Source organism: Beta vulgaris, chromosome 8 (assembly GCF_026745355.1).
Source record: "Beta vulgaris subsp. vulgaris cultivar EL10 chromosome 8, EL10.2, whole genome shotgun sequence".
In the NCBI taxonomy this organism is placed as follows: Eukaryota; Viridiplantae; Streptophyta; class Magnoliopsida; order Caryophyllales; family Amaranthaceae; genus Beta; species Beta vulgaris.
In genome coordinates, this window is record NC_079209.1 from 10,352,129 (window position 1) to 10,424,217 (window position 72,089).

Sequence of the window (72,089 nt, forward strand, 5' to 3'; positions counted from 1 at the left end):
TCTACAAGAGAATCACATCAGATTCTTCTCCTAACTTCCTTCCTATTTTTTTATTTGATTTTCTGATGCTATTTTGTAAAAACCGCATATGTTACTAAGTGACAGATAAGGTTTTTTCCACTAGTGTTCAATCGATTTAAGTAACACAAGGGAATTTTTGAAATACCATGGACGTCCCTCCAATACCTTCTCTTTATCCCTCCAATGAAAGAATTGGAAAGCAAATAGATTAGGTCCCAACACCCTAATCACCAACCCGTGAACTGGCGCCCAAGATTGTGTAATCGTTCGCTTAAAAGCTCAACATGGAAGGGTCTATCTGTCAACATCTTACCAACCAATAAAAGTTCAAAATTCTCTGTTTTAGCATCCAAAACAACATCACCTATGTCCACTATCTCTTCTTCTTCATCGATTATAATTAGTTTTGAGCACTATGCGACGATTTCATCAGCCATAGTACCAAAGAAAACAACCACCGATCAAGCGGTAGCGCAAAGCGAAAACGGGAACGATAGGATTTTTCTATCGCCTGGTAGAGAGAGCCACCCTTTTTTTTTTCCGAGGGAGTACTAGCTAGTTACATAAAAGTATGAATGAAGAGTTTCTTCATTTATGCTAAGAGGTTACTTTTAGTGAAACTAGGAGTTATTTTTTCGAATGTTAAGAGGTTACTTATACTGAGACTGGGGATTACTTTTGTAATGCTAAGGAGTTACTTTACTTAAATTAGGAATTACTTTTTGTAGTGCTAAGGGGTTACTTCTACTAAAAGTAGGTGTTACTTTTTGTAATTATAAGGGCTTACTTTTACTGAAACTAGGGGTTATTTCACACAAAACCAAAAAACCACACAATGAGAGAGAAAATACCATAGTTTCTCGGCGTTTACGGTGGTAACAACTTACCTACACGGGCTGCGATAACTCCGGTACACTTTCTGGACCTTCAACATCGCAACAACACACAGACTCCTGGTGACTCGTTGTTGACTGAGTCAATGCGGCTCAAACTCGAAAGCGAATCGGTCTCCAACGAAGTTTATCGATTGCATTGCCAGAGCTCCGAGAAGAAAATGGCGCTGCATTCGAGAGTTTTATCTTGTCAACCTCCATTTTTTTCTGGTGGAGGAGAAAGAAAAAGAGAGAGAGAGAGAGATTGGATAGATGATTAGGATATATGGAGGTGAGGAGAGGAGAAAAGAGAGAAAAAAGTAATACCGGAGAACAACCATTTGACGGATATGGCGATGCTAGTTTCTTCGGTGGCGATGAAGGTGGCGTCGGCAAAGGTGTAGAAGCTAAAGATTTGAGGAAGGAGGAAGGAAGATGCTGATGCCGGATTAATCTGACCGTACGGTTCGTTTTGTGTGGCGTGCTGTACAAAAATGGACTGTATATACTAATATTTTTTTCTTTAACAATAGGGATAAAATATGGTCAATATTTTTTTTTCTTTTACACCATGTTTATGTAGTACTATGCCAAATAGGTAATCATGAGCAGGCTATCTGATCAATTTTCATTTCAGAAGATCTTTGGAGCTCACTCTTAGAAGCATATAAATTTTATATATGGTTTTTCTGTTGGAATATCCTATAATCAAGTTATTACCAGCATATACTAATGCAAACTTCGAATTCACCTCAATCTAATCGGAAAAATAAATTAGAAGAAACTTTGTTAATGAGTTATATTAGTAATTAGTTAAAATAGTCATGAAGAGCAAAATTCGTTCATGAGCTGGACTTAGGGTGTAAGTAGATTGGATTGGGTTGGACTTTGCTAAATCCAAATATGGTGCAAACTTTATTGGACTCAAAATATTGAGTCCAAATCCAATCCAAACGTATTTTGGGTCCAGTCTAGTTCATATAGTGTTTTCATGATTGAGTCACTAAAATTTGAAAAATTGGACACATTACTTCAATTCCACAAAGTAGGTTACGTACATGCTTAAAGTCTTATAAAATGTAAATTGTAAAATACAAAAGGCGCTAAAAAGGTTAAAGTAATTTTTGCTTTTTCAATTTTCTATTCTCACTTTGTACTTTTGGTGGGTAAGTAAGAATTTCGGCGCTAGGTAAAAGAATTTAGAGCAGAAATGTTAAAAAGTCCTAAATTTCAACAAAAAAAGATTTTTTTTAATATTTTTGGACAAGATTGGACTTATGAGTCCAAATCCAGTCTGAAGATATTTTGATTCGAAAATTTGAGTCTGAGACTAATCAAAACATATTTCAGTCCATTTCAGTCCAACAAGTTTGGGCTAGTCTGGACTAAACTCTGCATTTTTCTCTGTCCACGAACACCGCTAGCTGGACTCCATTAGTAAATCAGCAAACATACCAATTGCTATGAAGTTACTGACTTTGTATAAATTTTTAAGCTTGGATAAAGAATTGATTTCCACCAAGTTAATCTTTTATATAATCTCGGTTTGCAGTCACTCACAAAATGCTTAATTAATCTTTTACGTACAAATTAATCTTGTACTCCGTTTTAGTGAAGTAGCAAGTTGGGTATTTCAAGAATCGTACACTTCTTAGTTCTTATCCATATTCAGCTAAAGTGTCGGTGGACATGAATATTCGATTTATTTTCAGTGGTGCTCAAACGGCCCCAAAATTTTTTTGACAGAGGAAAACGGCCCCAAGATAATGGGCACTATACAGAAGAAAAGACAATTCAACTAAAACAGAAAATAGGGGACCATTAATGTCTAGGAAATCAAAGTAAGAGTACTACCTTATCAAGGTGGCCAAATTTCGAATTTCGATCTGAATCTGATCCCAGTTTGATTGGTTTAGAGAAAAAATCAGATCAAAATCTGAAAAAATGAAAATAAAAATCTAAGGGTGAAACGTAAGTAAAATTTGATAAATCTGGCTTGAATTTGATTATTATTGCCCTCTCCTTATTAATTGATAGATTAAATTGCATTACTATTGAATATCAAATAAATATACTTCATCCATTTTAATTTAGTTATAACACTCTATTAGGAAGTTTCAATTTAGTTGTGACACTTTCATTTCGGGTAATAACTTCTCTCTATCTCTCTCCTATTACATGAAATCCTTTTATTTTCTTTCTCTATCTCTCTCCTCTCCAAAAAGTGCCTTGCAAAGTCTATAAAAGACGAGTTAAGTGTATAGGAGGGTACTGAACTTTGATGAAAGTATCAGTTAAGGTACTGAACTTTCAAATGTACCAGTTAAGGTACTCAAAATGGATGTCTGTTAACTTAAGGTACTGAACTTTGGTTTGTACCGTTAACATCCCCAAAAATAAAAATAAAATGTGACATGGCATTAATTAAAAAGAAAAAGCTGACATAACATTAATTTTCTCTCTCCTCTGATTCCTCACCTTCTTCTCTTACACAGAAAACGCACAAAATTCAGATTATCTCTTACAATTTCACCACCTTGAATCTCTCCAATGGCGAAAATATTGAAGAAATTTCAACACTTCTCAAACACAACAACTGGAAAATTTTAATGAGTTCTTCAAACATCACTAAACAGCTAAACCCATATATTATTCAATATGTTCTTCATCATAATCAGTTTTTTGATCCAACTAAACTTTTGGATTTCTTCAACTTGTCACATTCTCAATCGGGTATTCATCAATATTTGTTTTCTTTCTCAATTTTGGTTGTTGTTCTTTGATATAGTGATCAATGTTTGTAAGAAAAAGGGTTTCTTGATTGAAGCTGCTAATGTGTTTTTGTGTGTTAATGGTGATTTTGCCCTAGTTTGGTTTGTTGAAATTCTTTATTGTCTGACTTATTGAAGAAGAGCATGATGGGTTTGTTTTGGAGGGTTTATAATATATAATTAGTGCATTAGTTTTTTTGAGAAAGACATAATTATTTATGTGTGATATTGAAGTTATGACCAATAAAATACATTATAATTTGATTTTTATGATAAAACTAATATATATACTTCAGCGCTTAACTAATATAATTCAGCGTTTAACTAATATACTCCAACGATTAACTAATATACTCCAGCGACTAACTAATATACTTCAACGCTTAACTAATTCATCCAGAATCAATTTGAGGCTAGCATAACTAATAGGTGCAAGCGCTTAACTAATTCTACTGCTGGTTTGATGCACGCGCAAGATGTCAGCATGACATCAGCGGTCTCACGTTAACACTAACGTGAGATCGTCTCTCAAAAAACAGACTCAAAGTGCCTAGGAGTCCGTGATTTTAAAAGTGTCACAACTAAATTGAAACAGAGGAAGTAGCATAAAGTATCTTAGAACTCTGATTTCATGATCTTATTGATAATATAGTCTAATTTCAAAAAAAAAAAGTGATAATATAGTCTGGAATCGATTTATTCGAAATATGTATCATGTCAAATCCAAGTCTGAGATATAACATATGAATTTCATTTAAGAAATCCTTGTAAAGCTCAGTCAAATTTGAAGCTTGAAAGATTCAATCTGAACTATTGTCGTTCCTAATTGTTCATAATGATGTACGGTATCCTAACGACTTTATATAAGATACTAAAACACTATTAGGACATTTTCACCCTCTTTGTGCTAATTACTAACTTGCAAAAATGCTTTCAAACTCAATCAACATTTGCTGGACGGCTTTAATAAAGTTTTATGCCGAGCCTCTCTCTATTATATAAGGCAACTGTTGAGAAGTTTGGTATCAATTTGAAATACCTTAAATGCTCTTTATTTTTTTAAAAATATATTATAATTTGATGTTAATATACTATGATTATTGTTCATATTTTTATAACTTGAAGCACACATTAAATGAATTTGAATCCAGTGACAATTGCTAAAAGCTATTGATACACTTCCATATTTCTTCACGACTCCATCTTAAGACACGTTACATGCTTGTTTGGCGAAACTAGCAGTTCTAGTAGCTGTAACTGTTAGAGATCGTTGCTAAATATCTACTAGTAGCTCTTAGTGATTATCGTTTAGAATAGTTGTTTAATTAGAAGTGTTTGTTAAAAGTAGCTGTTAAAATTGTAAAAGACAATAAGTGGCATTTAGGATAATATTTAATCCTCAAAAAATTTATATTACCTATTTTAACTAAAATGCTTGTGGAATTTGGAGTATAAAATAGTGTGAAATACCAGTTATGTATTTTCTTTTAAAATACGACATTTGTTTCATAATACATGCACCATTTCTCATTTGACCACTATTCATCAACCAATTTTGACAATATTTCTTCCACCATTGTGTAAGAAAAAACATAGTCAAATGGGATTCGTCTCAATAAGAGGATTCCAAATATCAACTTTTTGTAATTTTTACTTATATGGAAATAGAGATATTAATGTCGAAAGAAGGGTGTTGGAATACGTAAAAAAAACAAATGGTGCATACATTGTGAAACAGAGGTAGCACATACATATTTAGAGTTTGTCTTGTAAGAGACAACCTATTTTTAAAATAAAATTGTGCAATGGTAAGTCCAATATTAAAAAGAGAATTATCCCAATATTGACTAGGTTAATTTCTTTAGGTGACTAGTTTAATCCATTTAATTACTAAGTCTACTTTTATATTAAAATAAGACCGTCTCTTTAAATATTTTTTGACATATTTAAATCACATCCCTGCAATTGTAAAAGAAAAAAAAATTGAATAAAAGAAATTAAAATATTTGTTTACAATTCTACCTTTTACTATTTTGCTAGAGTGCTACATATAAATCTCAAACGTTATTTCTAGTAACGTTCTACAACCATTACCCATAATCAACTCCACCCTCTACCCACTACTATAACCACTACCTTATCACACTCATATATGTTCTTAAGTAGCATTTTGATCTTACCGCTACTCGCTATCTAAAATACTAGTGTCAAATAGGGATGTATTTGAATGGCACGGGAAGAAAGTTGTTTGGATTCAAATTTGTGAAATGAAGTTCAAAGTCTATCGACGACTTCTTAGAATTGTCGAGGTCTAAGGCCGTTTTTGGCACTATGTTTGAGGTAGCGGTTAGTGGTTGGACAAGATTGACACGCTATTTAAGAAAATTATGAGTGTTTGGGAAGGTAGTGCCTAGTGGTTGTAGTAGCGGGTAGCAGTTGGATTAGATTATGAGTAGCGATTGTGTAACGTTACTAAAGTAACATTTGAGATTTAGAGGTAGCGGCCTAGCAAATAAACACTATATAATAGCATAAGGTAGACTTATTAACCAATGTTTTTTATTTTTTTCCTTTTCCTGTTTATTAATTGTTTTATTTTATGGCAATTCAATGTTTGTTTTACAATAGAAGAGATGTAATTTAAATATTTATTTTAAAGATAATAAATTTTACAAGTATTTTAGTTAAAACTGGTAATATGAATTTTTTGAGGGTTGAATATTTTCTTAGATTTATACATTTTTTTAAGCAGCTAAAAAGTCGTATACTCCTTTTTGTGTAACTTCTTTGAAAAAATAAATATTGAATTTAACTATTGAACGAACATATGAAATTGTTTCAGTTCATTTCATATTAGAATAAATGTCATTTATTGTCTTTTACAATTCCAACAGCTACTTCTACCAAACACTTCTAATTAAACAACTAATTTACTCGCTGATCGCTGACAGCTAGCAGCTACCCTCAACAGGTACCACTACTACAACCGCTAACAACTACTAGAACCGCTAGTTTTGCCAAACATGCCCTTAACAACTACGCTACCTTACCAATTGGTAAGTAATATGACATTTTAGAAGGATGCATTAATCAATGAGTGCTAATTTTAAGGTTCTCTAAGAAAAATACCTTAATATTTACGGTCTTTGTTTTTTTTATTTGCTACATTCTTATTGCATGATTTTTAAGATATAATATTTGCTACATTCTTATTGTATGGTTTTTAAGATATTATTTAATTTTTAATATCTCTTATTTCGTCTAAGTAAAAATATAAAAATTTGATATTATTAATCTATACATGTAGACGAATCTAACAAGATCATACATGACTATATTTGTACTTATAAAAATACAAAATAATCGATTAAAGTTAATGATTTCATTCCCAAAGCAACAATGAAAAAAAAAAAGAGCAGAGGAAGTAGGAGCTTATTAATATAGTAGTTGTAGTATTATACTGCTTGAGTGAGAAGGAATTTACAAGATAAGATTCCTATATGATACTAACCGTTAGTAGCTAGGGATCTAATGATTCATCATTCATCCAAAATTGATATATACTGTAATTCTCAGGTGGACAAGGGAATAACTGATTTTCAGCTAAAACAAGAAATGAATAATTGTTAGTATGATAGAAGTGTAATATTGAAATTGTATGTTACATAAGCTATTAAGACCACCTTTCTATTGCTTGCTCTCTTGTTTTGTTTGAGGGGACCTTTCTATTGTTTGCTTAAATATTAATAATATATTGTGGGCTTTTTCAGCCCCAAATCATCTATTTTCTTTATATAATTTTATTGCCACATAAAATATACTAGTAAGATTCCAATTTTACCAAGTATAGTGTTTGTAAGCAGTGGCAGATCCAGAAATTATGTCACGTGAGTTCGGAATTTTTCAAACATGAAAATCAATTTTTTGTTGTTTCAAGTTATATTTTACATGCTATTTTGTTTTTAAATAATTTTTTTATAAATTAACTACTTAGATACTTGTACCAACAAAAGACCCTTATATTTAAGAGTGTTTCGATCCATTTATTTTTTAAGTAATAGAAATTCAAAATGAGAAGAACTTTTAGTGATTTCATTTCGAGAAACATGAAGAATAAAAGAGATATAGAGAGAACCAATAAGGTCTGGCATAATGGTTAAGACTTAAGAGTGAGGGCATGTGTACAACCTGCCACATTTTTGAACCTCCCCTCCTTTATATGTAATATGTACGGTCCTTGTGGCCTGTTAATAAAATTAATAGAGTTAGTATTGTGTCGGACTCGTCCGACCATAATCTTTGGTCGGACGACTTTCAGGTGGTTTCATTTTTTTTTCAATTAGTCTTAATTTTTTTTAGTTAGTCTTAATATTTTTTTAGTTAGTCTTCATTTTTTTTCAGTTAGTCTTAATTTGTTTTCAGTTAGTTTTCATTTTTTTCCAGTTAGTCTAAATGAAAGTAAGTTACCCCTAAATGAAAGTAACTTAGGTCTAACTGAAAGTAACTTAGGTCTAAATGAAAGTAACTTAGGTCATTTTTTTTCAGGTAGTCTTCATTTTTTTTTCAGGTAGTCTTCATTTTTTTCAGGTAGTCTTCATTTTTTTTCAGTTAGTCTTTTTTTTTTTTTTTTCAGTTGGTTTCAAATTTTTTCAAACACCAACTGAAACATATAAAAGAAAGAAATAAAGAACTAACTGAAAGAAATAAAGAACTAACTGAAAGAAATAAAGAACTAACTGAAAGAATAAAAATACCAACTAAAAGAAATAAAAAATGAACTGAAAGAATACAAAAAGTAACTGAAACAATACAAAAACCAACTGAAAGAAAAAAAGAACTAATTGAAAGATTATAAGCATTAACTGAAAAAATGTCAAAAAAGCATAATACCTTTCTTTAACCACTGGAATCCCTAACTCTACATATACTTCATAGTAGTAGTACAAAATGAATGATTTCAAGCAACAGAAAGTAAAATCTAAGTTAAGTTCAAGCAACTCTTGGGTTGAACTAAGCCAGATATCTCCCCAACTGCATTATTGCAATATGATTGAGCTTTTTGAAACTCCGGCAAACGACGACTTCGCCGGAGTTCGAGGTTCATCGCTGGAGATTCCGTCAGAAAAAATGAGAGAACTTCACGTGCGAAATCGAGAGGGGAAATTGGTGATATTGAGGTGGTCAGAGGAGAGAGAAAGGAGGTGTGCTAGTTTTAAGAAGCAATTTATGGGGCCTTGTAGTGGTAATTGCAACAATAGTACAGAGTGGGGAGAAGAAGAAGAGAAAAGAGAAAGTGGTGCGTACAGAGTTTGAGTTTTGGGCTCACCCCGTCTTACAGTAAGTATTGGTCAGACGGTCTGACCCAATACTTTCACAAATTAATATAAGAGATATCTATAAATTTTTTAATTATAATAAAAAATAAAGGAAATGAAGACTAAAACATAAAATCTAATGCTTTATGTTTCTATATTATAAGTCTATACAATATACCCCTCAAACTAAATATAAACGGAGGATTCACGCAAAAAAAAAAAGGTAAAACGGGATCGAGAGTTCAAAAGGAAAAAGAAGACAAAACGCATTTGAGCATGGTCGAACTCGAATCCGCGTCACACATGTTAACCACCAAGCCACAACAACATTTATGTTAAATAAAGTGCGTGTTTTATATATACCGGGTATCCATATTACTCTATTTCTCTAGGTTTTCACCTGGATCCGCGAGGGTTCAGTTGAATCCACGTTGGATCCGCTATTGTTTGTAAGTAGAGATCCCCTCATCCGTCCCTTATTTTTAAGCATTTGACCTATAAATGCCAGTCCAAGAAATTAAGAGTTAAAGTATAATTTGGATGGGTCCTTTTCCTTACCATCAGAAAAATATATATATGAAATATACGAGTATTAATTGGTAAAATATACTTGGAAATGAAGTTTTACCATTTCCCAAAAAAAAAAAAGTTTTCTTACCATAATTGTATAGATTTTATTTTTCAAAACTAGAATAACAATTCATTATCATTCAATCCACCATAACATTCTTTACTACCTAACAAAAATGGGCCAAGATTATTATGCTATGAGTTAAGTTAGCTTATAAGTTATAACTAATTAGCAAATATATCTTATGTGTTTTTTTATTGCACCATATCGTTTTTGACACTATTCATCAACCAACTTTGTTAAGCTATCTCACTTCATTATAAAAGATATAGTCAAGTGAGGTATTGTAGATTCGTCTCAATGCAATAATTCCAAATATCAATTTTTTATATACTTTTACGCATTTAGAGATATTAACGTTAAAAAAAGAGTCTTGACAATTGTGAAAAAAAAAATGAGTGCAACTAAAAAAGTCAAGAGAATTATATTGTTACCAAACAAGTTATCGCCAAATGGGTGCCAAAGAATTTAGTAGCTGAATATAGATAAAATAAGAATTTAGGTAGAGATATGTCCATATATTCTATTTGGTTGGAGAGAAACAACAAAGTGTTTACTGGTGAGTCTGGTGTTTGTATTTGAAAAGAACCAAGCAATGTTTGCCTTCCTTGGTGTGAGTAGGGATGTTTGTGGTTTGGGTTGGTGTGGTTTGGGATGTAATCCGAAAATCGCAAATATACACTTTGACATTTTTCCAACCCAAATCGTACCGCACTTTTGCCTAAAACAACCAGACCTAACCGTGCAAAATGATTTGGTGCGGTTTAACCTTTTTTTTTTCTCCGCGACATTAATTTTGTAATCTAAGAGTAAAAAGAATTGTTAATAAATATAAAGAGTCCAAATAAATATGAAGTTGACTTCATAATTAAACATAAATAATAATTTAGCAAAAGTGTCCAAGTTATTTACCTCAAACTTCTTTTTTCAGTTGTATACTTGTATGCCACCTTGTGAAGTGTATTTAATTTTTTTTAAAAATCATATAAAATTGCGGTTTACGGTGCAGTTTCGGTTTAGAAAATTTAAAACTCAACCAAAACCGCAAACCACGGTTTGCTTGAAATCATAACCCAACCCGTAATTTTAAAACCGCAAACCAACCCAAACCGCGAAAAAACAGTTTGGGCTGCGGTTTGGTGTGGTCCAGACCGCACTCTGAACAGCCCTAGGTGTGTGAGTGTGTGCACAAAATGTCATGGCACCACTACGTATGCAGCTGTACCTAGTACTATATGACAGTGTAGTAGGATATCTCTTAGTTTTGTCTCTCTATAATTAAAGCCTACCAGCTCAGCAATATAATTGTTGCTTTTGGCAGCTTCCTAGGAAGTTTCCTAGTATTATGAGGTCTATATAAGATTCAGCTTAGGTTGTAAAAATCAATCAAGAATATTGAATGAAATAGAGAAATTGTGCTGCAACTTATGTGATTTTATTTAGAATATTTTCATGGTATTCGAGCTAAGTAAAGCAACATTGTGGCACCATAGGCTTGGTGATGCGCCAATGAAAAGAATTGCCTTGATTGAGAATCTTGATGTAAGGAGTAAGAAGGAAGAAGTGTGTATAACTTGTCCATTAGCAAAGTTCATTAAGTTTTGCCTTATGAAATAAGTGACTTCAGAGCAGAAGACCCATTTGAACTCATGCATATGGATACCCAGGGGCCATATAAGTTGAGTTATAAAGGGAAATTAAGGTATTTTCTCACTCTTGTTGATGATAGGTCATGTGTAACCTGGATTCACTTGTTGAAACTAAAATCTGATGTCTTTGATGCTATACAAAGGTTTATCACTTATAATTAGTTCTAGGGGATCGAAATTTTGGTATTTCCAAGGCTTTGGATAAAATATCTTGGTTGCTTCTTGAGCTTCAGGAGGTGTTTGAATTTGTTGATCTTCTTCAGGTTCAGGAATTCCTTCTTCCCGAGTTCCTCCTGCTCCTTATGCCCCATGAGGATCAGACACAAGATTCTCAGGTTTAGGAACATGCTTCTTTTCTTTACCTGCATGGGTTAGTTCCTCATCACAGTGGTTTGACTCTTCAGGTCGAGTTAATCCAATGATAAAGTTATCATCATAACTTAGTTTATGCGTAGAATTAGTTTCATCACAACTTATATGGACACTCTCTTCTACACACATTGTTCTCTTGCTATAAACTCGGTACGGCTTGCTATTTGAAGCATATCATAAAAATATTGCTTCGTAGCTTCTAGCATCAAACTTCCCTAATTTTTTTTCCGTTGTTGTGAACAAAACATTTTACATCAAAAAATAAAAAAGTAAGAACTATTGGGTTTTCTTCCTCTAAGTAGTTTATAAGGCGTCTTCGTTGTTATTGGCTTCAACATGACTCGATTGATGATGTAGTATGCTGTGTTTACTATCTTGACCCAAAAGCTCTTTGGAAGACTGCTTGCAATAATCATCTTTCTTGCCATGTCCTCCAGAGTCCGGTTCTTTCTTTTAACTTCTCCGTTTTGTTGTGATATCCTTAGAGCAGTGATCTAGGCCTTCATTGCTGCAAAATTCATCAAACTTGGAGTTTTCAAACTCCTTACCGTGGTCAGATATTAAGTGTTTCAATTTAAAACCACTTGTTCCTTGAATCCTTTTAGAAAAAAATTAAGAACCCGTCAAAGGTTTCATCTTTACTATGAAGAAAGATAAACCATGGATATCTAGAGAAATCATTAACAATAATGAGTACATATTTCTTATCTGATCTACTTTGGACACGTATAGGACTACATAAGTCCATATGGAGAAGTTCCAATGGACTTTGTGTGCTTACCATTTTCTTAGATTTAAAGGAGGATCTTACTTGTTTGCCTTTAACACATGGATCACAAATATCGTGCTGCATAAACTTGATTGTTGGTAACCAGACCACTAAGTCTTTGCCACTTAGTTTGTGTAACAAAGACAAGCTGATATGACCACAACGCTTATGCCAAAATAGAGGATTTTCTTCAATCACGCTCAAATCGGCAAGGTTGTTCCTAGGAACAAGGTACATGTCAACCATAAAAGTGTTCCCTTTATTAGTACCTTGAAGCATCTTAGTTCATGTACTTTCATTTCTAACAACACATGACTCATTAGTAAACTTCACTATATTGACCTTGTCACAAAACTGAGAAATGCTAAGTAAACTATGCTTTAAGCCCTCGAATAAAAATACATTATCTATGGAATGTGACAAAGATTTACCAATCTCACCAACAGATACAATATTACCTGTAAGGTTGTCTTCGAAGGTCAATGTTCCTCCATGGTAAGCTGAGAGTGAGAGAAACTTTGATTTATCGCCAGTCATATGCTTAGAACAATCGTTGTCGAGGAACCACATGTTGTTCCCCATCACTTCAAGCTGTATCCAAAGCAGCTAGTCAGTAGTAGGAACCCGTTCCTACTCAGGTTCCTTTGTTGGACTTAAACGCTCTTAGCCGTCCATACCTACTTAACGATGTAGGTATTTCTCTCGATGCCTTCTTCCTTGGTGGAACAGTCAGACACTATATGTTCACTGTTCCCACAGTAAGATCATATTTTAGTACTGAGCAGATCAACATATTTTATCTTTTTATTTTTCTTCTTGTGGCTGAAACTGAGTCCATCTCTTCCGTTATTTTGATACTTTTGTATCCAACTCACCGGATCAGGGAGCTTGTTCCTTGAGGAATCCAGTTCCTTCTTAAGTAACAGGTTTTCACATAGAACATTTTTCGTAATAAGATTTTAATCTTCGAATTCTGTTTTGGTACTAGTAGAAGGATCTGTTCCTTCAGGTTCAAAGATTTTCAATTCTGCCAATTCCATACTTAAAAAATAGTTCTCATTTTCAACCTTCTCAAATGGTTCTTGAATGCTTCAGTTTCTATCAAAAAGATCAAAGAATCGTTTTTCAGTATCGAATTTTAACGAGTAAAGCTAATTTGAATGTTTCTTAGTAACTTTTAAGGCATTAGCTACTTGTTCCTTTTTTTACACAAATTGCCTTATAGTCGTCTAAAGTTTCTAGAAGTAATTTCACAAGTTGGGTTTTTTTTTAAGTTCTCTAAGCTCTTCTTCTATAGAGTTAGAACATACCTTGATGTTTGACGATTCTCCTTCATCTTCAGTTTTAACCATGAGGATTGATGGACAGTTTCTTCTTCTGTCTGTTCCTTCTACTCATCAGAATCAAATTCTCTCCATGCAACAACCATGGCTCTCTTCACGAATGTACTTGAAAAAGGTTTATGCTGATCCTTGTTACTTTCCTTGAATTTTCTTTGACCTTTCTCGTTTTCCAATTGAGGACTGTTATTTCTATAGGAACACTACAAGAGGGGGGGGGGATTGTATGTGTGGGGAATGAACGTAAATTTTTGCGGAATTATAAAATAATGAAAGGAACAAGAGAAAGACATAAGAGATTTTACGAGGAAAAATGTCTTTGGCCCAACAAGAAGAAATAACCTCGACCAATATGTATTTTAAACTTAACTCTTTTACTATAATAGGCCAAAACACCTTTGTTACAAACCTTATATCTCGAGCCACTCCTTGAGTTCCTCAACTGTTGTTGCTCTCGAACTTCACTCAAAGTTCCTTTCTCTTTCTTTGCTTCACTCAAAGCCTCACACTTTATAGGATTTCACTCAAACCCCCTTCCCCGAGTTCTTCTCAACTCTTTTCTTAACTCAAAATACAGAATAACATAGAAAGTACTAATAATGAAACAATGAACTCATATGGTAAGTGATAAGAGGTTTTTAGTGGTCATTAAGGCATCGAAAATCGCTCTACAAACAATATTTATAAAACCTAAACAAGCAATTATAAAGAAAGTAGTAAAGGCAAGTCAAGGGTTGATCCAAAGGGAAAATGGGATTAATTAAGGTCTTTCAAGTCTTGAATACCTAATTAAAGGGTTTTGGGGGGTTTTAATAATGATTTGGTAACAACTACGACTAGCTAATATCAAAGAACTAGCAAATAACATGAGATAAAATATCAAATAAGAAGACACTAGAGTTAATGTTACTAGTGTGGGTCAAAGTGGAGCAACAATCATTAATGCAATTGTGAGGCAAAGGAGACGATTACGCAAGGTTTAGTTTTCTTCTAAAATACTCGAGTCCTCTTTCAAATGGTCCTCGAGAATGATCGCTTAATCAATCAAATAAATCCTCTCTTGAATGGTCTTTAGTTAATTGATTAAGAGATCCAATGAATTAGGAAAACCCCTAATAAAGGATCCCCTTAAGTTCTACCTAATATCTTGGCCTAGAAATTAAGTTAATTATTGGGGATGATAAAAGAGTTCAAAATTCAATTTAAGAACATTTGAATTCAAAATACCAAAGTATAAATGTGATCAATATCTATCCTAAGGCCTCAAAACACCAAGATTAAAGCATAAACATCTTTAGAACATCATAATCACATTAACAAAACATTTAAATCCTAATTCATACTTTCATCCTAATCCTAGATAAGAAACTACTCACTATTCATGGATTCTAAGTAATTAAATATAAAATCTATGACTAATCTAGGACTAAACATGATTAAGAGATAATTAATCCAATAGAAATAACAATTATAAAACTATAATAAAGGAGATCTAATAACGAGGAAGAACAAGAACAACCATGAAAAGAGAAAATAGAAACTGAAACTTTGAAAATTAAATTGAATGAAAAGTACCTTCGATGTTGTAGGAATCACAAAATTTAATCTAGGAAGCTCAAATCTAGTAACAAGCTTAAAGTTTTTCTCTCTAATATGAACCCTAATAATACTCTCTAAACTCCAGAATAAAAGTATAAAACTCCACTAATAAAAGAAATCCTATATTTTAAGGCAAGCCTCGTATTTTTTTCTTCGTGGATTCGAATGGTGCGGGCGCACCAAAACCAACTGCAGGAGCACCATTCTTTCTGATCTGATCGGTTCAACATAAAACGAACATAACTTCTTTGTTTTATATCCAAATCAAGCTTATGACCAGTTGTTGGAAAGATATCAAAACGAGCTTTCACATCCAACTGAAATTACCTTCATCCGATTTGTTGTTTGAAAGTTGTGTTCATCTGAAATTCCTCATATAAAATTTTATGGCACTATGTGCTCCTTTGTGCGAGCGGACATGGGGCATGGTGCAAGCACACCATTTCTCAACGTGTGTTGTATTTTCATTGCTTCATTTTGCCGACTCTACAACTCATATCCATCTTAGGTAAGTCCACCTATATTAAGAATATTGCAAAACAAGAGGAAAGTAAATGTACTAGAAATTCGGTAAAAATGACTGAAAATCTAGCAAAATATATATTACTATGATCAAGAATGATCAAGTGAATAAAATATAAGGGCAAATGGAGAAGAAAGAGGGAAGAAAGGGGAGAAAGAGGATCAAAATGAACTAAAAGGAGTCCATAAAGTGCATTAAAAACGCACTTATCAGTAATGAAACTTGGAACTTGGAAATTTAAACTTTGGTGTACCTGACTCAATAAACGTGGTACTCAAATTAATACCGTAGTAGATTAATTATCACTTTGCCAGACACACATTGGCGTGACTACTAAAAGTCAGACACACTTTGGAACTTAATTAGACATTACTATTTATAGCAGTGATTACTTAGAACGTGGGATTAAAACACGAATTAGTGGTAAAAACATTATCTCATGGTGTTCCTCAACTAGAGGAACATGATGCTTTTTAACACCCATGATCTCCATGATCTCTGTTAAATGTGGGTGATGGAAATGTTATTGCTTCCTTAATTTTAGCAACCACTAAAGTAGTAAATCAAAAATCTGATTTAATTAAAAAGTATTGTAATTAATAAAACCAATATTAAATCCTTTTATCCAAATATTATCTTTACAAATATTTTTCATAGAACCGAAAAGATAAAATCTTTTCCTTAAAATCAGATTTTTAACAAATTAAAACAGTTTTCTATTTTCTAGGATTTAATCACTTCAACTGACACACATTATAACCATTGCACCATATAATACTTGTCTAGTTTCCTTAGTTTCGTTAGTTCCTTACAAAGAAAAAGATAAACACTACTTAAAATTTTGTAGGTCCTTACCAATATTTAACAGTTCCTCATTTTAGACACATGTTTCCTATAATAGTTCCACTAACATAGTTCTGTAGGAACAATTCCTTTATTCAAAGGAACAACTCCATAGTTCCAATTCATTACCGTATGATGATCTTTGTTTCTTACATAAGAAATCTGATTACACCCTTATGCAATAAGCTCTTCTTCTCTTGGAGTTCTAACTCAAGAACTTCATTCTTTTCTTGGAGTTCTAACTCAGAAACTTCACTTATTATCTTTATAAAACACCATTATTAATTCATGAACCTTGCACACATAAAACTTATAAACCTTGTTAGTTATTACTTTAGTTTGTCATCATCAAAATCATATTGGCTCAACAAGGACACTTAGTTTGTAGGCTTCCTTGTGACCTCCCCCTCGTAGTTCTTGTTAAAGAACTTCTTGAATTTTCGCACAATCATTGTGGCTTCTTCGTCGTATGTCCCTGCCTTTTTTTTATCATTTATCTTGAGAGCAAGAGCCTTAGGTCTCACAGGTTCAGTCTCATGAGTTCCTAAATGCAATTCGTGGCTCATCAAGAAACCAACCAGTTGCTTCACATTAAATGTGGTGAAATCCTTTGTCTCTAATAGAGCCGTAACTTTAGCCATCAACTTCTCATCATGTGGAGGACTCCTTTCAACTTTTCGAACTTGTTCCTCTAGAGTAATGATTTTTCCAAGGGACTCAATTTCGTTTATGATGTTCGAAAAGCGAGCGAGCATGTCTTGAAGAGGCTCCTTTTGTTTCATTTGAAACAATTCATACTTATGCATAAGCATATCTATCTTCGATCTTTTCACCTTGCTTGTTCCTTCATGAGTAATTTGAAGGAGTTCCCACATTTGTTTTGATGTCTTACATTCCATAACTCTGTTGTGTTCATGAGGACCAATGCCACAATGGCGCAGCTTTTTAGCCATATTATTCGCCCCCCCCCTTTTCATTTTTCTTTGTAACTTCGAAATCGCCAAGTTTAATTACTCTCCATACTTGGTAGTTTTCTTCTTTAATAAAAATCTCCATGCGATTTTTCCAAGATGGGTAATTCTTCCCATTGAACATGGTCGGACGTTGGGTAGATACCCTTGATCAAGTTTTTCTCCCATAGTGTTCATGGTGCCATGTACAAGCTACTCAGGGTTAACTGATTTTTGAAGATACTAGGCTCTAATACCAATTGTTATTCTAGTATCAATACTAGAGCAACTACAAGAGGGGAGTGAATTGTAGTTGAGGGAAAATTTTCGAATTTAAATGCGAAATTAAAAGAACTTAGAATGAAAGAAAGATCAAACACAAAATTTAACCTACAAGGGAAAATTTTCTAGGCCTAATAGGAAGAAAAACCTTGACCACAAGGGATTTTGACTCAATACTCCTTTTTTATAATAGGCCAAAAGACTCTCTTTAGAACCTATTGTTGGACCCTTCTTTGTTCCACTAGGAATTTGTTCCCAGTCACTCAGTTCCCCCTGGACTGATGACACTCACTTCCCCCTGATGACACTCACTTAAATTCACTCGAAGTCTTCTCTTTTCTCTCTTTCTTTCTCATTTGATTACAAGGATATTCTGAATTCATTCACTCACCCAAAGACTAAGAATAGTATAATAATATGTATTGTAGGAAAAGAAGAAAATTACAGAAAAACTTTCAAAGTAATTATGAAATTGTAATGCTTGAAAGTCTTAAACTTTTCGAACAACTATTTTCCCTTAAATAGCTGGTATAGCTTCTTGTTCTTCACTCCACGTTCTTCATGTAGCTTCTGGTTTGTAATGGGTCTCTGGGCGGGGCCTTGTGCGAGGGCAACCTAGAGCAATTTTTCTTACCAATTTTTAAAAAATAAAAATAAAACATTATTTTTGGCATTTTATATTTTTTCGAAATAAAAATATATAGAACCTATTATTTGACATCATATCAGCAACCTCACTCCTAGCTTGAGGGTGAGTGAAAAGAACCAAGGATGTTTGCCTTCTTTAGTGTGAGTGGGTGACCAGAATGTCATGGCACCACTACCTATGCAGATGTACCTAGTATTATATGACAGTGTACTAGAATAGTAGAATATCTCTTATCTTGTCTCTCTGTAATTAAAGCCTACTAGCTCAACAATATAGATGTTGCTTTGACAGCTTACAAGGAAGTTTCCTAGTATTTTGAGGTATATATGAGACTCAATTTAGGTTGTAAAAATCAATCAAGAAGAATGAATGAAAGAGAGAAACTGTACTGCAACTTCTGTGATTTTATTTAGAATGTTTTCAGTATTCCACCTCACAGGATCATCAAAGAGGTTGTTTTACATGTTGCTTGTAACTGCAAAGCCACTTATCAAAGAGCTTTGCTGCTATTGTAACTGCATTCCTAGCTTAGATACTTAGTAGCCTTCTGTTTTGGCTATTTATGTCTAAACGCTTGTTAGTCTAGTTTGTATATCATCCTTTTTTTTTTTTGGTTATCAATAACAATTTCGAACTGTCGGAAAAAAAAATTTAGGTAAAGACTTCCTTGAAAAAAAGAAAAAAGAATGGTTATTTGTCACAAATTCAACTGCATGGGCCATGACAGAGATTTGAGCCCAATATGGCCCCAAGCCCATGAGCCAATCCACTTCTGACAAAAAGTCCATGGGCCAAGTCAATATATCTAGGCTGGGCTTGATCTGTCAACAGGGTCCGGCCCAATTAACTTCAACAGGTACTAGTTTACAGCTGCTAGAAGTAACTTATTACTCCACATTGCATGTTTCTTCAGTTTGCAGCAAGGGAGATTCTCTGCCAAATAAAAAGCACAACATGTGCATTTTGGATTCAACGTCGAAGAGTTTCAGGAATCTATCAGGTGGGTAAACCCTTGAAAACATGTTTCATTAGGAAACACAAAATATTCCATGCTGTCTACTGAAGGCAAACAACATTAGTAACAAAATAAAGCCTACTTATTGTTAGAAGTAACCCAATGCTACAAAAATGTCAGAAAACATGTATTTGGTAGAATCCAACGAAAAATGTCATCAACTTTGAAAGTTTTTCATAAATTGGGTAGAAGAGTTTGGAGGAGCAAAGGTGATGAAGAAGATGATCTCCCTGAAGGAGTATCAGGCCATAATCCAAAAGATGATCAAGCTGTTCAAAGTTTGCGCGAATCAATTCTTCAAGATCAGGGCGAGCAGCCCTATACAGATTACCATACTCTTTTACGGTTTCTGCACATGAGAGATTACGATATCTTAAAAGCCAAAGATTCATTTCTTAAGCATCTTAGATGGAGGGAAGAATTTCAGGTTGACACCATTGCTAAAGAGTTTAAGTTTGAAGAGTACAAGGAAGTTCAGAAGTTTTATCCTCATGGATTTCATGGTGTTGATAGGAGTGGAAGACCAGTTTATATTGAGAGGATGGGGTTGGTAGACCTTGATGCCCTTCTGCAGAGAACCACTCTTGAAAGACTGGTAAAGCATCATGTTTTCGAGCAGGAGAAAACAGCGCGTTTAAGGTTCCCTGCATGCACAATTGCAGCAGGGAAGCGAATTGCTTCAACCACGGCTATATTGGATGTGAAGGGGATAGGAACCTCTAGCTTTTCCAAGCAAGCAAGATTTCTGTTTCTGGAGTTTCAGAAGATTGACAGCAATTACTACCCGGACACTCTGAACCGCCTTTATATTGTCAATGCCGGATCTGGTTTTCGTGTCCTGTGGAAAGCTTTGAGAACCTTTCTTGATGCATACACTGCTGCAAAGATACAGGTTCTTAATCTGTCTGTTATCAGTAACCCCTTATACAGTTATATGCATCATTAGTACCTCAGTTTATGCTAATTAGTAACTTACGTTGCACCATCTACAAATGGTGTGGTGCATTGCATATAAGAAATTGTAATACAAGCATTTGTACAGGTTCTAGGGAGCAACTTCAGAAGTAAACTCGCTGAAGTTATTGATCCAAGCAACTTACCAAGTTGCCTTGGCGGAGAATGCACATGTCCGGACCATGGTGGCTGTATGTTAAGTGATAAAGGACCGTGGAATGATCCAGAAATCTTGCAATTGCTTTATTCTGGTAAAATGAATCCTAACATAGGTGAGTTCCATGGTATGCCGACTGTTGAAGATGCCTGGCTGAGTGCACAGAGCACACCAGATGGTAAAAGTGGGCAATTCAGGAAGGAAGGAGATAGAACACACTTGTCAGAAACAATTAAACAGCTGCAAGTTACAGCAAAAGAAGCAGAGAAGAGATTTCAGGCCATGGAAGTTGCATTTAGAGAGACAAAACAATTGTTGCAGAGATGTTCAGAACAAATAAAAGATCTGCAGATAATGTTTGAAAAGTCTAACATAAGCTGAAATAAGAACTAACTCTTCTGCTATTCTATTAGCTAATTTACTGATGATGATGACTTTAGAATTCAGTATGTAATAGCTGCCTGTATATACGCTGCAAAAACAGATTCAAAAACTTTAGTCTTACTTGCTGTATTCCTTGTAATTTACCATAATAATGGTCAGATTTCGGCATACACTACATACATAATCCATAATTAGGAGTATTAATATTAGGTTTCTGTAACTTCTGATAATTCGTTTGCGATAGAGTCAATACTGCTGTAATCTTTATCCTCCTCGGCTCCTCGCGGTGAAATGTTGAGGAGAAAGAAAATTAAAAGTGTATGTTGTCCATGGACTACTGTACAATATTCAATGATTCAATCATGAGTCATGGACAATGTTGAGCCATGGACTACTGTACAAATAGTTTAGGATAAAACTAGAAAACTAATTATAAATTTCTGTGTTTATTATCCCGTACATATTACTCTGTATATACGTACTATATAACTCACCTCTAATGCAGGCACCTTCCTTTGCATATAGAGAATTAGATATCATACCATATCAATTGCGGGAATTCGTAAGATAAGTCTTTGCTTACTTATTCTCTGTGCTGCTTAAACTGCTTGCAGAGTCAGCATTGGCAGCTTCATTCGAGTTATCAGCAATGCGTGCTTCTAATCCGTGGCTATAACAAGGCCATGAATGTATTGGAGCGTAATGCCCACCATATATTCCTCCTAACGCTCGATAACCATACGTTGAAGGACAAGGGCACGTAGGATATGCACTCTGAATTACCGAAGGCCAGTACATCATAGGTGTCATGGCATTATGTGGCCGAGCTGGAAAAAACATCGGGCATAAAGGATGTTGATTGTATATTATATTAGGCTGAGAGTTTATGATCATATTATTTGATGATGATGGTATAGTTTGAAATGATGCATCAGGAGGGATCAGAGAGGGAGAGGTTGAGGTTGTTGCTTCCGAAGTATGCTTCTGTGAAATTTCATTGCTTGTAGTACAGTTCGCAGGCTGCTTCTTTCGCTTTGATGTTTTTGTTGTCCTTGAATTGGGCTTCTCCAAATCAAAATTAGCCTGCGAAAATAATATAGACAGATTCTCACATATACTGTATGTAATCCCTATAAATAGTAGTGCTAATGTTATAAATCATAGCTTAAAAATCTAAGTTAAGACTATCTGATTTGTCTACTAATTTGTTTACATAGATTTCTCATAATTTGTCTTTGTGAACGTGGTCAAGGGAACAATGATAAGTTGTAAACGAGCATTTGTATACATAATGCTGATCTGGGGCCAAAAAGGGTTGCCCGTTTTCATGTTTCAGGCGAAAAAATGTGCCCAAGCTCGGTAAAATTAGGCTACGCTGGATCAGGCCAACAAATTAAACTGGTTCAGGAACAGTATCCAGATCCAGGGCAGGCACACATCTAAAAAGAAGGCTTTCTAATCAGGACATGCTATAGTTTGAGCTGAAATCGGCAGCCCAAACAAGATAAGAGGTAGTAGTAAATTAGTAATACAGTAAATCAACTAAAAGAGGTGATCTTACAAGTTGAGAAGCTGAAGGATTTACAAGGAAAAGCTCCTCCCCTGCTGCATCTTCATCTGTTCTGATGTATATTAAGGACAATGCAAATGATCTTAAAATTATAATTTGATCTGACAATTTAGCGTAATGTCTTGTTCATTGAAAAGCTGACTCAATTTACATACCTGTAATACTTCTGTAACAAGTCTAAGTTCCTGTACTTAGTTTCCTTCTGAACAATGTCATCTGGAAAACCAGCCATGAAGAGGAGGGTGATACCCAAAGCCTTGAAGAAAAAACTCCCAGTTCTGACGTTCATGAGCCTCGCCATTAGGCAGATAAGTGGACCAAAAGACTTCAACTTGTTTCGTCCCATTCGTTGCCTTACATACCTAAAAGATCTCGACACAAATTACATTCTAAGTTTCGGCCATAAGAGCAATATGCACAAGTGATATTGTAATTTTGACCAAATGAACTAGACACAAACTCGTGTGTGTTACAACTCACATGTGCCCAATCCGTGTAACATAGCATTAGACTTGCTAAATTTCATAACAAAAACAAAATGATCCAACTTTTGATCATTAAACTATCTCATTGTTCACAGATCACAGTCCAAAACTTACTCATTCTGTGGAATGTTTCGCGTTCTCCCACCATACTTGATGCACAGAAATAAACATGGTGGACAACTAGCATCAGATGGACGCATAGCCTGTTCCTCCTCCAATATCTGAACAGGGCATAGTGCTGGATTTTGGCGATTTGGGTAAAATACCTTCCTCTTCATCCCAGGATTCTCATATAAAACATGCTCCTGCGAAAAAGCATATGGCAGATAAATAGTGAATTAACAAAAATCAGGTATAATCAATGAAAAATCATCTTACAGTATAGCAAGACCATACAGAATAAAATTAGTTGGTGTCATTACCCCTGGATTACTTTGTGATATATATGGCTGTCCCTTTTTCGAAATGACGAAATGATTGTAGTTTAACTCATACATATCATCGCATCCATGTCTTATGCCTAATGAAGCGAAAACTATGATCTTTCTCATGGTATGAGATTGAGCATTCTTCACACCTAGCACTTGAGACCCTAATATTCCTCTTACTTCTTTAGGACAAAATGCAACTTTAGGAGGCTTCTTTTGTAAGGACAAGTTTCTAAATCCCACATTTTTCTTCATTTCTTCCCAATCTTGCTCAAGTTTTTGACTAATGCTTGGAAAATCTATCTCATTTTTGTTGTAATCTTTAGTTCTTTCTTGGCATTTTTTATTCAATCCCTCACAATTCACGTCTTCACTATGCTCATCATCTTCGTCATCACTGTCATCTGCATCTTCGCATTCCAACAACAGAGATTGGATATCTTTAGATTTGTCGAGAAGCAGAGATTGGGTGTCTACACTCATCCAGCTTACGAGACCATTCTCGAAGTTAGAAGCCTTTGTAGTTCTAACATCAGCATCTTGCTTCATATGCATGATGCTTTCAAGTTTTGCAGCACTAGAATCTTCTGTCTTTTGGGTCTTGTGTTTCTTGCTGCATCTTTCTTCTGCACTATTGGGATGACCATTCTGGTAAAAAAAAAATTAATTCAATGAAAACTTGCATTAATTATGATTTCGGAAGCCATAAAATCAGACACTTTGTTCACTTCTTTGAAGGATAAGAAACATCTGCTTATGTGCTTGGAAGATCCTGTATCTTGTCATTCTTAATCTTATTCAACAGTGTTCATAAGAATACTTGCTTACGATCTTTTGAATCTTCTTTTCAAGAGAATAACTGATTAGTTGTTTTGATTTTGAACAATCACTATTGAGAAAGTAGCAATATCAAAGGAATATACTTTAGAGTTTAGCCAATGAAGATGCTTGGTCTTACTCGAAGATATCAAAATTATGGACTATGTAATATAAAATCAAAAAGCACCACTGCTAGAAAGAATTTGGGATTATCGGCAACCATCTCCAAGACAATTATTTCTTCTGTAAGAAAATAAATGCAACAAATGAATATTTTATACCTCAATGCCTTGAAGGGTTACATATAAGCATTAAATACATTTCTTTGAATAGAACCAGTTTAAGAATTCAAGACACATTTTCACATCAACTGAGGTAATAAATGCTTGATTCAATATTTTATTTCCATTTAAGCACCTTATACATAGCCCTAAGGGCTATGTATATCATTTTCCTACAAATAATAAACATTTGTTATACCCCTTTGTCCCAATTTAGTTGTTACATTTGCTTTATAACAGTTTACGAGATGCAACTTCAAACACCAATATCTTGAGTTAAATATATGGAAAAATTATATATTTGAAAAATACAAATTGGGACGAATCAAACAAGATCCAACATGACTGTTTTTTTTTAAAGATAGTCAAAGTTATGACGTGAATAGTGCCTACGGTCAAAATGTAGCAACTAAATTAGGAAGGAGCGAGTAGTTATTATGTTAGGGAGGAACTACATAATTTCATCTAAATACCACAATTTTTATATCTTATGACCTGAAAAAATGATTGGGCTCAAGGAAACCAGTAACCCACTACGAAAAAACGTGCTCCCGCGCCCATACCTACCACATAGTTTCAAGCCAAGTTTTACCAAAGTTTTAAGTTACATGCACGTAACTTCACCCTTGTGTACACTCTTGTTTAAAAATTTTATAACACTTAAAAGTAAACTTATTGCTAACTCTATTAATTAGAACCATGACACTTGGTTTTTTCAGTCTCCATTACATACCTTTTATTATTGATATCTTTAATTACATATTAGTAAGGTCTACAATCTTTGATGATAGGAAATACATATTGAAATTAATTGGTCAAAATAATTTGACATCTACATTAGGGAAAATAATTGGTCAAAGCCTATGAATTTCGCACCCAAAAAAAACAAAGTGTAACCATTAAAAAGAACATAAATTAGTCTTATCTTATTATACTTCCTGCGTTCTACTTCCTGTCTTTAATGTGAATTTTTTGAGACAAGTGTTTTACTTATTTTAGAACGGAGGAAGTGTGAAAGTCTTGTAAGTAATAAGAGAACAAAAAAGTACTACAAGGTAAATACAATACATACTTGAACAGTATCATCCACGAGGGGAGCAGCTGAACCCTTATCTCTTTCATGCTGTATTAGAGCTTCTAGAGCTGATATTCTTTGCAAAAGTTCAGCGTTCTTTCGCCTTTCCCTTTGTAGCTCTGCTACTATTTCATCCATGTCAACCATAATATCTCTGCTTTCCCTATTAGCTTCTTACAAGTAGCTTATAATTTACCAGACTAACATTAATCAACTGCAAATTCCAAATATAGTAAACTGTTTTTAAGCTGAAAATAGAAAGTTGGGCAAAATATATCAACAAAAATCTTTAAAAAGAAGTTTTGGGTATTTTAAAGTGTAAATTTTTATCAATATCCCATGTGAGAAATATAGTTATAGCAAAGTAAAAACCTAAAAATATACGTAAAAATCCCAAAAAAACAACAACTTTTAAGTTCGCTACAAAACGAAATTGATGAAGGTGTATGAGAAATTAAATGCCCACTTTTTTTTTTCTTTATTCTTTCTATAATAAGGTCTTGAAACCTCAAAGTTTGAGTTATTATCAGAAATGCAGAAAGATTTTGTCAAACTGCCATAATAGGAGAGAGAAAATAGTAGTCCACTAAAACTGGGTATGGAGAGAAAAGAAGAGGGGGGGGAAGATGATCAAAAGCTAAAAAGGTTAGGAGGAGCTTGATTTTTGGGGGTTTGCATTAAGAAGCTAAGGGAGAAGAACTGAAGAAGTGTGCATGCAACACCACGTGCGTTCTTATAGGGCAAAATTAACTTTCTGCTAAGAAATAGTTGTCAAATTGAGTGATTCTATGCAAGAGACTACTATTTAATAAAATAAGTAAGGATTTTTGTTTTCTATGAAATATAATAACTTTGGTTAACAATATTTTCTGCTTTGCTCTTATGTTTATCCTCGAGAGATATATTCTCTTGGATCGAATCTGAATAAGTTCAACTGAATTGAGTTAAAATAAATAGAATTATAAAAGTGAAAAATAAGTTCAAAAGAACATGACCTAAGTGATTAATATCATGATAAGTTATCTAAAATGATAGAGAGATATAGACTCTTTATTTGTATATCCGGTGGAGCTTTACTATGAGGCTGTTTTAGATGTAAATGACAATTTTTTGAAGGGTCTTATGGTATATTAAAGATGTGGTAGACAAATAATTTCTAAAACATATTGAAAAAAAGATACACTTTTGTAAATAGCCAATTGAAACAATCACTATATACATTATGCTAATATATAATGAACAACAGTTAGTCTTTCATTATTTTCTATAAAACCCAAAAATAAGGAAAATTTTACTTGTTTTTTAATTTGAGGGTATAATTTTATTAATAAAAACAGAAAGGGCTGCGCTTTTTTAAAAAAGCGCAGCCCTTCTGTAGGTAAGAAGGGCTGCACTTTTTTAAAAGCGCAGCCCTACTAAGTGAAGGGCTGCACTTTATTAAAAGCGCAGCCCTACTAAGTGAAGGGCTGCGCTTTTTTGAAAAGCGCAGCCCTTCTGCTATGTAGGACTGCGCTTTTTTAAAAAAGCGCAGCCCTTCTGCTATGTAGGGCTGCGCTTTTTTAAAAAAGCGCATCCCTTCCTGAAAAAATTTGAAATTTCGGAATCGCGGGCTTTGAAATATTGAGCGGGGATTCGTCAAATATATTATCCCTCATTCTCTCTCCTCTCTCACGTCCCTCATTATTCCTTTCCTCCTTCTCTTCATCCTCTCTTCTCTCTCATCCTCTCTTCTCTCTCAAAACTCCCATAAACATTTGCGACAAAAACCTTGAAATGATTTGCACTAAACATCTGCTATGTAGGGCTGCGCTTTTTTTAAAAAGCGCAGCCCTTCCTGAAAAAATTTGAAATTTCGATATCGCGGGCTTTGAAATATTGAGCGGGGATTCGTCAAATATATTATCCCTCATTCTCTCTCCTCTCTCACGTCCCTCATTATTCATTTCCTCCTTCTCTCTCATCCTCTCTTCTCTCTCAAAAACTTCCATAAACATTTGCGACAAAAACCTTGAAATGATTTGCACTAAACATCTGCTATGTAGGGCTGCGCTTTTTTAAAAAGCGCAGCCCTTCCTGAAAAAATTTGAAATTTCGGAATCGCGGGCTTTGAAATATTGAGCGGGGATTCGTCAAATATATTATCCCTCATTCTCTCTCCTCTCTCACGTCCCTCATTATTCCTTTCCTCCTTCTCTCTCATCCTCTCTTCTCTCTCAAAAACTCCCATAAACATTTGCGACAAAAACCTTGAAATGATTTGCACTAAAGATCTGCTATGTAGGGCTGCGCTTTTTTTAAAAAGCGCAGCCCTTCCTGAAAAAATTTGAAATTTCGGAATCGCGGGCTTTGAAATATTGAGCGGGGATTCCTCAAATATATTATCCCTCATTCTCTCTCCTCTCTCACGTCCCTCATTATTCCTTTCCTCCTTCTCTCTCATCCTCTCTTCTCTCTCATCCTCTTTTCTCTCTCAAAAACTCCCATAAACATTTGCGACAAAAACCTTGAAATGATTTGCACTAAACATCTGCTATGTAGGGCTGCGCTTTTTTTAAAAAGCGCAGCCCTTCCTGAAAAAATTTGAAATTTCGGAATCGCGGGCTTTGAAATATTGAGCGGGGATTCGTCAAATATATTATCCCTCATTCTCTCTCCTCTCTCACATCCCTCATTATTCCTTTCCTCCTTCTCTCTCATCCTCTCTCTCTCTCTCAAAAACTCCCATAAACATTTGCGACAAAAACCTTGAAATGATTTGCACTAAACATGGCGACGGAGTCCGATTGCCTATTGTGATACCTTTTCGGAAGCGGAACGAGCCAACGAGTCAAACTCACCGCTATGCTGTGACGTTTAGGCTTTTTAAGCCATCCGAGTTCGTTTAAGCCTCCAAATAGCCATTTTAAGTTTTTTCCGAAATTTTTTTTCCCTTAAATTATGTATTAGGGTTTTGTTTTATGTTTAAACATTATTAGGTTAATGTTTGGAGGTAGTTCTTGTATTTTCAGATCTATAATGTTCTTGTATACTTTTCTTTGTTTATATATTTTGATTAATGTTCTTGTATACTTCTCTTTGTTTTGATTAATGTTCTTGTATACTTCTCTTTGTTTATTTTGATTAATGTTCTTGTATACTTCTCTTTGTATATAATTTCTTGTATTTTCATCTTTGTTTTTGATTAATGTTCTTGTATACTTCTCTTTGTATATTAGTTTTTGTTCCTTTTTTTCATTTTCGTTTCATTCTTTTTTTTGTTTTGGGTTTAGTATTTTCGTTTCGTTTAATTTCAGAAAATGTGAGATTATGAGTAAAAAAATGTCAATTTTTTTTTTTTTTTTTTTTTTTAGGAAGGGTTGCGCTAGTTAGGAAAAAGCGCAGCCCTTCTAGCTTAAGGGCTGCGCTTTTCTAGCGCAGCCCTACTTAAAAAGTGAAGGGCTGCTACTGAAAGGGCTGCTGTCAAAAAGCGCAGCCCTACATGCCTTTTTTAGTGCATCCCTTCTTCATTTTTCCACTAGTTTCAAAGAGGGTGGACACCAATAACTTATTAGATACATACATATGACTAGTCTCCCTTCTTTACGCAATAATCTGCCGCTCCCTTCCCCCTTTCTCTCTTTTTCTCTCTAAACCCTAGCCTCCCTTATCCTTTCTTCATCAGTTAGGGGGCTGCCATGGATGTTTTCATCCATGATAAGCCCCTCTCCCTCTTTTATTTTCAGTTTTTATTTTTGTTGAATAAATTAGTATCTCTTTATGGGATTTTTTTAGTACTCTCTGCTGTGGAGATCTCCTTCTCCCCTATGGGAGTTGTGAGTATGTTTTTTTTTGTTTTAGGTATGAGAAATTAATCTCATTGGTTGAAGTTCGAGACTCAACATGAAGGTATTGGAATCTCGAATGCGGTAAACATGGCTCGATCAAGATTGTTCTTCCCAAACTATCTCAGAATGATAGACTTCCTCATCAATAGCTGTTTGATTCAGCAAATACAAGGGGGTTGCGTTGTATTACTCGATTTGGTTCATTGTAGTTTTTTCAAAGACGAATTTGATTTAACCTTGTTTGATTGTATCTTGTTTTTCTTTAATATCTATTGTAGATACCGTTTGGCCTTCAATTAATGAAATTTCTCCTTAAAAAAAAGTCTCCCTTCTTTACTAGCTCTACTCTTACATTTACTTGGCTTAAAGGTTGATTACATTTACTGGGCTTTGTTTCAATCAATGAATCATTATAAGCCATACATAAAAATAAGCTTTTTTTTTTGGAATAGATACAAAAAATAAGATTTTTTAAAGAGAAAAGGGTTGGTCGAGCATATTATTTATTAACCAATGAATAAAGCGTCTATAAGTATATAAGGAGAGACTTTTTAGTGGTAATAGTTAACCAAAAGTTGTTCAACACCAAACGATACTATCCTAGCAAAGTGACGAGCTATATTATTGTCATCTATACGCAAATGAGACCAAGACATGAAATTAAAATTTCTACTAAGAGAAAGTGCATCTTCAAGATTGGATTGATAAAAAATAGAACCAATACAAGGAGCATTAATAATTTAGTTTTGGTACATATATTACACATCATATTCAACTTATAAGAGTGAAAGTAATTCATTTTTTATTTTTTATTTTTTTGAATTTGTGAATTTCTTTTAAAAAAAATGTTTTAAAAACAAAATTAACAACTGTCATTAGGATCGGAGACCTTTATTTTTTAATATATAAGTATAATATATCATGAAAACAAGTGTCCTTTTCCAACTATTGCCTTGACAAGTAAGTATGCTCATAGTAATATAATTTCACCACACGTGCATATAATATTCTTCAATGAAGGTTATGATTAAGAAATTAAACCTCACGTGCAGCTCCTAAACATGAATGCTTGTCTGTTCTGCAAGTTGCTCCACTGTTAGGAGTCCCAAAACCTTGGATTCCTTCCTTCTACTTCTAAATTGATTAGTTAGCTTTATGTAAAAGCCTAAAAAGAGTATAAAGTCTTTTAATAAGTTAAGGACAATCTAATGACATAATTATGTAACCTGAAGAATCAGGTGTCCTAACATTTTAATGGCTATTTTTTCTATACAAGGTGCTTAGAAATTTTAGGATATTGTGATAATTGGTGATTCTTAGCGTTTTAATCAGTTTATTATGGCTTATTGTAAAATGAATAAGTTCATATTTTATTTTAGATTAATCTTAATATATTTTAAAAAGTTTCAATAAAGTTACATGTTAATTAACTTGTACTATGATAATTTAAGATAGATCAAAGTGAGTTAAGAGTAAAATACATCATTTATCGGGATTTCGGTTCCCTCTAGGGTTCTCCTTGAGAGGTTTTCTCTTTAGGGTTTCTCCTTGGGAGGGTTTTTCCTAGCCTCTGTCACTAGGTTTTTCTTCTTTTTTGAAGGTTTTTCCTTCATTCTTTCTTCTTTCTCTTTGTTTTTTCATCACTTTTCTTCTTGGTCTCAATTGTGAATCTTTGTAGGGGCTTCCACTGGTGTTCGTACCGGTGGTAATCCCCAAAAATCTTTTTAACTGTTTCCAATAAGTATATCCCATCATTAAGATGGTATTTATTATAGGATGTTCCATTTCTTTTTTTGTTCGTCTAATGAAGAAGGAAGATCTAACAATCACTCTTCTCTGTAAGAATCTAGAAGACCACGGGAGTATTTTCACCCAAACGACTATGTATCAGCGGAAGTTAAGCCGAATTAGGGCGAACTCACAGATTGTATTGCTTCAGATGAAGTTTTTTATTAAGGCTATTTTTTATCAAATCTGCGATGTATCTAGTTCTAAGGTGTTATATACCTATGTTGGAATTTTCAATTTTTTAGGAATTGATTGTAAGTGCCGTTTAGCTATCCCTTTATCAATGAAATTATTTTTCTTCCTGTCAAAAAAAAAAAAATACATCCTTTAAATAGATGGATATGGAGACATTATATTAAGGGAGATCTAGTAAATTGACTCCTGAAAAAGCTGCTGAATTTAGCCAAACATAGAAAGCGCTCTAACCATGTCAGGGAAAAGAGGGACCCGTAAAGAATATATACCATGTCCTACAGGCACAGCCAGTGCCTTACTGGCGCTGTCCACTTTAAAGATTAGCAAGCTATCACATAAGTAATCTTAATTAGTATATTTAATCATAATTATATTATTATATGATTATTAAGCGCATAAAGAAAGCCTTGGAACTCAAGGTTCTATGTTACTGGTGTAGCATGTAATGTTTATAGCCTGTCTGTCTTGTGGTTTGTGTAAAAATAATAATCTTCAACATTGATAATCTTTGATTTAGTACATTATTTAAAGAGAATATTATTAGGCCAGACTTCCCATGGATGGATGTCCTTAATTTTTCTATGTTCTCAAAATCATTGGAAATGGAAGCAACCCCACGAGTGGAGGTTATTCCATTCAACAAGTCTATATCTCACAAAAACAATTGCCCATGGGCTTTTTTTTTTTTTTTATAACAAGAAAACATGTTCTTACACACTTTATGAAACAAAAAAGAAACTAATCTCACCGTTTATTTTTGTTGTTGTTCATGTATTTCTCATTGGAAAATTTCAATATGTTGTTCCTATTCTGAATCTTTGTAGAAATAATATTCCCTCCGTCCCATAATATAGTGCTCACATTCCTTTTCGAGTGTCCTAAAATATTGTGCCTATCTTTTTCGGTTATTTCACCATATACCCTTGACAAATTTTTTTTGCACCATATACTCTTTCAAGTTTCCAAATTCTCCATATATCCTCACTTTTCAAAAAATATATCCAATTGCGCTTAATGACTAACGACGTTAACATCCGTTAGTCATTAACCCCTAATTCAATTTTAACCCTAATTAACTAATCTAAATCCTAACCCTAACCCTAATATCCTAACCCTAACCCTAACCACCCAACCACCACCCCTCCCCGACCACCCCCTCACCACCACCACCCCACCTTGCCCCCATCCCCACCTGTAGCCGCCCATCCCCTTCCTACGGTGACCCACAACCCTCCATCCCCTTCCCCCACACTTGAGTTCGAGCTAGGATTCAGTCTCCCCACCCCAGCAACCCCCCTCCATACATGCAGCCGCCCATCCCCTTCCCTCGGTGACCCACAACCCTCCCTCCCCTTCCCCCACACTTGAGTTTGAGGATTCAGTCGCCCCATCCCAGCAACCCCCATCCCCACCACCCCCCGTAGCTTTCCTCCTTATCCCCTTCCATGCAGTCCCGCAACCCCCTCCCCTCCCCCTTTCCCCGCAGTCCCACAATCCTCCCAGCTTCCGGCGAGGTGGAGGGAGAGAGATGTTGAAGGTGACGAGGAGGCCGAGGAGATTTTCTCTGCTTCTAGCAACGACGATACGAGTTTCCATGCTGCTGACTATCGCACGGTGGTACTTATGTCACTATTGCTGAGTTTTGTTGGTGTGTTGGTGTCAGGTTTCACTAGTGTGGTGGAGTTGGCTTCACGGTGTGTTGGCTACGGAGGAGGGGAGAGGAGGGTGGGGCTGCCGGGGAAAGGGGAGAGGGTTGCGGGTGGGGTGGGGGGAAGGGGTAGGGTAGGTTTAGGGTTAATTAGGGTTAGAAAGGGGATTAGGATAGGGTTTAGGGTTAATTAGGCCAGAGGGGGTTAGGGTTTAGGTTAGTTAAATAGGTTTAGGAGGGGATTAGGGGTTAATGACTAACGGACGTTAACGTCGTTAGTCATTAAGGGCAAGTGGATGTATTTTTTTGAAAAGTGAAGGACAAAACATGCATTGAAAGACATTCATGTTAGTTGTATATAAGTATGTAGCGAAAATGTTTCTATATATATGGACAAGCAAATTACTCATATTACCTCGACTGATATACCCAAATAGGAGCTTTTGCTACTGCAAGTCTTCGTCCGATAGTTTTCTTCATCCCACTACATCAATACATCATTATAAGATCATGTAATATTAATAAGTACGTATATATTTAGTTTCGGTTAGGCTACCTATTTAACAATCATTTGAGTAGTAAGGAGCATGGTGGTTGTCGACATAAATAATCAAAGTGGTAGATTTGGTTAGTTGACAAAATATCGCAATCAGTGCCCAAGGAAAGGTATAACGACAAGGAAATATAGTATCAATCATAGAACAATTAGAACTTAATTATCGAATAAATAGAAGTAAAGTGGGTTTAAGAAACATACTTTTCAAAATACGGGAAAAGGATGATCTGATGAACTCCTAAACGAGATGATGCTTTGAAAATCCATCAGTAATACCCTTTTTAAATTTTCAGCAACATATTATATACTAATACTCTTTTTAAACATACTTAGAGTCATAAGAATACTCAATTTCATAAACTATAATATAATATTATGATTTTTGCAACTCATAAAACCCTAAAAATCCATGCTTTGATAATTAAAATCGCAATTCTAACTTAATAAGTAAATTTGAAATTTAATTACTTTATTACATAAATTATATAAGCTTAGATTGATAATTAAATCATCAAACTATAACTTTTATACATAATCATATTGAAACAAACCCTTAAAAATACAAACTTTGCATTAACATAAAACTTGAGCATGAAGAAATAACCAACAAAGAAGAGGAGCAGATGGACGCGCAGCATTAGGTGGCAGTGGGACAGGCGGTGCGGCAGTGGGCTGCCGGCGGTCGGATGTGGTCGACAAACGGCAAGGAGAAGCGAAGGCCGAAGAGGAAGAGATAGAGAGAAAGAAATAGAAGAGGAGGGTGAAAGTGAGGAGGGAAGAGAGAGAAAAATAAAGTGTGGGAAATTTGGAGTTTTGGGAGTTTATATAGTTTTCCCCTTTAAGAAAAGTTGATTGGGGTAAAACAAATGTTTAAGAATTAATGAGTTGGGTGGTTGGGTTCCTCAAACCCAATTTAAAAATTCTTTTGACAACCTTTAAAGCTTTTCAAATATAGTTCAAAGTATGACTAACTAAAATATTTAACTTTTTCAAATCATTAAAATAATTCCTTTGACTTTTAAATAGTCATGCTTTGAAGAAATAAATTATATAAATTCTAAAACATACTAATATATATATATACTAATATATATATATATATATATATATATATATAATATATATATATATATATATATATATTATATAATATATATATATATATATATATATATATATATATATACATTAAAATATATATTTATAAAATTCATAAATTTACGGGGAATTACAGCAGGGATATATAAGGTAGTAGAGAATGAAGGCGGTTGAGAAAGGAGAACGTCGACTATATCGCGAGGGTTTGATTTTGTAAAAGTGGTGGATTAATTATTTGAGTTGCACGAAAACTTTTGTATTTCTTGTTGTTTTGAGAAACTTGGAACTTGTTTAATTTGTTGCAATTAAAAGTAAAATTTCATGATTTGGGTGGGATTTGGAGTGAGGTAGAGAGAGAAAATTCAATAGTTTGGGTTTGATCAATGTTGGTTGTGGAGGAGAGGAATGAAGGAAAAGAGAGAGATGGAGAGGTAGAGAAGAAATTGATTTCCCACAATGAGTTGTTATACCATAATTTACGGTATGTGTTGGAGATTTAGAGTATAAAGTTAGTTTATTTCATGATATATTATTTGAGTTACTTGATTATGATGTCGTTACTCAAATAATATATGTAATATAATATGCTATATCTTAGTCGTGTTTGCAAGGAATGTTGAATTGCATAGATTTGCATACTTCAACGTCATATGCTTGCGAGCAGTGGGCAGCAACATGCTTGCTCGCCCCCCGCGAGCTGATACACACCCCGCGACATGGTGCTACAGAATTTGCAGGAAGTTCGTCGTGGGTCGCGACCAGGGTCACCCCTCGCGACCTGCTGGGTTCGGCCCAGCTCGCGACTCGCGACGATGTCGTTCCTGACTTGGTTGTTCTTTGCGTTATTTCGCGTATTTTGATGGTTTGTCAATGTATTGTTTCGGATTTTCTAAAATAGTATAGCAGTGTTATAAATATGAAATCTCTCATATGATGAAGGTTAAGAAAACTATTTCTTTCTTTTGCATACAAACTCTAAAGATTAAAATCAGAAATTCTTCATCTCTACAAAATCTCATAAACTCATTTTCAATTAATAATGTTCATAGTAAGCATGACCACTATTGTTTTCTTCTTTGTATCTCGAACGTGAATTCCGTGAAACCTGTGTTTTACGATTAGGGTCGGAATATTACTTTTGGGAAAGTGATCCATGCCTAGAAGATTGTTCATCTTGTGACCCTTGTTCATTTCTATTTTCCCTAACAATCAAAAAGTAATATACTTGCAAGATGACAACAATTCGTGAAATGTGTGCAAATTTTCACAAACTTGACAAGTTCAAAGGTGTTGGATTTAGAAGATGGCAGAAGAAGATGCATTTCCTTCTCACTATGTTTTGTGCACTCCCAAACCCGAGGAAGTGGAAAATGAAATTGTTGAAGAAATTCGGAGGAGAAACAAATGGGAGAATGATGACTATATATGTACTCGTGGCCACTTCCTTAACTGTATGTCCGATGCTTTGTTTGATATTTATCAATTTCTTGAATCCGCTAAGATTCTTGGGAATGAACTAGAATGTAAATACATGGCCGAACATGCTTCTAATAAGAAATTTCTTGTTAGTAATTTCAATGCTTTTAAAATGGTAGACTCTAGGGGTAATGGAGCAATTCCATGAAATTCAAAGAATCTTAGGGAGTTTTAAGCAACACAACATTGTGATGGATGAGACCTTTGTTGTTTCCTCTATAATTGACAAATTACCACCCGGTTGGAAGGATATTAGAAATACTCTTAAGCATAAGAAAGATGATATGAATGTTTAACAATTACGTGCTCATCTTCGGATTGAAGATGGCATTCGGGTCCAAGATGTCAATCCTAATTCTTCCACCGTTAACATGGTGGAGGATGGTAAATCAAAGGAGTCTTCTAATCTTAAGAAGAGGGCTAACCATTTCACCAAAGGCAACAATGGGAAGAAGCCTAAGTTTGGTGGAGGTGCTTAACGAGGTTGTTAGAAATGTGGAAAGCTCGGTCATTTCAAGAAGGATTGCACCATTTGGAAGAAGAAGATGAACAAAAAGAATGGTGGGAATGCGAGTCAAGCCAAACCCATGCCAAGCAAGGTATGAGTACACAAGTTTCACTTAATTCAAATCTGAATTTTGTGTGTATGATTTCTGAAATCTTTTGTGTACAGGATGATTGTTCATGGTGGATCGATTCGGGAGCATCAAGACATGTATGCAAGGAGCGGTCTCTATTCAAGACTTTCAAGGAGGTTGAGAATGGAGAAGTTCTTTACATGGGCAATGATTCTACGGCTAAAGTTCTAGGTGTAGGACAAGTAGAATTAGTGTTTAGTTCCGGAAAGCCTCTTATTTTAAGAGATGTATTGTATGCTCTGTAACTTAGGAGAAATTTAGTCTCCGGTGCTACCTTAATCGATTAGGATTTAAAATGGTGTTTGAAGCTGATAAATTTATATTTTATAAGGGTGGAACATTTGTGGACTTGGTTATCTTTGTAATAGTATGTTTAAACTTAGTATTTCAAATGCTTTGAAAGATACTTTGTTTGTTGTTAATGACAATTCTTCTCTATGGCATAATAGACTTGGTCATGTTATATAAGAATTGTTATTCAATGTCTAAACATGATTTGATTCCTCTTTTGATCCAAGTATAGAGAAGTGTAGAACATGTGTTAACAAAGATAACAGAAAATCCTTTCCAAACAATGTGGAAAAGGATACTTCTTTGCTTGATTTGGTGCATATTGATTTATGTGATTTTCATAGCACTCCTTCCTTAGGGAGCAAGAAATACATGATAACTTTTATTGATGATTATTCTCGGTTTTGTTATGTATACTTGTTCTTTACTAAGGATGAAGCCCTTAATAAGTTTAATATCTATAAAAATGAAGTTGAATTGCAACTAAGTGACAAATTAAAAGATTTAGAACCGATAGGGGTGGTGAATTCTATGACCCAAGTTATTTTCAATCAATGGCATTATACATGAAACACAGCGCTTATACACCACAACAAAATGGTATAGCCGAAAGAAAGAATGAACTTTGCAAGAAATGGTAAATTCGATGTTATCTATTCAGGTTTAATGATGGTTTTTGGGTGAAGCTATGTTAACAGCTTGTCATATTTTAAACGAGTTCCAATGAAAAAGAACGAGGTTACCCCTATGAACTTTGGTATAAAAGAAAACCAAACTTGAGTTATCTCAAAGTTTGGGGATGTCGGGCCATTGTAAAAGTGCCGGAACCCAAACGTAAAAAGTTGGGTGAAAGGGGAGTTGAGTGCATCTTTATAGGGTATGCTCTTCATAGCATATCCTATAGGTTCTATGTTATAGAACAAAATGACTTTTGGTCAATTCACACTTTGTGGAGTCAAGAGATGCAATTTTTGATGAAAATAAATATTCATCAATTCCTAGACCAAAGGATATTACTCCTAATACCAATGTTCAAGAATTTGATCAAAGCAACATTGATCAAGGAGTTATACTTGATCAAACTAACATTGATCAAAAAGTTGATGAACAAACTCTTGATGAGAATGTTGCATCAACATCATCACAACCTAGGAGAAGTAAAGGGGCGAGAAACGAGAAATCTTTCGGCCCGGACTTTTATGTATATTTGGTTGAAGGATCAAGGAGTTCCATAGTGACTAAGTTCTCATATATATTTAATGTGGAAGAGGATCGTTAACGTTTAATAATGAGGCTATGAGGTTTAAGATGCTGCTTTTTGGAAAGAGGCAATTGATGATGAGATGGATTCTATCATAGGAAATAACACTTGGGTTCTAGCTGATTTACCTCCTAAGTGTAAACCAATTGGGTGTAAATGGATTTTCAAAAACAAAATGAAAGTAGATGGCCGGAACTATTGATAAGTTCAAAGCCCGTTTAGTGGCTCAAGGTTTCTCACAAAAATCGGGTATTGACTATTTCGATACATATGCACCCGTTGCTAAAATCTCCACTATAAGCTTATTAATAGCTCTTGCGGCTATTTATAAGCTGGTGATCCATCAAATAGATGTCAATACGGCGTTCTTGAATGGAGAATTAGAGGAAGAGGTTTACATGCGACAACCGGAAGGGTTTGTCGTGAAAGGTCAAGAGCATAAAGTATGCAAGTTTATTAGATCTTTGTGTGGGCTAAAACAAGCATCTAAGCAATGGCATCAAAAGTTTGATGAGGTTGTGTTGTCTAATGGTTTCAAATTGAATAATTCAGACAAAGTGTGCGTGTTTATAGCAAATTTGATGACAACGGTAATGGTGTCATGATTTGTCTATATGTAGATGACATGTTGATATTTAGAACGGATTTGTCACAAGTTGAGTGGACAAAATCTTTTTTAGCTTCACAGTTCTCCATGAAAGATTTAGGGGAGGCGGATGTCATCTTAGGTATAAGAATTAAGAGAGACAATGGAAAATTGATCTTGTCACAGTCTCATTATATTGAGAAAGTGCTCAAGAAGTTTAATGTTACACTAGGGGAAAAAAAAGGAAGGTTGCGCTGCGTTTTCTATAAAACGCAGCCCTTCTTTTATGAAGGGTTGCGTTTTTAAAGAAAACCGCATCCCTTTTAGTGAAGGGCTGCGGTTTTTTAAAAAACGCAGCCCTTTATGACTTATAGGCCAGGGCTGCGGTTTTTAAAAAACACAGCCCTATAAGCACAATTAAATTCTCTCTCCTCATTCTCTCTTATCTCATGTTATTCCTTCTCACCCTCCTTCCTCCCTCCTTTTGATACAGCAGATCTCCTCTCTCTCACACACATACACTTTCTCTCTAACTTTTCAGATCCCTAACTTTTCAATTTTGAATTTTCGATTTCAATCTCAACACTCTTCACACTTGATTGTCGACATATTTAATCTCTAAAAATCGCCGTTAAATCTCCACCGCCGGTTCAACCTCCTCCGGTAAATCTTGAACCGGCGTATGACCGATTCGCTTTTCTCTGGGAAGCCATTTCTAAAGTTCAAAATGGTACCTTTTTTCCCCCCACACCCTTCTTTTGGATTCTTTGCTTGTTCACTTTATTAGTACTAACATTTTGTTTTCTGGGTTTTTTTTTTGTTGGGGGGGGGGGCATGCGAGTGTAGATGAGTATATGGCGAATTGGTTGGGGTTGAATCAGTCTAAATATCAATGGGCATTGGATGATTATTATGAATCTGCGGCGTGTCGAAATCAAGTGATGATTTTTCGTTTTTCAGATCTATAATTTCTTGATGTTTGTTTTCATTAATTCATGTAATTTCATATTTATAATTTTTCTCTTTTGTATTTCCGTTCGTTTTTTATTTTTGTTCATTTTCGTTCGTTTTAAATTTGTGGAATTTTTTTCCTTCTTAAAAATACTCTCCATCTTCTGAATTTTTTGGGTTCATTGCTTCTGTTCTGATTTTGGGTTTTACAGATTTAGGTTGAAGATGGAAGTTCAAGTTAAAGTTAGAAGCTGAAGTTCAAGTTAGCATTTCAAGATTAAAGATTTCAGTTGTATATTACATTATTTTGCTTGTATGATATTCATCAGAATCAATAAAAATCTAAATTTGAATTTCAATTCTGGATTGAAGTTTTATTAAATTGCATTTACACGCCGTTGGTTGTTGCTGCTGCTTTATCAAACTACATTATTTCAATTTTTTTTTTGGGTCTAAAAAGGCTGCGTTTTCAAACTAAAAACGCAACCTTTCACTTGTAGAAGGGCTGCATTTTTAGTTCAAAAATGCAGCCCTTTTGAACGTGAAGGGCTGCGTTTTTTGGTAAAAACGCAGCCCTTTTACACGTGAAGGGCTGGGATTGAAAAGCGCAACCCTAATTACAAAGTGAAGGGCTGCTATGGAAAGGGCTGCTGCTGTCAAAATACGCAGCCCTAAGGGCCTTTTTTAGCGCAGCCCTTCCTTATTTTTTCACTAGTGTAATTAGTGATTTCTCTTTTGTTTCATATCCTATGGATCCAAGTGAAAAATTATTGCCAAATGATGGCAATGCTGTGTCTCAACCTGAGTATGCGAGGGTTATAAGTTGATTGACGTATGCTATGACGAGTACTAGGCCGGATATCGTGTTTGCAGTAGGGAAATTGAGTAGGTATACTAGTAATCCTAGTATGGAACATTGACAATCTATTCGTCGAGTGTTAAAGTATTTAAGGAAAACCATCGACTATAGTTTGTCCTATAGCGGATATTCTTCGGTTTTAGAAGGGTATTCGGATGCAAGTTGGATCTCTAATAGAGAAGATCATTCCTCCGCAAGTGGATGGGAATTCCTCCTTGGGGGAGGTGCAATATATTGGGCTTCCAAGAAATAAACTTGCATTATGCAGATTCTTCAATGACATCGGAGTTTATAACTCTGTCATCGGCAAGCAAAGAAGTCGAGTGGTTAAGGAATCTCATGTTTGAGATATCTTTGTCGCCAAAACCAATATCACCTATTGCTATACTTTATGATAGTGATGCAACATTGGCAAGAGCTTATAGTCAAGTGTATAATGGTAAGTCAAGACACATTGGTGTCAGACATAGTTATGTCCAAGGACTTATCAAAGATAGTGTTATCACTGTTGACTATGTAAGAACTACGTATAATCTAGCATATTGTTTCACAAAGGCGCTAGCTAGAGATACGGTAAATAGGATGGCAATCGGTTTAGGATTGGTGCCTTTTGGAAATCACGATTAAGATAATCTTAACTTAACGCCCAATAAGACATTGGGTCTTGAGTTCAATAAGATTAATTTCCTTATTTGATGATTGAAAGAACTTATATAATCATCCAGGGTAAAGTTCTTTAAATATGTGATGGTTTAAGAGGTTGTTTAATCTTAATAGGTCCCTTGACATTGTGCTTTGTCACAGGAGCATGCTTTTCTAAGAGATCTACCTATGTAAGTGCGAAGTTTGGACGCTTCAAGGAGCTAGTGAGGCATAGCTTTGATGCACTTATGAATTGATATGGACACATGGCTAATTAGTGTCAAGTATATATTGAAAATGAGTAGTTAATCTTGTGTGTGTAATATCTTCAATTTTCATTATGTATTGCTAATGGTTCAATCGTCTATCGACACCATTTGGATACGAATGCTTGGAATGTGTGTTATACTAAGTGGAAGTTCAAGTCTTTAATTTGTACACTTTCATTTATGCATGAGGTTGTTTTGTTATGATGATGTTTGTGCATAACTATTTTTGTATACTCTAAATAGGGGAGGATTGTTAGAGATTTAGAGTATAAAGTTAGTTTATTTCATCATATATTGTTTGAGTTACTTGGTTATGGTGTTGTTACTCGAATAATACATGTAATATAATATGCTATATGTTAGTTGTGCTTGCGAGGAATGTTGAATTGCATGGCTTTGCATACTTCAACGTCATATGCTTGCGAGCAGTGGGTAGCAGCATGCTTGCTTGCACCTTGCGAGCTGATACACACCCCGCGACATGGTGCTGCAGAATTTGTGTAAAGAGGCAGGAAGCTGGTCGTGGCTCGCGACCAGGGTCGCCCCTCGCGACCTGTTGGGTTCGGCCCAGCTCGCGACGATGTTCCTGACTTGGTTGTTCTTTGCGTTTTTTCGCGTATTTTTACGGTTTGTCGATGTATTGTTTCGGATTTTCTGAAACAGTATAGCAGTGTTTTAAATATGAAATCTCTCATATGATGAAGGTGTTGAGAAAAATATTTCTTTCTTTTGCATACAAACTCTAAAGATTAAAATCAGAAATTCTTCATCTCTACAAAATCTCACAAACTCATTTTCAATTAATAGTTTTCATAGTAAGCGTGACCACTATTGTTTTCTTCTTTGTATCTCGAAGGTGAATTACGTGAAACCCGTGCTTTACAATTAGGGTCGGAATATTACTTTTAAGAAAGTGTTCCACTCCTAGAAGATTGTTCATCTTGTTACCCTGGTTCATTTCTATTTTCCCTAACAGTATGGTGTAATAGGATTAACCAAGAATTTCTTATTAATGTATTATATTCAATTCCCGCTTCAAATTCCGACTTAACTTAACCTAGCCCGCACGCTGGCCACAACCAATATGCTATAGCTGAGGTTATGCATAGATCACACCTTCTCATGATCCCATCCACTATTTAAACCTCCCTTGTGCATATTAATGTTATACACTAATTGGTAAAGGACAACACATTGATATTAATGCAATCCTCATAAGATAAAAAAAAGGCAAAAGGTGAACTATAACTTGGTGCATGCAGCTCAAAAGTGAGAAAAGACCTCGAGTAACAACCTAATATTTCCAAAAATGATGTTTTTTAAAGGACAAATAAAGGTCACCAAAACAATGCCTATCTCTATTATGTTTCTTTTTCCTTAAATGTCCTTATAAAGTTATAGTTGATGCATTTTAAAGTTCTTACCATTACAATATAATGCCGCTTCCATTAATGTCTAGTTACCCATTTGATTCTAATCATATATTTCTATTACTTGAAGACTGAATAATTTTTCAGCTTTGAAGTGTTTATCCTATTATTTTATTGGTTCTTTATGTTTATTGTTCTTTCTAACTACTCATAATACTTGTGAACATATCATGTGTTAATATGTGACCATGCTCCACTACCTTAGGGGGTGTAGAGATAATGAAAATAGTTTATTGGGTTACGGAAGTTTTTCTTATCTCCTATTCCTATCCTAAGCCTATCCTAATTAGGCTTATTATTGTACTATCAATAACAATTATAAACTTTTGCCTTCAATCTAAACTTTACATTTTCTAAAATTACACATTTGAGCGAACTTCATTAGCTTGATATTTTAAAGTTATAGATAGAGTAGCTGAACCTACATTTCTCCTCCTGATATGATTGTTTTATTGGCATTTAATATTAAGTTGCATGAAGGCTTATCGAATTTAGAAGGAAAATTAGCCCAAGGTAAAAGTATTTCTATAAATGGAAAAGAGAATGTCACTAATCTCTCTTGTTCGCAATCAAACATAAGCATATAAGTAAGATTAGAAAACCAATTATGCGGTTCTTTATCATGAAAATTATTTTTTTTTCCTCTAACGATGCCTCAGGTCAGTTACGCAATAAACAATATATTATTATTCTTAACTTTCATAATTTATTTAGCTATATTTCGTATTTCTTGTCCATTAAGAGATTGAAAAATTCACGTCACGACGTAATAAGTAAAAAAAATTGTTTGAGTGTAAAGATAATATATTAAAAAGAATTGTGGTAAGACAATAAGACAGCGAAGTAATAATAGTGTTAGAGATGTACATATACTTATTTAAGTCTTTTTTAGTTAAGTATAATTATTATTTTTGACAGTAAGTATAATTATTACAAAACATTATCATATTATATTTGAAACATTATATGTATATCAGACAATAAAGTCATAGTGTCTTAATGGTTAAACTCTTATTTTTCATTTCAAATATCACATGTTTGATACATTACATTTGCATTAGAAAGTTGAAAAGAATGTCACGTGGCACACAATTCCTTAGCACGCCTTTTCCACATTACTAGTATTTAGGCCCAGGCGATGCCCCGGGTTTTCTCTAAGCTACAATTTAATACTCTCTTCGTCCTAAAATATAGTTCCCATTTTCAATTTGGGTGTCTCAAAATATAATTTCCAATTTCATATTTAGTTCCACATTTTTTTCGTAATTTGTCTAGAAAAACCATGTCCATCATTTATTTGATTCTTGATTTTTGTTTTTTCCTTTGTTTATTCAACCAACATGTTACAATTAATGCTCTTTCACCAATTATTCTCCATTCTCTCTCCTAAAATCATCTTTTCTTATACAACATTTATTTAAATAAACAAAAAAATCTTTATTATCCCTCTTAGATTCTACTTGCATAAATTATTGCGAAAAAAGAGAAATGGAACTATATTTTGGGACGGAGAGAGTAATAATCATATAAGTCATCTCATACTCATTTAAAAAATTCATCTAATTTATTATATGTATTTCAAAAGTTTTCTATTCATATGTCATCATTAATTTTGATTGAAAAAGCAATCATGATATGGTGGAGTAATGGTTGAATTTTTTTTCTTTCAGACTTGAGGTTGTGTGTTCAAATTTTCATATCAACAATTCTTTTTTTTAACTATATGATAAAAGACGTGAATAAAATATTATTAAATGAGGATGATGACACGAAATATAATTTTGATGGTTCCACTAGCAACTTGTCGATATCCGCTGGAACCGCCATCAGAGATCACTTATCAAAGCAAAAGATTACAAAATAGATGTCTCGAACCCCACCCGTTTGTTGAAGCAGCTAGCTGCATGTTGTAATGGATTTCTCATGGCTAAAGAAATGGGTATCTCCCCTTATTATCGAAGGTGACAACCTTATTATTGAAGGTGACAATCTTGTGTTGATGAAGATCCTTCGAGGCTATATTAATGCCGTTGTAGTATCCAACTCATAAAGGCTGATATTCGCCATATTATCTCCACGTTCAATCTAATCAATTTCAGTCAAGGTTTAACAAAAATCTAGTCAAGTCTCCACTTAAGAGCAGCAGGTGATAGCCTAGTGGTATTGACATCACCTTCGATCCCAGAGGTCAAGGGATCAAGTCTTACCCCTTGCAAGGAGGATCCCCAATTTCCCACCTTCTTTGCAAGGGACTTCATCTTACCTTTTAAAAAAAATCAAGTCTCCACTAAACTTTCTAAATTTGGTCATAATATTAAGGCATAATTGGTCTCAACAACACAAATTATGACGCGGGGTCGCGGGGGCACCCTACGCCACCAACATTAACTAGCTAGTAGTCAAAACACAACAAATTATTGGCATGTACGATGCAGTGACTGTCATAAATTGCGCCGAAACCAACGTTTTTTGACACATGTTCACGTAACTTAAACTTCTAATCAATGAGAAAATAGGATAATTGAAATAAAAACGGGGAAATGGAAAAGATATTAACAAGGGTTCTCCGCCATCAGCAAGAAGAGTTAGCTCCAGCGTTATTTATGACACTCGCTATACCAGGCCAATAGTTTTTGATATTTTAGCTACTAGTTAAAGTTGGTGGTGTTTGGTGCACCCGCGCGATAGTTAACAGTGTTGAGGGCAATTTTACTTACTATTAAAGTCGCAAGATAATATTGATGTCCATTCTAATAAAAAATTTATCTTCCTTTGATAGAAGAGTCCCCTAATTTTTACTTGTACCTTCTCAGAAAGAAATATGCTCGTAAATCGTAATTAATGTGAAGCTATGATATACGGTACAAGATATCCATGTTGTCATCAACTTTGAAGAATCAGTTCTAGTGGGGAAAAATCATTAGTGAAAATCAGATTTAACCAAAAATTAGTAACTATATATAAGTATTTATGAGTTTCAAACAATATAATAATTTCATTTTAGTAAAAGTCAGGTAAAGAGAAAAGGGCCCTAAAATACTTAATTAGTTATATGACACATTCACCCTTCATCGCATGTTATTGTTATTAATTTCGATCAGATGAAAATAAATGCTATTAGTATCTGTCAACTAATGTCGATGTTTCAAAGTTATTGCCAAAATTAGCTAATATGTTTTCTTCTTCTTTTTCTTCGAAAAAAAACTTTAGGCTGTCTTGCAAAAGTAAAAGAATATCGTGTGAAACTAATCAATTGAATTAATTGGATCTTTAGATTCTCTTATTGTAATTGAGTGATCTAATCATAATGAACCTTCTTTACAATGGCAACTAATTACCGCTACTAATATTGAGATTCATTTACATATATGCTCATGACGGTACGGTAGATCCTAATATTTTCCTACTTGATCACACAGTTAAATTATACAAATATATTGAAAAGGCGTGCGAAAACAAGAAACTGTGTGTCACGTGGCGCTTTTCATAGGGAGTTTAGTTCATGTAATCCATGTACAATAAAAAAATAAAGAAATTGCAAAGTATAGATCCCGAGACCTCAAGGACATATACTAAATTTTTAACCACTAGGCTAAGTTGTATTTAGTGTTATTATCATAAAGTATTATATTAATAAATGAATTTTTTTCTTACCCGGAGCATAACCCGAGCCTAATAACTAGTTTTATGTCAAATAATGTTGAACTTTTTGAAATCTACTAATTTTCTTTTTGGCTGCTTTTAAATCTACTAATGTTAAATGAATATCAACTAGTTTATTAAGGCATGTGTAATTGTCGGAGTAATTGTCATAACCTAAAAATGACTTTCGTTTACATTATTGTTCTCATGCATCGCTATACATAAAAAAAAACATACAATAAATTCTTTTGATGTTCAACTATTTTCTCAAATTTTCTCAAAAGTTTATGCACTTACTCGTTCTTTCCTGTGTCTCTCATAAACTACTTACAGAAATATAGATACCCACCTCAAGAATATTGATAAAGCAAGGGACAAAGAAATTAAGCAATAATTTCCATATACATATATATGCACTAATGACACTTTTGAATGCTTAACGTTATTGTCTCTTAATGCATCAATGCCGTGTAGAGATACATATCAATGAAAATTGATGTTCTTGTCACTAAGAAACTAATTATTCGATCTCTTCTTAAAAGGATAAATCATTTACTCTCTTCTTTTTGCCCCAATATTTTCCTTTGGCAAGTTTAATTGAACCTCTTGATGTTGACTCTAATTTATAGTCTATAAATTATCCCCTTATACATTTTAACTTCACTACGGATCCTTCTCTCTCGATTGATCTGTCATTCTCTGTTCTGCTCCAAAAATTAGAGTAACCCTCCGTCTTTTCCCTATTAATTTCCTTTAAAATCTTTAAGAAAAATTGCAAGAAGAATTCTAAAAAAAAATGTATCAAATTGATGAAGATAAAGGGTTTCATATCCCAACACCTCCTCTCACAATAAACCAACCCAACGACACGATTAATCCCTCCCAATTTTGCATTATTTCACCAAATCACAATAAATTCTTACCAAATCTCCACTCTTATCTTCCACTCCATGACCTAACCTCTTTAAACCCTACACTTGATACACAATCACCTAGCCCTAATAACAGCATTATCAACCCCATAATATGTTCTGATGATCAAGCAAATAAGGAGCAAAGCGAGGAGCAAGAAATTAGAAGGCTGAAGAGAATGATATCAAATAGAGAGTCAGCTAGAAGATCTAGGCTTCGCAAACGCAAGCAACTTGAGAACCTTCAATCACAAGTTTTACAACTTCTTGCTGCAAATCATCAACTCGCCGAGAAGCTCAATCTTGTCATGGAGTCTAACTACGAAATACTTCAAGAGAATTCTCGGCTTAGGGATGAAGCCATCTGCCTACGAAACCAGCTGCTCATGTCGATGAAATGCGATCTAGGACTCGAAGAAGATGGTGCATGTACCATTAGACCTAATCAATCTGTCAATAGTCCCAATAGCATCACTAGTTCCATGGAAGTTTTACGTCAAAACTGTGAGTGAATTACAATTTGTAGTTTTCTCTTCCTGCTCAGTCAAGAACCCCTTGTAATTTTACGTAATTATTGACCTTTTATGACCTTTCATATATCCGTAATGTAGTAGTAACTAGTATCATGCTGTATGGTCTTTTATGGTCATATGTATGGCTGTAAAGTTAATCTTGCTTTTGTTGCATTTGAGTTTATTTCTCTTTTTGGTATGCATATGAAGAAGTCTCATAATTATTCACATGATCAACCGATATTTGCTGTACTTTAATAGTTTCAAATTATTTGAAAGCTATATATGTTTTGTGGATGAAGGAAAAGGGAAATCCTCCCATCAAAATAAGATCATTGTTTCACACAACTCAATCTTAGCCGGACATCAAAGGGGCTCAAACATTCCCCTCATGTCGAACATGACAAAGAGCACAAACATCAAATAACTTAAAAACAAATTAAACCTAATTGTCATGTTGGAAAATGCAATATAACATGTATGGAATTTGTCCCTTATCAATCATACTACAATATCGCTATTACCATAATTAAGGATATGAGACATTTTTTTCATAAGTAAGAGTTTATATTTACACCAAAAAATAACTATACCGAAACTGTCTATACTAGAGAAGAAACGAACCAACTAGGTTGGACCATTTCCTCTAGCAAGACAAGAAACAACAAGCTATACAAGTTCCAAAAGAAAACTGCCAAAGCCAAAGCTATACATCATTTCATCTCAATGATTCAAGCCACAATCTATTAGCATCAGACAATTTGTAAGGGAAAACGCTAAGATTCTATCAACCACCATTTTCTGAACTCTTTTAGCAATTATCTCTAGTCTCTAAACCACACCGTTCCAGCACGCTTCATTTCTAGCCCACCAAACCTGGTACAACAGTCTAGACACCATAGCAGCAATAACAATGTATTGAAAACCATTCTTTCTGCTCCTTCTAAGAACAATAATCAGTCTCTGAAAGGCAAGATGAGATGTATTATATCCAATCCATCTCTTAATGATTTGCAAACATTATGGAGAATATCTACACTGGAAGAAAAAATGAGCGTGGGTTTCATGCCCATCAACACAAAATTGACATTCATCTCCCTTGACTACACCATCTTGCATCAATCTACTCTTTGTCCACAACCTCTCTTCATAGTCATCCAAGAAATCATTTTACGCTTTAGTATACTGAGACGATTCCAGATGAGCTTTTCCCAATATACTGGTTCATAAGCCCCTGTAAGCTTCTCATACACTTTTTTAATTGAAAATTTAGGCATACAAGCTATCTCCTGCTGGAAATAATTTCTTCTTTAGCTTTACAAATCTTTTTTCAGTACCAACTTCTGTTTGTGGAGCTTGATAATTCCACCAATCAGCTTCCTTAATATAGATTGCATTAACCCATTTTATCCACAAAGAATCTTGCTTACGAGTTATAGCCCAAACATATCTCACCAAAGCTGCTTCATTCCATTGCAATATATGTCTACTACCCAAGCCACCAGCTTACTTTAGTTTACAAACATTATCCCAATGGGCATTGTCATCTCTAGAAGTATAAAAATCCCCAGAGTAGAGGTATGATCTACAAACCTTCTCAATATCTTACAGTACAGTTCTTGGAATAATGAGCATTTGAACCCATTAAACATGAATACTCAACAGTACTGAATTGATTAATTGCAGCCATCCTGTGTATGACAAGTTTCTACTACTCCAAACCTCAATTCTGGCACACATCTTTTCCACTAAAACCCCACACTCAACAGTTTAAATTATTTTTGCACATATGGGAACCCCAAGATACTTTAAAGAAAGTCTATAGTGACTAAAACCAGAGACATCCTTTATTCAGTGAAGAAGATCATCTGACATTCTAGCAGTGTAGAACTCTGACTTTTGACTGTTAATCTAAAGCTCAAAAGAGGCTGAAAACAGCTTAGAAGCTTATGAGATCAAATGAACAGAGGGAAACTCCCCACCATAGCAGAGAATCAGATCATCAGCAAACACCAGATGTGATAATTTTATTGCTTTACACCTGGGATGATATTTGAAATTAGGCATTACCTCAAGAGTTTTCATAATCCTTGACATATATTCCATGCAAATCACAAAAAAGAGGGGAGAAATGGGATCCCCTTGCATTAAACCCCTCTTAGACTCAAAAAAACCCATTTAAAGAGCTATTAATCATCCATGAAAACCTAAGGGTCCTTACACAAGTTATCACTAAGTGAATAAAATCGTCTGGAAACTTTAGAGCCTTAAGCATCTCATTTAGGAAGTTCCAATCTATAGAGACGTAAGCGTTTTGCATATCAAGCTTCATAATGCAACTAGCGCCTATGTTCTTCCTTCCATAATGCCTAACAAGGTCTTGGCAAACAATAATGTTATGCACTATATACCTTTCATGAACAAAAGCATCCTGATTTTCAGAGATTAAATCAGGTAAAACATGCTTAAGTTTATTGCATATCATTTTATTAATAATGCATTTGTAAAGGACATTGCAACAAGCAATAGGCATAAACTCTTTGATGTTACTGGGACAAGCTACCTTAGGATTAAAAGTTAAAATAGTTGCATTTACCTCCTTGATTAGCTACACTAATAAAAAAAGACAATATTGCCTCAGTTATCTCATCTCCAATAATACTCCAAGTATCCCTGAAGAAGTACCCTTTAAAACCATTTGGTCCAAGTAAGAAAATAGCCAGCTTGACTTCCTCAATAGTATAAGGCCTATTTAAGAAACCAGCTTGATCCTCACTCGGAACATGACCCATGCTAATTATAGAATCTTTCACTGGTATTCTATCAACAAGTTCAGAACCTAACAACTTCTTATAATAAGCCAAGAATGCATAATTAACCTCCTCCAGGTTATCTTTCCAGCACCCATGTTCATCATGAATTGCATAAATTGTATTATGCAATCTCCTTAATTTGATTGACTAATGATAAAGTTTTGTATTTTCATCTCCCTCCTTACACCATCTCATTTTTGACTTCTGAGCCAAAAAGAAAAAATATTGTTTATGAACAGCTTGATACTAAACACCAGCTTCAATCTCAACTTGTCCAAACCCCGTATTCATTGGTTGTTCTTGCAACATCTTCTAGCACTGAATCAGATTCTAAAATACCCCGATGGCTTGAAGATCAAAAAAACCTTCAGCATTCAATATGTTCATTTTATGTTTTTCATCCTGCTCACCAGTTTATACATATGACTCCTTGCTACTTGAGGGTTCTAACACTCTGTAATAATGTTTGAAAAATTAGCAGCACCACTCCACATAGTATAATATTTGAAATGTTGTTTCCCTAGTTCAATACTAAGGTACACCTTTATTACTATAGGGGTGTGATCAAATCTCCCTTCAGGCGTAAAGTGAGCCATTGCACTAGGAAAGTACAGAAACTAGGAGTCATTAACCATGACCCTATCTAGTTTACAGAAGACTCTGTGGTCATCATGTTGCTTGTTATTCCATGTAAACAAACTCCCTGAGCTCTGCAAGTCCCTCATTCCACAAGCAATCATACATTTTTGTAAATCAAAAGTTTCATGGGGTCGCACCACAGCACGAATCCTCTCCTCAGGGGATATGACACAATTAAAATCAGCCACAATCATCCAAGGACCCATAATGTTTTGAGACAAATCTTCAAGATCCTTCCACACCAACTTCCGACTTACACCATGATTGAATGAATAAATCAAACTAAAAAAGAAAGAACCAGCACCACCAGATGGTTGGACATAACACTGAATTAGTTGACTGCTCACATACAAAATGTTACATTGAAAACTATTAGTATTCCATGCTAAAGTTAATCTGCCTCCCTTATGCTCTGCTGAATTTGCTGTAAAACACCATACACGAAATAATTTCTAATAAAGACTTCCCATATTTGAAGCCTTCACTTTGGTTTCAAGAAGACCAACAATCCCCACAGCCTTCATATTCAGAAACTTCTTCACAACTAGCTGCTTTAGAGGATTATAAATCCCCCTGATAGTCCATCACCTTGTGGAGGCTGGCCACCGCCACCATTTCTAAGCCCCCCCCCCCCCACTTACACAATGAATCACCATTACATCAGGAACCTACTCTTCAAGGATATCAAAATCTTTTTGAACTTCTGGAGGGGGTGAACTAGCCAATCTTCTGCGAGGTGGAGCTTCACCTGATTGAAACAACTCCCCTCCTTGCTGTTATTGCCTTGATTCAGGTGGATTCACCACAGGCTTAACCCTCCATATCAGTTTTCCGATCTTATTCTTACACACCTGGTTTATGTGCCCAATACCTTTATTTATAATGTATACAAAGGATAGGTTGCCATTCATACTCAACTGGCACAATTATAGTTACATCTTGTTCATTTATAAATACAATCTCATCAAGGAAAGATTGGTCGACTTTAACCTCAACCATCAACCTCGCAAACTGAAGCAACTCCCTCTTAGCAGTGGCCTGATATAGTTTTATAGGCTTCCCCAACTGACCATCAATTTTAAAAATATAATTTGCCCCTTAGTACTTAAAGTCAAGCTTCAGTTGTACCCAGGTAGGAATAGTCCTAATTTCATCTCTAGTAATATCCAAATCAGCATCCCATTTCTTCAGAATTACTAGCTTATTGTCAAAAAAACAGGAGATTACAGATTACTCGCTAAAATCTGGTCTCTCTTCTCCATAGAACTAAACCGAACCACGAAGATGTTTTTCTTCACGATGGTCACTTTATCCACACCCTAATTCCTCCACTATTCTAATGAAACCTTCCATTTCATAGGGAGGGAGATTCGCACCAAACATATAAGAATATATGTCAGAATTCCAGAAATCAATTTCTGGTTGAACATCATTTAAATCAATTTTAACCGAAAATTTACACCCATTTCTATCATCACCAACATTACTTTCAGAATATTGTAGTTATTACTTTCAGAATATGACACAATTTTATTCAAGTATATAGCTATTCTCATACTCTTATCAAGGTTGAGTAATTATGATAAGAGTATAGCTATTATAAGTTCTCAACACAATTTACTAGGAATCATTTGTGAGAAATTGGGTTAAAATATTATCTTTTCCTTAATAGTTATAGTTTTTTGTTTCAACCATGTCAATATAAGTAGGATTTTCATAGCATTTGTAGTTAATGATATCATTAAATTAAAACATTATGGGAAAGGTAGATTTTAATTATCTAAATAAAGAGATTGACCTAGCATTTATTTGGAACAATAAAAAAATATAAGTTTATTATTTTAGTTTTTAAGAATGGCTGAGTGCCATATAATTAGAAATGTAACAACGTTTTCTGAACATTTGTTTTGTTTAGATGTTTAAATGTCACAATTAATGATTAGAGTTTATATTAATTACCTTATGAACGATTTGCAATTGGTTTGATTATGGTGAGTTCTAAATAAGTATTTTATTGAAATATATAATATTCATATTTCATTTGTTACAAAGAATCAGGAGTATACCATTTGTAGTTATTTATAGTACCATTTTCACATATGTTAATGATCAATAGTAATTTTTGTAGCTTTCTTACATAATTCCAATAGTACTTACTGCAGATAATTTCCTACTTCGTAAGGGGGCTCAAATTATGAATGGGATCGGTGATCTTTTCACGTCTTAAAGAGTAAAAAAGGAAAAGCTGCAATTTTTGCAGTGAATGAACTTTTGCAGTTTTCTTTTGTTATCCTTTTATACTTTTATAATCTCTAATGCAATATATTTGATTAGTATTATCTATTAGTTTGCATTGTAAAATGTTGAAATGTATATTGAAATTAGACTAACAACATTATAAATAATAAAGGCATTTATATTCATAAATCTAAATATTTTTATACTAATTTTATTTTTATTTTTTTTATTTTACCTTTTGACATGTCTTTTGCTTAACTTCCCAAAGTACTTGTTAATTTGATCTACACTTATTATTGTCCGAAAGGGCAAAATGGGAAAGATGTTACTGAAAGGGTAAATGAGATTATGCTTAAAGGAAGGAACATAATTTTACCGTCAATGAGATAAACACTATATATCCAAATAGATGGTTACTAGAACATAACTACTCAACTAGGCAGCATAGCTTTGGTTGCTCTATGTCACACACTGCCAGAAGGGACGGTTCAAGAACAATGACTTCAGTACTTCACGCCAACTTTGCGCTCTTGATAGAAGTACGTGACGGCCTTCGTGCCTTGAAATAATGGTCATGTGAGCATGGTTATAGCCGCATTGCCATCTAAAGACACTCAATCACGATCCTCATTCACTACTTGCACACAAAACGCATCCACGACATGTCCATCCAGTGGACCATAAAGGATAGTCAAGCACGAGCTCATACAACCTACTCATGTTGCATAACTAAAGTCGCACAACCCCAAGTTCAACGAGCTCATGATCCAGCAACTTATCTTCGTACCGCTCGCATTCATCAAGGATAATATTATTTTTCACAGGTTTTCAGATATATAATTTGTATAGATTTATTATTATAACATTTGGATTCCTAACGTTGTTAGGACTAGTATTTTGTAACACTTATATATATTGATCAATGGAATCACTCCAAGATTATTACAGAATTTTACACAATCTAGTATGGTATCAGAGTAACACAACAAGCCAATTCCCCACAGCCTGCCTAGCGCCACTCTTCAGGCCCACCTCAAGCTTATGCTGCATATACAACACCTTATGGGCCTCTCATGATCCCCCACTTAATTACCATGCATTCTCTACTATGCAATTGCAACCCCCTGATGATGGATGGTACATGAATTCAAGTGCTACTTTCCATATGATTCATAACTTAGGTTACTCTCTTGCCCTTATTTAATGTAAGCCGTCATTAATCATATTCTTGTTGGTAACGGTAATCGCATTTCAGTTACGGGTAATGGTCATACCACCCTTCCCATAACACCATTTTCCTTACGTGATGTCCTCTTAGCTCCTCAAATCATTAAAAACCTCATTTCGGTTCGTAAATTAATTACTTCCGATAATCTAGTTTTCATTGAATTATATCCCTTTGGTTTTTCTGCGAAGGATCACAAAACGGGGACCATTATGACGAGATGCAATGGTTCGAGCGATCTTTATCCGGTCATAGCTCCCCCACCAACTACTTGTCTTGCTACTGCCCTCATGGCCATGTCCCCTAGAGTCTTCTTGGTCACCCTAGAGCACATCCTTTACGCTTTCTTAAGAACAATAATTGCATAGAATCTACTACAGAGCCTACCTCCCAGTTTTGTAATTCAAGCACGTTTGGAAAACTTAGCCTTCCTTTTTCTAATTTTCATAGTAATACTATTTGTAGTTTTGGCATTATTCATGCGAATTTGTGGACATCTGCTCTTCATAATACTTAGTGTTGTCAATGATGCGAGCCGAGTTCGATTTTGAGCTAGCTTGACTGAACTCGATTCGTGATAATTTCGAGTCGAGCTTGAGTTAAGTCGAGCTCCCTTGAGTCGAATTTTGACCGAGTTGAGTTTTGACCAAGTAAATTTTGAGTAGCTTGCAAGTGTCTCATATTAAAAGCAACCCTAAGGTACAAAAATGTTGAATTTAGTATTTTACGATTGATAATTGGTTATTCAAGCTTCTCACGAGTTTTTGATTCGAGTACCGAATTGCTCAACTCGACTCGCCAACATCTCGAGTTGAGCTCGAGTTCGATTCGAGCTCACTCGATTCGAGTTTTGACCTAGTCAATCTGGAGTAGCTCGCGAGCTATCTCATCTCATTTAGCACCCCTACTATTACTGATGTTTATAAATATTTTTTAGTTTTGCTTAATGATTTTGCTCATTAAATGTGGACTATTCCATAGAAATACAAATCTGAGACCTATTCAACCTTTTTGAATTTTTGTCAATATGTTCTCACACAATTTGAACGACCCATCAAATCCTTTCAGAGTGACCATGGGTGTGAATTTGATAATGACCCCGTTCAAATTATTTGTGTCCAACATGACATAGTTTTCCTCTTTTCTTGTACTCACACATCATCAAAATGGAAAAGTTGAACGCATGATTCGCCCATCAATAATGTTATTCGCACCTTACTTAGCCATACATGCCTCCCTTCCATCTTAATTTTGGGTGTATTCTTTAGAGACTGCCACTTATCTTCTTAATATTTTGCCCACCAATGCTCTCAAAAGCATTTACCCCGCTCAAGCATTATCTTGCATAACCTCGTTTTATCACCACATGCGGGTGTCTATATTTTTCCAATCTCACTGCCACAGCTCCCAGTAAACTTGCTCCATGCTCCACTCCTCGAGTGTTTGTAGGCTAATTCTGTGGACACCAGACCAAAATTCTAGGATCCTACTAAGTACTACAGTCTTGCAGGTGCTATTCAATACCTCATTTTTACTCTCCCCGGTATAACTTATGCGGTACAACATATTTGCCTTTTCATGTATGATCCACCGGAGTCTCACTATGATTCTTTAAAATGGATCCTGCGATATATTCAGGGAGCCATTGATCATGGGTTATACTTACATCCTTCTACTTCTATGCATTTGAGTACTTATATTGATGCTGATTGGTGTGGATATCCCGACATGCGCTCCACCTCGGAATACTGTTGTTTTCTTGGGAACAACCTTATTTCTTTTATATCTAAGTGTCAGGCGATACTTTCTCGTTCGAGCGCAGAAGCCGAATATTGAGGTGTCACTAGTGTTGTTGAGTCTTGTTGGCTTCATAATCTCCTCCTTGAGTTACATTGCTCTCTCGGTCAGGCCTCTCTTGTACATTATGATGATGTCAGTTCTATCTACCTTTCTAACAAGCCGGTTCAACATCAACACACCAACACATGTTGAGATCGATATTCACTTTGTTCGGGATAAGGTTGTGTTGGGTCAAGTTCGGATTCTACATGTTCCTTCCCTGTATATGTTTGCCGACATCTTCACAAAGACCTATCGCGACAACTATTTACATATTTCTAATCAAGTCTTAGCATACGACCTCCTCCCACTATGACTACGTAGGTGTGATAAAGAACATATTTAGGATAATATCTTCTCACATGTTTAATCATTTGGATTTTTAACGTTGTTAGGACTAGTATTTTGTAACTCCTATACATATTGATCAATGAAATCACTCCAAGATTACAAGTATTACACAAACTAATAGGGAGGTTACACCATAAACAGTTAGTTATAGCAACATTTTTCTTGCAATGTACCTAACATAGAAAAACTCTTCTACAATTGTATCTTCCCCCTCGAAACTGATTTCCTGTGAAAATATTTCATGTCGAACCAAAGAAATTAAAGCCTTGGTAAAACATCACTAATCCAAGGAAAATATAATCCTCTGTTGGTTTTCTTCTTCAAAAGAATTGAACAACTATTTCTTCATTTAGACGACAAGAAGCTCTTACTTACTATTAAGAATTGTGATGGTTTATCTAAAATACAAGTACAAAATTACTCTGCTTCAAGCAGAAATGCAGAAAAGAAGGCCTAAAATACAAACAAAATCTATGGAACGAAAGTACATATACACATATGTTCAAACTTTCTGCGAATGCAGAGTGAATTTTTTCCGTAGACAAGGTTTCTGCAGCTCCCGCCTTAAAATAATTTGATCACTAGGATACCAGTCTGACTATGGAAAACCTTCCTACTTATATGAACTGATTCCGGAACTAGAACAGTTTTACTTGCTGTGTTGTACCACTTCTCATCATAGTGCAAAATTCTTCGTAGTTGATTCGCCCATCCTGTTATATGTCAACAAAATCAGTTTAATGTGGACAAATGTTTCGTTCTTTGCACTACCTTTCTCTGATCCAATGCAGATCTTTCACCATTCTTATCTAAATATATATTATTGAAAATTCTAACCATTTGATCTATTGAAACATATACATTGAGACGGATGTAATAAGATCTCAAATGGCTATATTTATTGTATATATATTTTCTTCCAATTATAGTCGAACTTTTGATTCTTTGACCACAAGATTCTAAGCGTAAGGAACAAAGAAATATATGAGAGTACTCCAGTTTCTGAATTCAGTAAACATTTAAATACTCTTCAGTCAGAATCCTAAAGATAGACAAAATTGGTAAGGTAAAGATGTTAGACTTTGAACAGTCAAGTATAATCATGATAGTTTAGCTCGATTCCATAGAAAACATTCAAAATCAAATATATTAGTTTTGTGAACAGGGCTCTCTCACAAAAGTTGGTGCTATATGGTGGACATAACCAAAAAAAATTCCTGCCCATATGATGTGAATCATAGATGTGTAATTAATAGATACTTACGTTATCAGTATCGACTTCAGAGAGAATTTCCTTAATGCTGCTTTCATCAGCGATTCCATATTCCATCATGGCAACTTCCAGTTCATCCATTGTAATGAATCTGACATGCAAAAGAAGGCCAATATTCAGTAAATGTCGATACCATCTAATATTTATCTAAATAATTAAGCTGCCTTCATATTTTTAGTTTAATCGGATCATGTTGCATTTACAGGAACATGGTATAGTAGCGTAGTAGGAAGCTACACAAAGCTTGACAAGAAAATACATGTATATCGCAAAACGAGATTGAAGTGGTGGGGTTGTGGTTGTGTCGCAACCCACCTCTGTGGTCGAGGGTTGGAATCTCATGGGACTCATTTAGGGGACAGCCTTAACTATATTTATTAAAAATACATATTTATAGCCAGAAATGCATTTCTTCCACGGACTCACCCACTATTATCCTTGTCAAAGTATCGAAATGCTTTTGATAGATTTTCATCTGTTTCCAATCTGTGTCGATTCATTGTTGCAGTTATGAATTCCGTGTAGTCAATTGTCCCATTTCCATCAACATCGGCCTGCAGAGAGTTTCCCGTTATATCATAAACAGCAACAAAGTTATATTAATAGAGACTGCAAAGGGGAACATTTATATGTAGTTAAATGATGATTTCAATCTTACGGCTTCCATAAGTTGCTTGACTTCAGCTTCAGTAAGCTTTGACCCAAGTTGAGCCAATCCTTTTTTAAGCTCATCATATGTTATTGAACCACTCTTGTCTGTATCCATGTTAGCAAACATGGCTTTAAAACCCATTATATCCTCCTCCGACATATTTTCTGCAATAACCTACAGAAATTGAATGAGCCCATGTCATCAGAATCAACAAAATTCCAAATTTACAGCTACAACATATATTGAAATGATCGAACATCTATAATTGACAGCATTAGATATCATTGGACAGTGGTATGGTAGTCAGTTGACTTAGATAACATGAAAGGCAGTAAAAATATGCAATTGTGTACACCCAATGAAAAGACAGATATTTCAAGTCTGGAGCTACTCAGTAGCAGACAAATTGTCAGAAGTTATCTCTGTACTGGGCTTTGCATAAGCGAATGACGAATGAACGATCAATAGTAGAGGTATAGCCATGTACTAATTCCGAAAAACTGTTATTTTCTTCATATGAAATCTAGAATCACCAACATATTTAGCAAAAGACCTTTGGTGTTCTGACATCTTTGTGGCTTAAGTGGCAGAACCGCAGAACTTCTGTTAAATCTAACGGCATTGCAAGTGTCCCGATTACATTACGACCTACTACATAAAAACAAAACTCTAGCAAAGAGATAGGAAAAAATGGTCTCATGAGCTTATACGAAGCTTGGTCATCCTACTAAAGCGATAAGATTATTCTTTTTCTGAAGTTCCCTATTGCCTGTAAAATCATATTCTTCATTTCATCTAAAAGCTTAATGCAGAGATAAACCCAAATGTTCAATCTACTTAGTTAATGTCTTTTTCAACTGTCAAAACCACATCAGCTTTTTTCTTCTCCTAGAATAAAGTTTACGTGTGCGTAAATCCTTTCCACTTTTCTTATTCTCATGATTGCCATATATCGCCAAATAAAACTTGCCAATTGAAGCATAAACCATCCAGTATAATTTCCTAGCAACCTCCGTTAAAGCATAACCATTGCTAACTTCTTATAAAGAATTTTTTTTCTTTACTATGCAGCTCTGTTTGAAAAAAAAATCTTGAATCGCGATATACAACAATAAATAGAAGTTCCACAAAGAAGCTTACCTTCAAAGCTAGCTTCTTGAGCTTATTCATTGCCCTAAACTGTTTCATTCTAGAGAGCACTGCACTATCTATTGGCTTGTCTGACGCTTCTCCGCCTTCTCTCATCCAAGGATGATCTGGGTGTTTGACAAATAAAGCATGTTAGACGTTTATAAATATGAACAATATGGCGACATTATTAAGGAAATATCAGAAAAAAAAGGCATGTAGAGCACAGGCCCCTAACATTAGTATTATCCACAATTATGTAAAGACAGACAGCAATAGAATAGTCAGAAATCCAATTTTCTATCTTAATATGGCAGTGTCATACTGCTCACATGTTGCAATTGCATAAGAGCTACTACCCATAAACTTACAAATATAGGACATTGAAAAGTGCAGGTACATGACACATACAATATTGCCATTTACTGAAAGAGGCATCCAAGCAAATTACCAAGAACTTCTGCAGGGGTGATCCGCTTCTTTGGATTCGGGTTCAACATCTTCTTGACAAGGTCCTTTGCACTTTTTGATATAGATGGCCATGGGTCACTTTCAAAGTCAAGTTCTCCTTTCAGTATGGTATCAAATATACCTCTCTCATTTTCTGCAAAAGAAATTAAGTCAATTCTCTTGGCTCCGAGATTGATTGTACATATGATAACAGAAATAAGATAAAGATTATCTCACCAGCCCAAAAAGGTGGGACACCACTGAGCAGAATATACAGCATAATTCCTGCACTCCATATATCGATTTCCTTACCATAGTTTCTCCGAAGTACTTCAGGAGCAACATAGTAAGCACTGCCCACTACATCACGATACACCTTCCCTAGAAAAATACAAAAAATAGTTTCTCATATAAAAATTTGGCCTTTGGCTATTCCAAATGATCAGTGATTCTCAACAATTGCCAACCAAGAAGGTTAGTAAACACTAAATAGCTGCATATAGTACTAATAGTAGCCCAAAGATCCGTCCTCTTATGCACAATAAATTACGATTGGCAATTCCAGGTTCCAGGTATAATAACAGTTCCTAATAGACAGTGTAGAATCAAGTTTATAATCATGTTAAGGATTTAAACTATACAGTGATTCTTTTGTGATTGCTCTGCTACAATGGTTATCTTCATAAGACCATCATTGTAGAATCACTGCTGAGACAGTGTTATGTTTGTTCTATTATTCACGAGTATGTTGAATATTGATCTCCTATCTTTTTACAGGCAAAACATCAGTTTGACTACTAGCAGATCGCTCAAGCTGGTAAACATCGCAGACTAAAGTTCAAGAGCACATTACACTAGGTGCAACTTGTAATATACAATCTTCATAACTTAATCATAAGAAGATGTCATTTCCCCCCTCCCCCCATAGCTAACCTTTGAAGACAAGTATGTCTCACCATTTGTTAATTGTAATATACAACCAACACAAGTGTTGAAAGGCATACTCAGAAAAATAGTAGGACAGACCAAAAGATAGCAACAAAAATAGCATTGTCTTTTGATTCTTTCATCTTTTCTTTCTTCCTTTCCTAACACCTTCCGTAAAGGCAGTTTTCTACAGAACATAAATATCAAGTAAAGTAAAACTCATAAGCAAACACAATGGCACTACAAAGAGGGTAAGAAATCAACCTTCTTCAATGAATACTGACAACCCAAAATCAGTGGCTTTCAGCATTGCACCTTCATCCTTGCTAGACAATAAGAAATTTTCGGGCTTAAGATCACGGTGTAACACACCCATAAAGTTGCAAATCTGAACAACCTTCACAATCTGCCTACAAATTGAAGCGGCGGCTCGCTCTGAGTAATGCCCCTGAGCAATAATCCTATCAAACAACTCCCCACCAGCACAAAGTTCCATCACCACATGAACAGATTGCCTATCCTCATAAACACCCTTAAATTCCACAATATTAGGCTGCCCTGATAAATGCTGCAATATCTGAATCTCTCTCTTAATATCCTCTTTATCAGCACTAGTCACCAATTTCCTCTTCAAAATTGATTTACAAGCATAAGTTTGCCCAGTTGAATTCTCAGTACACAAATAAGTAATCCCAAATTGACCCCTACCCAATTCTTTCCCAAGTCTATAATTTGACCTAATATCTTCATATGGTTTACCCAATATAGTATCAGGAGGTGGGGCAGCAATTAAAAGCCTAGGTTTTGGCTCTAATGGCTTAAATTGGGAATTGGGTTGTTGGGATTGAGGTTGATTATACCTTTGTTGTTGTTGTTGTTGTTGTTGTTGTTGTTGTTGTTGTTGTTGTTGTTGTTGTTGTTGTTGTTGGGTGAATTGGGTATTTGGTTTTTGTTGTTCAACAACAATTTGCTGCCTTTGTTGCTGTGGTGGTTGTTGTTGTTGATGATGTTGCCATTGTTGTGGCTGATGTTGTTGAAAATTTTGTGGGTTGCTTGAAGTTGTTGCTGAACTATTTTCCCTTTTCTCTGATCTAAGCCCATTGATTTTCCCTTGTGAAACTTTGCTTCTACTTGCACAACAACCCATATTTGTGCTCTTTTTGGCAAGATTTTACAAAAGAATAATCCAGGAATAAAATTGTTGATGATTTTGCAATTGATTGAGTTTGAGTTTCTACTTTCTACTAGTACTTTTTGGTGTAAAGTACAGTTAAAGTTTTGCAAAGAAACTGAATTTTGGGAGAAAGAATAAAGCTTGGATTTAGGAATTGATATCCAAGATCAGATTTTTTTGATGCTTTGATTGATCATTCAAAAGAGAGAGATTCCTAGAAAAACAGATAACTTGAGAGATGGGAAGTTGAAAACAACGGACGGTTTTTTTTTTTTTTTTTTTTTTTTTGTTGTTTGTCTTTTGGGTTGTTGACTCACTAGCTGAATTTACAGTCGTCACTCCTGTCCACTCGCGCAACAGATGTTTTTTTCTATGTTTTCTTTTTCTATTGAAGAGTTCCCATTAACATTATTAGAACATTGAAGTTCATAGAAGCTTCAAAAACGTGGTTAAACCATTTTTGAATGTGTAAAAAGTTAAGTGGTGAGATCAGATAAAGCTGATCAAATCAGCTCGGTCTGTGGGCTCCGCTCGATTTTGGACAAGTTTGGGCAAAAAAAATTTGCTCGCGGTCCGACCCAATGGTGGATCCAGCCAGAGGGGTACATGGGGTACCGCCGTATACCCAAATTCAAAAAATGATATCAGCTTAAAAAACAAACGAAAAAAAAAACGTTGGAACGAAAAAGGGACACGCCGCACGCGATTAATTCCCCTCTCCTCTCTCTCTCAAACTCTCACGCTCCTCTTTCTCCACTCTCCTCTCTGAAATCTGACTCAAACCACCGACGGTCGATGGAACCACTGAACTAGCGAGGACTTTGCGACCACCGTTCGCACTTCGCCGCCTTTAGTTCAAACTCGAAGTTCGAGCAGTAAGTTCCCGATGGAACCAGCGAGGAATTCGCGACCACTGTTCGCACTTCGCCGCCTTTAATTCGAACTTCGAAGTTCGAGCAGTAAGTTCTCGACGGAACCACAACCATCGAAGTGTCGAACAAGTAAGTTAACAGTTAAGTTTTCACATTTTCTTATTTTCTTTTGCTTGTGTTTTAATTTCATATTTTCCAACTTTTATAAGTTTATATATGTTTGATTCTTAGATTAATTGAATATTTAGATGTAAATTGTTGAATGTGGACAATGTTGATTAATTAGTTAGGGTTTGCTTGTTGAAGTTCGAAATTGAAATTGACAATTAATTTTATGAATTCAATTAGGAAATGACAAATGATACACCCAAGTCAAGTAAATCCAAGGGAAAGCAAGTTAAGCAACCCGATTTTCGACAATTCATTTTCAAAAGAATGAGATCCTCGGAAGGTAATTCTTATTCTTCACCCGCACCTCCCAATAAAAATGTATCGAATGAAAGTAACGATTCCCCTTCATTCCCATCAATAAGTGTCCCTCAAAGTCAAGAAAATGATATGGAAATGGGTGGTTCAAATTTTCAACGAATAATAAAGTACCATCAATAAGTGTCCGTAACTTCGTATCCACATATCAAATTCCTGGGTCCGCCACTGGTCCGGCCCAACTCGATTTTTTTGGCTTTGGACCTTTGGGCAAATCAAAAATGGCTTTTTACTTTAATTTTTGTTCCGGACCGATTTGACCCAAAATGTCCGCTCTTTCGGACCAGAAATAGCGGGATTTGGATATAAAATTTTGGCCCGAATTTCGGCCCGGCTATATATGTATATATGTGTATATATATGTATAGGTTTAAGTTCATATGAGAACCACCGTTATGGTGAGAACCACTCCTTTTTCCTCATTTTACGAAGATTTTGATCATTTCATAATATTTTTGCTCATTTTTTGTTTCACTTATTGTATGGTTTTGCTCATTTAACAATTTTATGCTCAGTTATAAATGTTTTTGCTCATTTTACGTTTTGCTCATTTTACTTTTTTTCTCATTGAACTTTTTTATGCTCATTTTACATTTTTCTTCTTTTACATTTTTGTTCATTTTACATTTTTGATAACTTAATGTTTTCTACTCATTTTATGTTTATGCTCATTTGTTAGTTTTTTTTGCTCATTTTAGAAAGTTTTTGCTCATTTTAAGTGATTCTCACCATAAGAGGGTTCTCATTAGAACCCAACCCTATATGTATATGTATGTATATATATATATATATATATATATTATATATATATATATATATATATATATTTATATAATGTATATATATATATATAGGGACAGGATCTCATGAGAATGCTCCTTACATGAGAAATGAGAATATCTTAACCACACGATTGGATTAGAGTTACAACACTTGTTCATTAGAGTTATATCCCCTCTAAAAAATTTTGAAGCAAAAAAAAAAAATTGAATTTTTTTCTTCTAATATTCTTTTTTTGGAGTTACATCACTTATTCAAAAGAGTTATACTGCGTAAAATTCATTCTCATTTCTCATATAAGTATGCATTCTCATATGAACTCACTTCTACACACACACACACACACACACACACACACACACACACACACACACACACACACACACCACACACACACACACACACACACACACACACACACACACACACACACACACACACACACAACACACACACACACACACACACACACACACACACACACACACACACACACACACACACACACACACACAAATATATATACTAGTTTTGAAGCCTGTGCATTGCATGTGTTCTTGTTTATATTATTTTTTTGCAAATTTTTTGTTAACATTGTTGATTTTGTGTTGCTGTAAATCATGATTTTTCAACACCGTTTTATTCCTCTGTTCTTTTTCTATTGTAATAATCACCATTTTGGGTAGTTTTATCTATTTGGACCACTCCACTTTTAGTAAAAAAAACAACTATAATTGACAATATTGCATTTACTTTATGTCAAGAAAATCATCATTAATTACTTATCAAAGTGTCTCATAAAGTTGCATTTACTTTATTAAGGATCTACTTATACCTACACTTGTTAATTAAAGGGGTATATGTATGCTAAACTACCCCTATTTTCATTTCCTTAAAAACCACGTCCAAATTCATTGTTAGAGTAGAAAAAGAACGGGTAAAGTATTTGTCATTATACTCTTATTTCTAGATTATTTATTGCGATATATTTTAATGTTAAACTAAATATTGTAGTTAAGTCTATTATTAAATAGTATCCTGATAATTGGTATGACTTACATAGTTAACACAAATTTAACATGAAGAACACCTCAATGATATTTGAAGAAAGTACATGGTACTTATTTAATATATGCATGACAACAAACTTATAGAAAACATGAGTGTCAGCCACAACATCAACTTTTAATGGCACATATACACTAACGCATATAGAATGGAAGATGAAAAAGTGAAAATAAGATCATAATGACAGTATCATAAATATAACTAATTAAATATAAAATTAACCTCTACTAATAATCGAAAATACTGTTTAAGATAAAAATATACCACTTCATTCATCATGACCGTATCAAGACTTATCAAATTTTTTTCTTTTTTTATGATCTGTGACCTCAAATAGTCTACAAACGCGAACCTTGAGTTTTCAATTAGTTTAGTAGAATCGAGTTCATGGAGAAAAGAATAAGATCTAACATATAAATATATGTTAAAAAACAAACATGAACAATTATATGTATACAATAAATATTCTATGAATAAAATAATTAGTGAATTGCATAATACCTTTGCAATGTCGTTGACAAACTTTCATTTGATTCATGTGATGCCCCCATGGTATGCTATAGGTTCAAAATTATAAATATGTAATTTTATCTTCATATAACTCGATTTTTAAGAGTATGATTATTTTCAAAGATATAATTGATATCCTCCCACATATAATATGCTATTTTTATAGTTCTTTTTACATATAATTAAATTAAAGAATAGAAATAATATGTTATTTTTCATCCAAATAAATAAATTTTCATAAGTCGTAAAACTATATTGTATATGAAACTTATTTCGAAACATATTTCGAGCTCTCTCCAATAGTAAAAAAAACTATAATATTGCAAATTTATAACAAAAATTATACTTCCTCCGTTTTCTTTTAGATGTTACACTTTTCAAATCACGGACTCCTAGATAATTTTTGGAGAGGAGAGAGATAGAGAGAATGAAAAACAAATGGGTCCCATGTGAACATGTGATAGGAGAGAGATAGAGAGAAGTTATTACCCAAAATAAAAGTGTAACATCTAATTTAAAACTTCCTAAAATAGAAAGTGTAACATCTAAAAAAAACGGAGGAAGTATTTTATTTACATAGTATAATAATTTAGGTTGTTTATCTAAGATCAATATGTAATTTTCATTTATCCAAAACACCTTATATGTCTTTATATCTATAGTGAACACTATTTTTTTTTAAAAAAATTAATAATTAAAAATAATAACATGACATGCTTAGATGGAGTTCTCTATAATATTTTAAGATTATTTTTTAAAATCAAACTCTAATTTTTTCATTATCAATTTAACTTTTCGCTCGATATTTTAGTTTTTGTTGTAACAATAAATTTTACTTAATAAATTTTGTTCCATAAAGTTGTATTCATTTTACATAATGTAATAATTTAGGTTGTTTATTCAAAATTAAACATAAATTTCTCCCTATTCAAAACTCTTTTTATATATTTAAATATGTGTAGAACTCTATTTTTTATTATATTTTAAATAAAAATTAATGACATGACAATCCTACGTAGTACTCTCTATTCATAAGTTGTAGAACTATATTGCATATAGATCTTATTTCGTAGCATATTTCGAGCATTATCCAATGATACAAAAATTATAATATTCTGAATTACGTAGCAAAAGTTATACATAAATTATATAATATAATATTTTAAGTTGTTCATTCAACACGAAACTCTATTTCGCTTATCCAAAGCTCCTTATATGTATTTAAATCTATGTAGAACTCTATTTTTGTAAAAAAAATAAAAATAAAAATTGATGTCATAGGAATCCTACATGGCGCGCTCTATTCATAAGTTGTAGAACTATATTGCATATAGATCTTATTTCGAAGCATATTTCGAGCACTATCCAATATTACAAAAATTATAATATTCCGAATTACGTAGCAAAAGTTAATGCACAAATTATATAATATAATAATTTAAGGGCCTGTTCTCTTCGGCATAAAACAATTGAACTAAACTGAACTGAATTGAATTGAACTGAACTGAATTGAATTGAACTGAACTGAAATGAATGGTGATATGTGAGAGTAAAAGTATTGTCCAAAGCTGAACTAAACTGAACTGAATGGAACTGAACTGAACTGAATTGAACTGAACTGAAAATAAGCTGAAGAGAACAGGTCTTAAGTTGTTCATAAAACACGAAACTCTATTTCGTTTATCGAGAGCTCCTTATATGCATTTAGATCTACGTAGCTATTTTTATTAAAAAAATAAAAAAAAAAAATTTATGACATGATAATCCTATGTGGCACGCTCTATTCATAAATTGTAGAACTATATTGTATATGGATCTTATTTCGAATCATATTTCGAGCACTATCCGATGGTAAAAATATTATAATATTTCAAATTACGTAGCAAAAGTTATACACAAATTACATAATATAATAATTTAAGTTCATTCAACACGAAACTCTAATTTTTGCTTATCCAAAACTCGTTATATGTATTTAAATATATGAAGAACTCTACTTTTATAAAAAAAAATAAAATAAAATTGATGAGATGACAATCCTATGTGACGTGCTCTATGCTCTCGAAAAGTTCCTCCTTTATATATATACTAGCCTTACATGCACGCAATGCGTGCAATAATGTGTGATAGCATATGAAGTAGAAAATAAAATTAATTGGGTACAAAAAAATTGTCTTTAAATTTTGTTTCCTCAAAAAATCGATGGTTAGTTTAAATGTCCTACTTTCCCCCCTTTTTTTTCATTCAAATGAAACAGTTAGTTATCTCTCTATTTTTTTTTTCTTTTATTCTTTTTTCTATTTTCTATTTTTTGGTGTCCCCCATATGTTACCTTATATAATAGAGATATATATTGATTGATTGATTGTTTGAAGATAAGAGGGATGAGAGACAATTGACTCGTAATATTTGTGTGAGATTTGGGGTCACTCAATCAATCTCCATTTTGAAATTGGCTTTAATGGGTCAAAAATTCCATTTGACCAAAGGTGGGACATACGATATCTAGACAGTGCTTGACAAACTAAATGTTGAAACTAGTAAGTAAAAACATGCATGCTATTAAAGTAAAAAACTAAGATCTTGTAAATTTCATGGACACTTACTCTTCCTTTACAAAAAAAAAAATTGTAAATAAAAAGGCAAGAATAAGAAAAATCCTTCCTAAATAGAAATTGGTGAGATTTCTTAAACCTGGACCCTCGCTTGAATATCGGAGAGTTAACAAACCTGCTTTGACCTCCTATTTAGTTCATGGACAATGACTCTATAAAGATAGTAAAAGTTGAATAAGAATTCTTTACCACAAAAAAATTAAATAATTATTTCATTTACGTCAAAAAATCATACTTTAAAACTGTCCACAAATACATGTTCACAAAAATTTACCACTAGTTCAATGAAAGTGACAAGATCATAAGAAGACAAAGTTTCATTAGGGATAAACCTTAGTTATTAGGAATAAAGCATAGGAATGCGGACATGTGATAGAATGTCTTAGATTTTGTTTCATTTCTTTCAATTATCTTGTAAATGTCTCCTCAAAATTAGGGGTGAAGTTTGGTTTAATTAATTTATTAATTCGTTTTGATTTCGTGTGGAATTTTTGTAAAATTTGTTTTTTTTGTTTTGGATTGGACTAAGAGAGTTTAGTTCCAAAAAAAATCGAAATTTATAGGAGTCCATATTTAAGTTGGGCCCAACTTCAAAAAGCCCATTGAAACAATAAATATTTCCAATTTTTTTTATATATTTCATTTACTAAATACTAAACCTAACTTGTAAACTCAAATATGGGCTAATTTGTTTTTAATCATGGGCAACCAAGTAGCAGGTCCAAATCGTCAAACCCCAAATAAAAATGGTTTTTTTAGTTATATCCAAGCTAGAATTTAAAATATTGGTTTGATTTGGTTTGGTTTGAACTAAGCCTAATTTGGTTTGTATTTGGCCTAAATTTTTTAAAAAACAAAAATCGAATTATTTTGGTTTGAATACATTTTGGGGCATAATCCAATGTGAAAACTGAACTTTAATCCCCTATGGAAAGCACAAAACTACTCTCTTATAATCATTATTTCCTATTGATTTAGCTTAAGGACATTCACATTTCATTGCCAATTGAGAAATTTTATTTGCACCAAAAGATTAGTAAAAGACTGAAGTCTCATCACATAATTTTTACTTAACTAAGATTAGTTTTATTGATCGATACTGATTTTGACATGCCAAAACTAATTAATACTTGTTAAAGTTGATTTTTACTAATGGGGTAAAGTTAAACAAACCCTAGCCTCCTCTCTCTTTTTCTCTCTCTCAAACCCTAGCCTCCCCTACCCTTTATTCATCAATAGGGGATGCCATGGATGTTTTCATCCATGGTAAGCCCCTTTTCCCCTTTTATTTCCAGTTTTTGATTCATTTTCTTTTTTTGTTCAATAAATTAGTCTCTCTTTATGAGAGTTTCTCAAACCCTGTTATGGGGTTTTTAGTTTCTGTTTTGGAAATCTCCTTCTCCCGGCCCTATGGGAGTTGTGAGTATGGTTCTTTTGTTTTTAGGTATGAGAAATTATTTTCATTGGTTGAAGTTCGAGACTCAACATGAAGGTATTGGAATCTCGGATGCGGTCAACCTGACTCGATCAAGAATGTTCTTCCCATACTATATATCAGAATGATAGACTTCCTCATCAATAGCTGCTTGATTCAGCAAATACAAGAGGGTTGTGCTGTATTGTTCAATCTGGTTCATTGTAGTTTATTCGAAGACGAATTTGATTTAGTCTTGTTTAATTGTATCTTGTTTTACTTTAATACCTATTGTAGACGCCGTTTGGCCTTCAATTAATGAAATTTTCTCTTTCAAAAAAAAAAAAGTTGGTTTTTACTAAAACAACAAATTTTGTATTCAGACTATGACTAATACCCAAAATTCCACCGTACCTCTTCTAAGCTTTGTGTCTGACTTGTTATCCTTGCGCACGATGTTAGTTATGCAAGGCCAATAGTCTGGTACGATAAGTAGGGCTGGAAACACGTTGTGGATTTTGGGAGAGAATAAGGAGAAATTTGTAGACGAAGAGGAGCAATGATCCAAGAACATTGTAGTGCATCCCCGGGTGTGCAAGAGGAGCTCATGAGTGGGCTAAAGCTACTGCGATGATTTTGTCATTCCTAGTGCCCAGGTGGGCGAAGCGAGGAAGGTGATTCCAATATCAATTTTTTTTTGCTTCGTAGTTAGCTTTATTATATCTTAGTTTATTTAGATCCAATCTTTTTAAGATTTATTTCCCTGATAAGATGTAACATTGTTTTAACTTTTTGCTTTTTAGATTTGATGATATTATTTTCTTCATATCTTCTACATCAATCCTAACATATGTAACACACCCGATTTGGTACAGTGCTCGAAACTATTACATATTTACATTACTCGTTTGGTAAGTACTTAGTACAACCCTAATTTCCAATCGAGATTTCTCGATGTCCTGCTATAGCACAGAGATAAGGATGGTGTTCTTTGGTCCAAATCCACCTCACTCCCACTTGGCCCAAGGTATCAGTAATAACCAGTAGAAGCGTCGGGCAATATAAATGTGCATCACACGGGTCCTATTACATTTCCGAATGTGATAAGCACAGAGATATGGATGGTCTTGTTCTATATCAAACCGCGCGCTATCATTGATGGGCACATTATCACCTCCCGTCGTGGTCATTGGACTATTGTCCCCCAACACCTTAATTTCAAAAATGTAAGGTAATGGGTGAAAGTTGTTGGGCTACCTTTGAGTTTCTTGGACCAAGATTGGGTGCATGGATTGTTGAATCAT

At 34.3% G+C, this 72,089-nt stretch overlaps 4 protein-coding genes across 4 annotated transcripts; 2 read left to right on the forward strand and 2 right to left on the reverse strand.

Annotated features, from left to right (window-relative positions):
• Positions 1–19,250: 19,250 nt before the first annotated feature.
• On the forward strand, positions 19,251–21,300 carry LOC104900998 (phosphatidylinositol/phosphatidylcholine transfer protein SFH11). Its single transcript, XM_048634656.2, has 3 exons — positions 19,251–19,586; positions 19,722–20,493; positions 20,644–21,300. The coding sequence occupies exons 2-3, from the start codon at positions 19,753–19,755 to the stop codon at positions 21,091–21,093; spliced, it is 1,191 nt and encodes a 396-aa protein (XP_048490613.1). The 5' UTR covers positions 19,251–19,586; positions 19,722–19,752; the 3' UTR covers positions 21,094–21,300.
• On the reverse strand, positions 21,198–26,438 carry LOC104901045 (uncharacterized). The gene is made up of 6 exons (XM_019251360.3): positions 25,752–26,438; positions 23,574–24,227; positions 23,266–23,456; positions 22,822–23,028; positions 22,658–22,718; positions 21,198–22,179 (listed from the first exon to the last, which is right to left on the reverse strand). The coding sequence occupies exons 1-6, from the start codon at positions 25,899–25,901 to the stop codon at positions 21,676–21,678; spliced, it is 1,767 nt and encodes a 588-aa protein (XP_019106905.2). The 5' UTR covers positions 25,902–26,438; the 3' UTR covers positions 21,198–21,675.
• Positions 26,439–47,686: 21,248 nt separating this feature from the next.
• LOC104900999 (bZIP transcription factor RISBZ5) lies at positions 47,687–48,331 on the forward strand. Its single transcript, XM_010688542.4, has one exon. It carries the CDS (start codon positions 47,705–47,707, stop codon positions 48,329–48,331), a length of 627 nt encoding a protein of 208 aa, XP_010686844.3. The 5' UTR covers positions 47,687–47,704.
• A 9,363-nt stretch (positions 48,332–57,694) lies between these two features.
• Positions 57,695–63,795, reverse strand: LOC104901000 (calcium-dependent protein kinase 2). The gene is made up of 8 exons (XM_010688543.4): positions 62,131–63,795; positions 61,177–61,320; positions 60,941–61,093; positions 60,502–60,617; positions 59,368–59,535; positions 59,136–59,263; positions 58,701–58,800; positions 57,695–58,149 (listed from the first exon to the last, which is right to left on the reverse strand). The coding sequence occupies exons 1-8, from the start codon at positions 63,011–63,013 to the stop codon at positions 58,075–58,077; spliced, it is 1,767 nt and encodes a 588-aa protein (XP_010686845.2). The 5' UTR covers positions 63,014–63,795; the 3' UTR covers positions 57,695–58,074.
• Positions 63,796–72,089: the final 8,294 nt, after the last annotated feature.

Bases quoted from the DNA above. Each gene is read 5' to 3' on its own strand.
- LOC104900998 (XM_048634656.2), top strand. From the start codon at position 19,753: ATGTCATCAACTTTGAAAGTTTTTCATAAATTGGGTAGAAGAGTTTGG. The intron at 20,494-20,643 runs GTTCTTAATCTG...GCATTTGTACAG, and splicing joins ACACTGCTGCAAAGATACAG to GTTCTAGGGAGCAACTTCAG.
- LOC104901045 (XM_019251360.3), bottom strand. From the start codon at position 25,901: ATGGTTGACATGGATGAAATAGTAGCAGAGCTACAAAGGGAAAGGCGA. The intron at 23,029-23,265 runs GTAAGTTTTGGA...GAGATCTTTTAG, and splicing joins CGAAACATTCCACAGAATGA to GTATGTAAGGCAACGAATGG. The intron at 22,719-22,821 runs GTATGTAAATTG...AATATACATCAG, and splicing joins TTGTTACAGAAGTATTACAG to AACAGATGAAGATGCAGCAG.
- LOC104900999 (XM_010688542.4), top strand. From the start codon at position 47,705: ATGTATCAAATTGATGAAGATAAAGGGTTTCATATCCCAACACCTCCT.
- LOC104901000 (XM_010688543.4), bottom strand. From the start codon at position 63,013: ATGGGTTGTTGTGCAAGTAGAAGCAAAGTTTCACAAGGGAAAATCAAT. The intron at 59,536-60,501 runs GTAAGCTTCTTT...CAATTTCTGTAG, and splicing joins TCAAGAAGCTAGCTTTGAAG to GTTATTGCAGAAAATATGTC. The intron at 58,801-59,135 runs GTGAGTCCGTGG...TTTGCATGTCAG, and splicing joins TTTGACAAGGATAATAGTGG to ATTCATTACAATGGATGAAC.